Genomic DNA, 72,089 nt, shown 5'->3' with positions numbered 1-72,089 from the left:
AACTGGAATACAGGTGAGAGATGAAGGATTATAGTGTGTGACTCCTTTAAGGAAAAAGAATAGAAGGATTTAGGTAAAGAATAAAAGGAAGAAGATCCAGCAAAGAAACAGATTAGGAAGCAGAGAGAGGTTGCAAGAGGGTCAATATAGTACCAGTGAGGAGGTCCTTTTTTCAAAACATGATTCAATATTCATTTCAGCAATATTGTAATTGGATCTTCATGCTCAGAATTTAAATTTCTCTCTAAAACTCAATTATGTTATGTCAACTATGTTTCATCAAAAATTTTAAGTAAATGGGTCAGTAATTTTTTTAAAAACCTATAATCATTAAGAGAAAATGTGGCTTTGTTCTAGCAAAGATTCTTGCCAAAGTTAGGTTCCTTAAGATTCTAGCTATTCTAGAACTAAAAATAATTTACACATTACAATAAAAAAATCTATATATTCTATCAAGGGAGAAAAAAATTTTAAAGATTAATTTTAAGATATAATTCTAATTTTAGAACAATATTTGCCTGCCTTTGAACTAATTTTCATTGTACCTAAACATTTTCAGGAGAACTGGAGCAAAATTTTCTAATCACCGTTTTGTATTCTAGAAAAGTAAAAATATTTTAAAGGTCATGATCTCACCTAGAATGACTGAAACATTCTACCAGAGACATAATATTCTTTAAGTACTGTGTACACTATACCAGACACTATGTTTTTAGCTCACCATATCATGTATATAATATTTTTCAGTTATTTTTTGCCTATGCATTATGTGTCTCTCCATTCATTCATTTAAAAATGTTTATTGAACACTTCAGATGCATCAGTGAACGAAACAGAAAAAAATTTCTGCTCTCTCATTAAACATGGTTGCAGTTCAGACAATGAGGTTGAAACCAAACTCTGACTTGACCTTACGAAATGTGGAGCATTTGCTGTTAAACTTATCAGTGTATTTATGCTCTGTATGTCTAAAAATCTTTTTTTTTCTCCCTCAGAAAATCTATGTCTTTCAAGTGTGAGGGAAACCAAATGACCTTTACTCCTGTCTACTTGAATAATACTTGGACTGTTAATTCTCACTAAAATGTCCTATGCCCTACTCCTCAAAAGCAGATATACTTATTTTTTTAACTCAGATTATAACAAAAGATAAAAGGCAGATCAAATTTCAAACAACTGATCATTGAGATCCTATGTCTGAACTTTGTCCTTCCTGAAGGGACCATAGATTTTGCACCTAATTAAATAGAGACTGAGTAATGGATTAGTGCTCTCAATGATTTTCTGATTTAGTAGACTAACTGAAAATTTCCACAGGGCAGAGTGCAATTTACTTGTGTGCCCCAATTAGCACTGCTAACTGGGGCACAAAATCGGCATAAAATTGGGCCCTGATTTTGTATCAGCCACCATTCAGAGAATGGCAAATAGCCAAGAAGACTTGGAAGAAAGTCTTTAGCATCCTTCTTTCTCTTATTTGTTAAACCACACAGTAGTCCAGTGTTATTTTTATAGGAAAGTTTACAGTTTGTGGATTATCAAAAGGGATATGGTTCATTAAAAAAGGTGGAAGAATTGAAAACCTTATACTGATAGGGAGATAAAAGGGCAACCAAGGCATTGGTAATTGTTTCTAGAAGTTCTTGAGAGCCAAGCTGAATCCCAACAGCAGCTTCTTTTGTAGAAAGAAATACATTAAAATGTTGTAAGTAATTTTGCACCTGACCAAAAAAGAACAAAAACAAAAACAAAACAAACAAATAAAAACAAAAAAACCCTTGTGCCATGTTTCCATAGATTGTTTATGAGAATCATGTAGCCACGTAATGAAAATATCTATCTATGCTTCACAGGTCTTCTCTGCCATTTTTAATTGTCTTTCAGAAGCCCGTGGATCCACATTTAAAGAATGAGAATTTTTAACACATTTGTTTGCCATTTGAAAGCCCAACATTTTCTTTAATCTAATATTGCATTTCCTGCTATTTATTCATTTAATATTAGGCTTCAATACAAACACATAGTAATGTTACCAAAAGGGCAAATGTAGTAAATAGCCTTATGAAGAAAAGTCTGCCAGCTTTTCATAATGCAAATTGGGAATCTTGTTAAAACATGATTGTGCATAGGACCTTTACAGAATGAAAACAACTCTTCTTCAGAAACCCATCTTGACTTTGCTTAAATTATATTAGAGCAAAAGACCAATTGTGGCTCTTTCATTACCCTCTACCCTGAACTGCCTCTCCTCTGGATTGCTGCAGGCACTGAGCCAGTGCTAATACAGGTGGGTGGTGCTTGTGAATACAGGCAGAACAAAAATGAAGCAGCAGGCTTAGGACAGCTTCCATTTAGGGGAACATGCAAGTACAGTACATCTATGGTCTCCAAATTTACCAATCATCTTACATACTATGACACTAACACCCTACCTCCATACCAGTAGGATAAGAGCTTTGCAGTTCTTAACCAGCCTAGGTACTGCATTGATATTTTGTCATGTACACTCTTTTTAGTTTGATGGATGCAATTTGCAATTCTTCATAATTCTGTGTTATAATTGCCCAATAAATGTCAATGCTAAGTTGAATTCCCATCAGCAACATTATATAAAAAACTATTTAGAACACTGGGAATTTTTCACCTCAGGTACCTATAAACCAAAAATATAATATAGTTGAAGAAGACCTTAGATTAATTCAAGGCTTGATTAGGATGATTCAGTATGTTCAGTGCATTACTCCAAGGATTATGGACAGGATAACTGCTCCTTTATTTGTGGCAAAAAATAACCTATAGAATCAATAAAGAGAAAGGTAAGTACATACTAAAATTCAAAATATTTCTATATTGTAATATAGGATGTTAACCCACCAAAGTACAGTATAAAAATTAAAGGACAGAAGTATTAAAAAGAGCTATAGCATCAATAGTTTGTTAATGAGTACACAATATAAAAAGATGTACACTGTGACATCAAAAATATAAAATAGTATAGAAATAAAAGTGTAGAATATTTATACGTAATTGAAGTTGTTATCAGCTAAAACAGACTTTTATATCTATATGATGTTTTATGTAAGCCTCAGAGAACCATAAAGCAAAAATCTATGGTAGATATACACAAGATGAAGAGAAGGAAATCAAAGTATACCACTACAAAATAACATCAATTCATAAAAGAAGATAGCAAGAGAGGAAGAAAGGAACTACAAAACAGCCAGGCAACAATAACATCGTATGAGTAAGTACTTACTGATTAATAATTATTCTAAAGGTGAATGAATTAAATAGTCCCATCAAAAGCTGCAGAGTGGCTGAATGGATTAAGAACGAGATTCAACTATCTGTTGCCATATAAGAGACTCACTTCAGCTTTTAAGATACACATTAGCTCAAAGTGAAGGGATGAGAAAAGCTTTCCCAGGCAAACGGAAACAAAAAGAGAGCAGGGGTGGCCATACTTATATCAGACAAAATAAACTAAATCAAAAAGTGTAACAAGAGACAAATGTGTCATTATATAATATTAAAGGGGTCAATTTATCAAGAGGATATAATGATTGTAATATATATGCACCTGATATCAGGGCACCTAAATATATTAAACAAATACTAACATGTATGAAGGGAGAAGACCACCATTGGTGTATAGACACCAATACAGTAACAATAGAGAACTTCAATACCCCACACTCAGCAGTAAATAGATTGTCCAGATAGAAAATCAATATGGAAACATTGGATTTGAACTATACTTTAGACCAAATGGATCTAACAGATTTATAGAGATTATTTCATCCAAAAGTAACAGAATACACATTCTTTTTTTTTAAAGATTTTATTTATTTATTTATTTGAGAGAGAGAATGAGAGAGAGAGAGAGAGAGCATGAGAGGGTCAGAGGGAGAAGCAGACTCCCTGCTGAGCAGGGAGCCTGTTGCGGGACTTGATCCCGGGACTCCAGGATCATGACCTGAGCTGAAGGCAGTCGCTTAACCAACTGAGCCACCCAGGCGCCCCCAGAATACACATTCTTATCAAATGCACATGGAACATTCTCTAGGATAGATCACATGCTAGGTCATAAAACAAGCCTCAAGAAATTTAAAAGACTGAAATCAAATCAACTATCTTTTCTGAACAAAATGGTATGAAACTAGAAGTCAATAACAAGAGGAAAATTGTAAAATTCACAAATATGTGGAAATTAATAACACATTTCTGAAAAACCAATGGGTCAAAGAAGAAATAAAAAATATCTTGAAACAAATAAAAATGGAAACACAACATACACAAACTTCTGGTATGCAGCAAAAGCAGGTTTAAGAGGGAAGTATATGGTGATAAATGCCTGCATTCAATACAAACACACACACACACACACACACACACACCTCTCTCTCATATAAACTACCTAACTTCACACTTCAAGGAATTGTGAAAAGAAAAATAAACAAAGCCCAAAGTTAGCAGAAGGAAGGAGATAACAAATATCAGAGTCAAAATAAATAAAATAGAGAATAGAAACATATTAGAAAAGATCCACAAAAGTTAACAATTGGTTTTTTGAAAAGATAAATGAAACTAAGAAACTTTTGCTAAACTTACCCAGAAAAAAAAGGAGGACTCAAGTAAATAAAATTAAATGAAAGAAAACACATTACAAGTGATACCACAGAAACACAAAGGATCATTAGAGCCTGTATAAACACTTACATGTCAACAATTGGACAATCCAGGAGAAATGGAAAAATTCCTACAAACATGCAACCTACCAAGACTGAGTCATGAAGAAACAGAAAATGTGAATACACAAATAACATATAAGGAGAGTGAATCAGTACTCAAAAACCTCCTGACAAATAAAAACCTAACACAGATGGCTTCATGGGTGAAATCTATACCAAACATTTAAGAGGAATTAAAGTTAATATTTCTCAAACTTTTCCAAAAAATTGAAGATGCATTTAATGAGGCCAGCATTACCCTGATACCAAAGTCAAATAAGAATACAAGAAAATTACAGCCAATAGCTACGATGAATACAGATGCAAAAACTCTTAATAAAATACCAGCAAACCAAAATCAATGGAATAGTAGAAGGATCCAGTGGGATTTATCCCTGGGATGCATAGAAGTTTCAACATATGCAAATAATAAAAGTTATATACCACATTAACAGAATAAAAGATAAAAATTCATATGACCATCTCAACAGATGCAAAGGCATTTGATAAAACTTAACATCCTTTAATGACAAAAACTCAACAGAGTGAGTATAGAAGGAACATACCTCAACATAATGAAGCACAATCATGACAAGCCCTTAGTTAACATCATACTCAATAGTGTTAAGTTTGGAAGTTTTTCTTCCTAGATCAGGAATAAGACCCCACTCTCCCCATTCCTATTCAACACAGTACTGGAAATCCCTGCCAGATAAATTAAGTAAGAAAAAGATCTAAAAAGGCATCTAAATTGAAAAGGTAGAAGTAAAATTATCTGTTTGCTAATGATATGATCTCACATATAGAAAATCCTATAGACTCCACCAAAAATCTGTTAGAGCAAATAAGCAAATTCAGTAAAGTTGCAGGATTCAAAATCAATATACAGAAATCAGTTGCATTTCCATACAGTAACAATGAATTTTCTGAAAATTAAATAAAGAAATCAGTCACATTTACAACAGCACCAAAAACAATAAAATACTTAGGGATAAATTTAACCAAAGAAGTGAAAGATCTATATATACTGAAAACTGTAAGACATTAATGAAAAAAAAAATTAAAGAAGACACAAATAAGGATAGCCCATGTTAATGGATCAGAAAAATTAATATTGTTAAAATGTCTATACTACCCAAAGTCATCTATAACTTTAATGCAATCCCTATCAAAATTCTAATTGAATTTTTCACAGAAATAAAGAAAATAATCCTACAAGTCATATGGACCCCAATATTAAAAAAGAACAAAGCTTGAGGCATTTCATTTCTGGGTTTTAAACTATAAAACAAAGCTACAGTGATCAAAATAATATGGTATTGGCATAAAAACAAATACAGAGAGCAATGAAATTGAATACAGAGCTCCAAAATAAAACCTCATGTATATGGTCAGCTAAAAGACACAAAGAATATTCAATGGGGAAAAGACAGTCTCTTCAATAAATAGTGTTGGGAAAACTGGATAACCACATGCAAAATAAAAAATGAAATTGGACCCCTATTGTACACCACTCACAAAAATTAACTTGAAATAGATTAAAGACTTTAGCATATAACCTAAAACCATAAAACTCCCAGAAGAAAACACAAGCAGAAATCTCCTTGGCACTGATCTTAGTAATGATTTTTTGGTCAAGACTCCAAAAGCTGAAACAACAAAAGCAAAAATAAACAGGTAGGACTACATCAAGCTAAAAAGCTTCTGCACAGTATAGGTAACAGTCAACAAAATTAAAAGGCAACCTATGGAATGGGAGAAAATATTTGCAAGCCATATATCTCATATGAGATTAACAACCAAAATATATAAAAAGCTAATAAAATTCAATAGCAATATTAATAATAATCCAATTTAAAAATGGGCAAAGGACCTGAATAAAGATTTTCCCCAAAAGACATAGAAATATTCAGTAAGTATATGAAAAGGTGATCTACATCATTAATTATCAGGGAAATGAAAATCAAGGCCCAATGAGATACCACCTCACACCTGTTAGAATGGCTATTATCAAAAAGGCATCCACTTACTCTACGACTCATAAATCTTAATCTTGGACATTTATCCCAGAGAAAAGGAAAATGTATGTTCATACAAAAACCTGTACACAAATGTTCCCAGCAGCTTTATTTGTAATAGTCAAGAACTAAAAACAATCCCAGTGTCCTTCAATGGGTCAAAGTTAAACAAACTGTGGTATATACCTATCACTGAATACTAACCATCAGTAAACAGAAATAAATTATTGATACATGCATAAAATGATCAACAATTGGCTTATGTGATTTTATTTATGAATTTATAGTTATGTGTTCCAGATCATATTTTAACTTGTTGATAAAATTATTCAATCCCAGGTTCATATTGTTGGTGTGTGTACATAGGGGGCGGGGGAAGAGACAGAGAAACAAAGAGAAAAGAGAGAATGAGTTACCACTGGATGAGGAAGAGAAAGAAATATAAAGAGAAAGAGACAGAATAAGAAGAGAAGGGGAAGGGGAAAATCTTGGCTTTGTTCCCATCATAGAGTCATTTATACCTAATCATGCCTGAAGATTCACCCACTCTAAAGCCAAGGATTGTCTTTAAATATTCACAATGCCATCTCTACCTTATTTCATAGCTTATATGAGTTTTGGTGATTTTCACCTATATGTGAGTTTTTAAATAACCTCAGTTTAACTTTATAAGGCTGAAAAGTCATTTTTTCAACTACTGAACAGAATCTAGATTTTTTTTAATTTATTAATGCTTCTCAATACAATGTAATCATCACTAGGACCCACATTAAATACTGGAATCTATTATGTAAAAGAGACTGTAAAAACTTTTCCAAGTTCAAAAAGAAAGTTAAAAATGTCTACTCCTCTCACAGGTTTGTCTATTCTATTAAAAGAAAGTCATGTGATTTTGTAAGTTTCAACAACTACATCTATTTCCATTCAGTTATATCTCTATAATCTTATCTTTCAATAGCAATCAGATATGACTATAGCCTCAAGAAGCCGAAGTCATAATTACTTCATACTAATTTATCTTTGTCTTCAATATAGCCATCTACTTAAAGCCTTTGTAACATTGTTTAGTCATCAACATATTTTAGTTGTGTGTTGAAAGTCATTAGGATATTACTTCTTGCTTTGGTTATCTTGCTATCAGTTATATGTTCTGAGTTAAATTTTAATATTTCTGTGTTTATCTGAGCAAAGGATATTTAGGAATCCTACTAATGAGCCTTTTGATTTTGCTGCTTGCTCTTTAGCATTTGTAAGATGCTTCCAATATAGTTCATGTAATTTGATCCTTACAAAAATACCCATGTGGAAGTTGGACACATGTTATTTTTCTTTCTTTTTTTTTTTTTAAGATTTTGTTTATTTATTTGACAGAGAGAGAAGGAACACAAGCAGGGTGAGTGGGAGAGGGAGAAGCAGGCTTCCTGCGGAGCGGGGAGTCTGATGCAGGGCTCGATCCCAGGACCCTGGGATCATGACCTGAGCCGAAGGCAGATGCTTAACGACTGAGCCACCCAGGCGCCCCACATGTTATTTTTCTTATTTTATATATGATAGAACTGAGGCTAGGGAAGTCATTTGGCTCTTAGGTGGCCCACTTGGAACTAGAATTTTTTTTTTTTCTTTTTATTGTAGGTATATGAGATGACGGATAAAAACTAAGCTTACTGTGGCAATTATTTCACAATATCTGAAAGTTAAATCATTATGATGTACATCTTAAACATACATAGTTATGTATATTAACTATATCTTAATAAAACTGGGAAAAATAGCATATATATGTGTGGAAAGACAATGTAGTAACTTACAGCTAACTGGTCTCATAAGTATCCATATAGAGATTAGAACAAATCCCCCAACATATAATCCCATTTGATAAAGTAATAAGGAAAATGTGGTGTGCACGCGCGCACGCACGTGCACACACACACACACACACACAGGAATATTATACAACCTTTAAAAAGGAGATATCAGGGCACCTGGCTGGCTGATTCTTGATCTCAGGGTCATGAGTTCAAGCTGCACAATGGGCTAAGCATGGAGTCTACACACGTATGGACCTGGAGGGTCCATACTAAGTGAAATAAGTCAGACTGAGAAAGACAAAATATCATAGGATTTCACTCATATGTGTAATCTAAAAAACAAATGAACACACAAACAAAAATATAAATACAGACCTATAAATAGAGAACAAACAGTGGTTGCCAGAGGGGAGGCAGTAAGGGGATGGGCAAAATGGGTGAAGGGGAGTGGGAGGTACAGACTTCTAGTTAATGGAATGAATAAGTCATGGAACTAGAATCTTGTTCTACTCTTTGCAGTATCACACACACACTCTCAATTGACTAAGAAGGCTTCCACAAGATAATTTTATACTTTCTTGTAAATGAGGGTTGGAACATAATATCAGCATGAATTTTTGCATGTCAAAATGCAACCATGTACAAAAATGAACTCAAAATAATCATAGACCTAAATGTGAAATACAAAATAACAAAACTCCTATAAGAGACACAAAAGAAAATCCAGGTGATTTTGGATTTGGTTATGATATCTTGGATACAACATTAAAGTACATACCACAAAATAAAAAATTAGTAAGTTGGACTCAATGAAATTAAAATTTTCTGTTTCATAAAATACACTGTTAAGAGAATGAAAAGACAAGTCCAGACTGGGAGAAAAATCTTTGCACAATGCTTATCTGGTAAAGTACTTTTACCCAAAATATACAAAGAACTGTTAAAACTGAACAATAAGAAAACAACCCAATAAAACAGTGAGCAATAGCTCCAAACGGACAACTTAACAAAGAAGATATACAGGTGGAAAAAAAGCACATAAAAGATGTTTAACATTATATGTAATTAGGGAATTGCCACTTAAAAATAACAATGAGGTATCACCATATATATACCCAATGAGAATGTCCAAAATTCAAAATGCTGATGATAAAAAAGGCTAGTGAGGATGTAGAACAATAGGAACTTTCACTCACTGCTGTTAGAAATACAAATGATACGGCTACTTTGGAAGACTGTTGGTAGTTTCTTACAAAAGTAAACATACTCTTACCATATAATCCAGCAATCAAATTCCTTGGTGTTTACCCAAATGAGTTGAAAACTTGTATCTACATAAAACCTGCACACAAATGTTTATAACAGCTTTATTTATAATTGCCACAACTTGGAAAAAACAAAGATGTCCTCCAAAAGATGCATTGATAAAAAAAAAAAAAAAAAACCTGTGGTAGATCCATAAGTGAAATATTAATTAGCAATAAGAAGAAATCCACAATAAGCCACAAAAAGACATGAAAAATTCTTTTTTATTCAGGTATAATTAACTTACAGTATTATATTAGTTTCAGGTATACAATATAATGATTCAACAATCCTATACATTTCTCAGTGCTCATCAAGATAAGTGTACTCTTAATCCCCTTTATCTATTTCACACACCCAAGCCTACCAGTTTGTTCTCTGTATTTAAGTGTCTCTTTATCTGTTTTTTTCTCGTTCATTTGTTTTGTTTCTTAAATTCCACATATGAATGAAGTCATATGGTATTTGTCTTTCTTTAACTGACTTATTTCACCTAGCATTATACACTAGGTCCATCCATGTTGATGCAAATGGCAATATTTCATTCTTTTTACAGCTGAATAATATTCCCTTGTGTGTATTCTGTATCCATTCATGTTTTATGGACATGTGGGTTGCTTCCATTATATTGTTTATTGTAAAAAATTCTGTAATAAACATAGGGGAGCATATGTCTTTTTATTTTCTTTGGGTAAATAGCCAGTAGTAGAATAATGGATCATATGGTAATTCTTTTTTTAATTTTTTGAGGAACCACCATACTGTTTTCCACAGTGGTTGTACCAGTTTGCATTCCCAACAACAGTGCATGAGGGTTCCTTTATCTTCATAGCATAGAACACTTGCTATTACTTGTGTTTTTTATTTTAGCTGTTCTGACAGGTATAAAATGGTATCTCTTTGTGGCTTTAATTTCCATTATCCTGATGATTAGTAATGTTGAAAATATTTTCATGTGTCTATTGGCTATCTGTATGTCTTCTTTGGAAAAATGTTTATTCAGGTCTTCAGTCCATCTTTTTCAATTGGATTATTTGATCTTTTGGTGTTCAGTTGTTTAAGTTTTTTATATATTTTGGATATTAACTGACGTGAAGGATTCCTAAACGTATAATACTAAGTGAAAGAAGTCAAACTGAAAAGCTACATACTGTATAATTCCAACTATATGACATTTTGATAAAGGCAAGACTATGAAGATGGCAAAAAAGATCAGTGTTCACAGATGTTTGGGAGAGGAAGAGATGAAAAGACAGAGCTCGGGGGATCTTTTAGAGCAATGAAATGATCCTGTATGTTACAATATCGGTGGATATATGTTATAATACGTTTGTCAAAACGCATATACTCAATGTACAGTTCAAATGGTGAGCCCTAATATATCTGTGGATTTTAGTTAATAATGTATCAATATTGGCCCATCAACTATAACAAATGTACCACACTAATGTAAGAAGCTGGGAGAAAGTGGTGTGAGGGCAGGGTGAGGGGATATATGGGAACTCTATTTTCTGCTCAATTTTTCTCTAAGCCTAAAACTGTTCGAAAATGGTCTATTAATTAAAAAAGTACATTCACATCAGAAAATATGTAGCTCAAGGTCCTTTCAACTTTCTGTGAACCTTATTTTTTACAGAATTAGTAAAGAGGATCACTAGCCTCTGATTCAACAAGCCCATAAAATGTTCACATAGCTACTCAGAGTGAAAGATGAAAAGATAAATTAGTGATTCTTCTTCACCCAGTGAATCCTAAAAGCCTTTATTTTTACTCAGTTCCATCTACCATGGTTAAAAACAAAAACTGAAATCTTATGCTCTGTGAGCACTGAATGCAGTCAGTCCTCACATGTACGACAGGAAACTGTACAAGTGATGTCCCTATGCATTCTGTGTTGCATGGTGCATAGGATAGGTTTTTTACTTGGAACTCCTGCCTGTTAAAAGTATAACACAGGTATAAGGGTTAGATATGCATATGCATATCCATAGATATCCATATGCATACCCATATGCAAATATATATACATACATATATATATAAATTCAAATACATATGCAAGCTTATGAATGCAAAAATGCCACCATTAATGACTTTGAGCTTAATTTTCCAAAGATAATTTATATAAAGTGTAACTTTATACATGAAATCACAGAATTGTGTGATTTCTCATCCCTTTCTGAGGTGAGATAATATCTATGTCTAATTTTGATCATGAAGACCTAGGAAAGAGACCATGTCATCTTCCCCATTGAGAATAATGGTAGGAATCCTATCAACCCCCTCCCCACCAAGTAACAATTAATAATAACAATAATGGTAATGGGAGACCCGGCTTAAGCTATAATGATACCCTAGATGAAATGAAGATCTGCCATCCTCTCTATCATTGCATTCTGCCAGATTGCTAATCAAATACTGGCAGAATGAACTGGAGTTTAAGTAGCATCATTATTATGATTTAAATGTAAGCTCTTGTGAAAGACTGACAACCTTGGAAAGTAAAGTTATCCATTTATTCACAAAATAGGCAGAGCACTTGCAGTGACAATGCTCACTTCCCTTTCACTGACCCGCCAAGCAGTTTGAACTCTTTTCCAAAAGACCACATCTGGTGAGAAGAGAGTCTTAACCATTAAGGAGCAAATGCCCACATCATCATAACTAAAATAAGAGTGCTGGCAAACTGGAAGCATAAAAGAGCCCCATGTACTCTTCCCACAAGACCACAGGGCATTCAGCTACTGCAAATGTCAAGAAATTGGTATATTATACTTCCTGTCTCAGGAGATTTGCATATGATAAATAAACTAAAAATGAGAGATACATTTAAGCTTGCACTCCATGCCCAAATGTTACTGCATGAGAGTTTTTGAGGATCTGATACTCTATAAAGGCTTGGTGGGAAAGATCAATATAATCAGCCTTTATTTACTCTCTACTTACAGTCTATCCAGCTTTTTCTTTTTTATGTTTCAAAAGTCATGGAGAACGCCATAAGCAGGGTAAAGTATTGAGAACCAAATTTTTATTACGCTTTTTCTAACTGATCCTCAAACATCATCATCATATCACTGACTTCCTTTAAGCTCCCATGTTCACCACTGACTTCCTTCAAGCTCCCATGATACTCCATAAGGATATAATGGGCTTTTCCTCATTCCCTCAATCAGCAACCTCAGGAATGAGATCCATTTTACTTGGGAAAAATGCCAACTATATATGCAAAAATACAAAAAATATTCTATTCAACCCTCTGTGACAGATTAATCTATAGCCTTACTTGTATTAATTCATTCAATTCTCAAAACTAACCTGGCTATTGTTATCCCCATTTTACTGATGATAAAGCTGAGGTCACATCACTGAGTTAGTAATTAGTAGAGCTTTCACAGAGCAATAGTCATGTTCTGTTTCCTCCTTTCCCAACAATTTAAGCAGTATAACACCAAGTCCACAAAACATCCAATAGTACGTGAATTTTTTTTTTTTAAGATTTTTTTTATTTATTTGCGAGACAGAGAATGAGAGAGAGCATGAGAGGAAGGAGGGTCAGAGGGAGAAGCAGACTCCCTGCTGAGCAGGGAGCCCGATGCGGGACTTGATCCCGGAACTCCAGGATCATGACCTGAGCCGAAGGCAGACGCTCAACCAACTGAGCCACCCAGGCGCCCAATAGTACGTGAATTGTTACCAAATTCCATTTGATTCAAAATTAGGTTCACAAGAAATAAATTTTTACCCATCGCATTAAATATTTCCATAGTTAGAATTTCTGCCTTGGTACTATTTGGTTTCTCTCATTCCACTGCAGGCATGAATTTCATAAATGACTAAAATGTAGGGGAATTCCTCAAGCATCATTATTCCAAAAAGTCGTTTCATATCTGGAAATACAATTTGCATGTAACAACAATAAAATCTGAGTGGGATAGGTCAGAAAGAATCTGCCACAAAAATATTTTAAGTTCCATGTATCATCAATACCTACCTTCCTTACATCCTAGTCCTTCATGAACTACCTTCTTCAACCAAAAACAAAACAAAATCCACCAATGCCACCACCAAAACACACACATACTTGCATATAAAATTATAAACAGACTTTTTGTATGTGTTTTTAAAATTTAGATGTTATAAATGGTTCTAATTAATAAATTGTCTCATAGAGGGATGTGGAATGAATGTCATCACTTACCCAAAAATGTTCATGGCAAATACTGCTAATTGATTATATTGGTCTTTCCTATCAAGTTGTTATAGGGTATGAAAATCATTCTTAACAAACTCTCCATGCAACATCTGGAGGTGGATTATAAAACGAAGTATCATTCCTGCATTTCCTGAGAAAGTAAAAATAATGTACCAATTTACCTCCTAGTGGCAAAGGCCTTATTATACAAGCCCCAAATATGGAAGAAAAATGACACGTGTATTTTATATGGCTGTGTCTCATTTCAAAATCATCTGTCACAATTAATTATCTGGCATATTGGGCTGGGCAGAGGGCTCAGCAGTAACCCTCATGGAACCCTACTTTCTCATTTGCATGGTTTGATAAATGGTTTAGTTCAGTTTTCTACCATGTCCAGCTGTCAATCAACCTTTAATTTTATTTTTTGCAGGTCTTCTTTACTGAATTTTTTTTCCTTTGTAGGAAAAAAAAATATATTAATTCCCATTGAATAAGTCTGTCAGCTTTATTTTTCAAGAAAAAAACTCCCATTTGGAGATGTACATTAAAGGGAAGAAAAGGGAAAAGGAAAATCTAGGAAGCTGACCTCTAGAAATGGTCTGCCTATAACTGCAGTAAAACAAGGATTTTGCTTCTACTCCAAAGATTCTATGTGGCATACAAAAATTTAAGTATCTTCAATACCACTGTTTCATAAAACAGAAATATATGAACATGAAAACACAACTATTCCCAATAAGACACAAAGGAAAACCAACTCAAAGTTCAATTCATATTTGTTGAAAATTCTACATATTTTACATATATCACACACACACACAATTTCTTCATCCATTCATCCACTGATGGACACTTGACTTGTTTCCACATGTTGGGTATTATAAATAATGCTGCAATGAACATAGGGTGTTTACATCTTTTCGAATCAGTGTTTTTGTTTTCTTCAGATAAATATCCAGAAGCTCTTCTTAATTAACAGAAGTCCCATGTGGATGAGAGTGCTTCTCCACTCCATCCTCAATGTACAATGAGCTTAGCTCTACCCTGGATATCTCTACTTCAGAGCCCAACCAAGCCTAGCAAGAAAGATGACTGTGTTCACTTAGGCTACTTACCAGCCTTTCACAAATTCTGACTAAAGCTGCTGCTGTTTCTTCACTACCTCATTTCTTAGAACTGGCTTCATCTTTCCTCTCAGGTCATCACATCTTAAATAATTCACATCTCATACTCTTCAAACTTTTTGGAACAGACATTCTCTCATCAAATAATAATAACTTATTTGTAAATTATTATTCTTTTCTTATTTATGTTTATTTTTATTAAGTTTTTCATTTTAATTCCAGTATATTTAACATACAGTGCTATATTAATTTCAGGTGCACCATATAGTAATTCAACAATTCTATACATTCCTCAGAGGCATGCAAATAATTTATTATGCTATGTTAACCTTGGGATCAATAGCTGAATGCGGTAAAACCAAATAGCATAGCTACAGAACTGAGATTATTTTTAAGGTATGTTTTCTTTTTATTTGTTCCTTTGTTTTAATATAGAGTAGTATATTTTGACATGAAGGTATGTTGAATATTTGATTTTTTTTCCCTATCATTTACTAGTTTTCAGAATAATGAGTTGGTTCCTTGGCACCCCACAAAGGTAACTAGTGGTTTCTTTTTTTAAAATTTTTTTGAAGTATCATTACAAACAAATTTCTACCCTATTTGATGTTTCAGTTCACTGCAATTATGATGATCAAATTGTCTTATCTTTGGCCATTAGGATGCACTTCAAGTCCTAAGTCCTTTTGATATGACTCTCTTCATCTTTGATAGTTTCCTTGATTTCCAGTATGACAAGATGGTTCAGACTCATCTTGTCCATTTTCTTTTTTTTTATTATGTTATGTTAATCACCATACATTACATCATTAGTTTTTGATGTAGTGTTCCATGATTCATTGTTTGCATATAACACCCAGTGCTCCATTCAGTACGTGCCTTCTTTAATACCCATCACCAGGCTAACCCATCCCCCCACCCCCCTCCCCTCTAGAACCCTCAGTTTGTTTCTCAGAGTCCATAGTCTCTCATGGTTCATCTCCCCTCCAATACCCCCCCCTTCATTTTTCCCTTCCTGCTATCTTCTTTTTTTTTTTTTTAACATATAATGTATTATTTGTTTCAGAGGTAAAGGTCTGCAATTCAACAGTCTCACACAACTCACAGCGCTCACCATAGCACATACCCTCCCCAATGTCTATCACCCAGCCACCCCATGCCTCCCATCCCCCACCACTCCAGCAACCCTCAGTTTGTTCCCTGAGATTAAGAGTTCCTCATATCAGAGAAGTCATATGATACATGTCTTTCTCTGATTGACTTATTTCACTCAACATAATACCCTCCAGTTCCATCCATGTCATTGCAAATGGCAAGATTTCATTCCTTTTGATGGCTGCATAATATTCCATAGTATATATATACCACATCTTCTTTATCCATTCATCTGGACATCTTGGCTCTTTCCATAGTTTAGCTATTGTGGACATTGTTGCTATAAACATCGGGGTGCACATACCCCTTCAGATCCCTACATTTGTATCTTTGGGGTAAATACCCAGTAGTGCAATTGCTGGGTCATAAGGTAGCTCTATTTTCAACTTTTTGAGGAAACTCCATACTGTTTTCCACAGTGGCTGCACCCAGCTTGCATTCTCACCAACAGTGTAGGAGGGTTCCCCTTTCTCCACATCCCCGCCAACATCTGTTGTTTCCTGACTTGTTAATTTTAGCCACCCTGACTGGTGTGAGGTGGTATCTCATTGAGGTTTTGATTTGGATTTCCCTGATGCTGAGTGATGTTGAGCACTTTTTCATGTGTCTGTTGGCCATCTGGATGTCTTCTTTGGAAAAATGTCTGTTCATGTCTTCTGCCCATTTCTTGATTGGATCATTTGTTCTTTGGGTGTTGAGTTTGATAAGTTCTTTATAGATTTTGGATACTAGCCCTTTATCTGATATGTCATTTGCAAATATCTTCTCCCATTCTGTCGGTTGTCTTTTGGTTTTGTTGACCGTTTCCTTTGCTTTGCAAAAGCTTTTTATCTTGATGAAGTCCCAATAGTTCATTTTTGCCCTTGCTTCCCTTGCCTTTGGCGATGTTTCTAGGAAGAAGTTGCTGCGGCTGAGGTCAAAGAGGTTGCTGCCTGTGTTCTCCTTTAGGATTTTGATGGACTCCTGTCTCACATTTAGGAATAAATCTAACCAAAGAGGCAAAGAATCTGTACTCAGAAAACTATAAAATACTCATGAAAGAAATGGAGGAAGACACAAAGAAAGGGAAAAACGTTCCATGCTCATGGATTGGAAGAACAAATATTGTGAAGATGTCAATGCTACCTAGAACAATCTACACATTTAATGCAATCCCTAACAAAATACCATCCACTTTTTTCAAAGAAATGGAACAAATAATCTTAAAATTTGTATGGAGCCAGAAAAGACCCCGAATAGCCAGAGGAATGTTGAAAAAGAAAAGCAAAGCTGGTGGCATCATAATTCCGGACTTCCAGCTCTATTACAAAGCTGTCATCATCAAGACAGTATGGTACTGGCACAAAAACAGACACATAGATCAATGGAACAGAACAGAGAGCCCAGAAATGGACCCTCAACTCTATGGCCAACTAATCTTCGACAAAGCAGGAAAGAATGTCCAATGGAAAAAAGGCAGTCTCTTCAACAAATGGTGTTGGGAAAATTGGACAGCCACATGCAAAAGAATGAAACGGGACCATTTCCTTACACCACACACAAAAATTGACTCAAAATGGTTGTAAATTATTATTCTAATTGTGACTTGTGCATTATAAAATATATACAAACCTAGACATTTTTAAAGGATTAGATAACAAAGTAAACACTATTTTATGATTTCTATTTTAATTTTCTAACAGTATACAACAACTGTATGTCCTCACAAAAAATACTGTTAACCCTATTTTAGTGAAAGTAATGTGACTGAATTCACTATATTATTTGTGAAGATATTCTTTAGCACTTAAATTACAAGCAATTCTTGATACTATTTATTTCAATCATTGGTTTTAATGGATCTCAGCTTAAAATCATATCTTTCAAGAATATGTGGATAGACATAAAGAAATGCATCAGTATTTGCACTTTCCAATTAATTATACCCATTTTTCAGTCACTTACTAATTATACAAAGGTTATTTGTTTATATTTATCTAGGAAACTTCCTTTCTCTTTGATGTCATTTTTTCTTTTCTTTATTTTTAAAGATTTTATTTATTTATTTGACAGAGAGAGACAGCACAAGCAGGGGGAGTAGCAGGCAGAGAGAGAAGGAGAAGCAGGCTCCCCACAGAGCAGGGGGAGTCCAATGTGGGACTCAATCCCGGGACCCCAGGATCATGACCTGAGCTGAAGGCAGTTGCTTAACCAACTGAGCCACCCAGGCACCCATTTTTTTCTATTATGCCGAGCGAAGTAAGTCAATCAGAGAAAGACATGTATCATATGATATCACTGATATGAGGAATTCTTAACCTCAGGAAACAAACTGAGGGTTGCTGGAGTGGTGGGGGATGGGAGGCATGGGGTGGCTGGGTGATAGACATTGGGGAGGGTATATGCTATGGTGAGCGCTGTGAGTTGTGTGAGACTGTTGAATTGCAGACCTTTACCTCTGAAACAAATAATACATTATATGTTTAAAAAAAAAAGAAGAAGAAGAAGAAGAAGATAGCAGGAAGGGAAATATGAAGGGGGGGAAATCGGAGGGGGAGATGAACCATGAGAGACTATGGACTCTGAAAAACAAACTGAGGGTTCTAGAGGGGAGGGGGCTGGAGGGATGGGTTAGCCTGATGATGGGTATTAAAGAGGGCATGTACTGAATGGAGCACTGGGTGTTATATGCAAACAATGAATCATGGAACACTACATCAAAAATGAATGATGTAATGTATGGTGATTAACATAAAATTAAAAAAGTGTAAAAAAATTAATAAACTTAAAAAAACTAATTGGAAATTATATTATATGTTATATGATTATAATTTTATATTATAAAAATTAAATTAATATTCATTAAAATTCTTCACTTGGCAGTTTTTTAAATGGTTTAAGTTTCTAAGTATTTAATAATGATCATCATCATAACTAATAGTAATTGAAAACATCCCAACATCAGGCAGTCTAAATTTCTTTTCTTTTCTTTTCTTTTATTTATTTATTTGACAGAGAGAGACAGAGTGAGAGTGGGAACACAAGCAAGGGGAGTGGGAGAGGGAGAAGCAGGCTTCCCGCAGAGCAGGGAGCCCAATGTGGGGCTCGATCCCAGGATCCTGGGATCATGACCTGAGCCAAAGGCAGACACTTAATGACTGAACCATCCAGGCGCCCCTCAACTTTTTCTATTTTAACTTCATTTGTCCCTCATAGTAATGCTACTAAATAGGTATTATTTCTAATCTTTATTTACACATGAAGACACATGTAAGAGCTTTTATAGGTGACAGAGCAACTCTCCCAGCATTTCTAGACTTATAACTCTCCGTATTATCAGGGGGGTTTTTTGTTGTTGTTTGTTGGTTTGTTTTGGAAGTTACCACTTTCTCAGTCATGTACTGTAACTTGAAGGAATAGCAAAGTGTAAGAGACTGGGTGTGAGTGTGTGTGTGCATTTATGTGTGGGTTCTAAAAATATCTTCTATACACCATAGTACTAAAGGCCATTATCATCCCAGAAAATTACTGCAAATTTGAAAAAGTTTTTCTGTTAAAAAATCAAACTTAGCTTTGAAAACACTTTTACACACTTGGTTACAAAATAGCAAAGAACTTCTGTGTGGAATAAAGATTTCCATGGTCACTCTCAATCTCTTCACATAGTAATATAAAGATTTTGTCAAAAACAAAACCCCAAATTCATTACAACGGGTACGTGATATTGCAACTGGTTGCAATGAGACTAAATGAGATGGTGGTGGGGTCGGGGGACAGAGAGAGAGAGAGAGAGAGACCGCCATCAAGATTTCCTCCTGTTATTCCCTCTCCACCTCTAAAGACAGACTTCTGATCTACCAACTTGGCATCATGTCAGGCTATACAAACATGCTGAATTTCTATATTATTTTTAGATTAAAGTAAATATATATGGATATTTAATGGTTTCTTTTTACATTTTAGCCTGCACTTACCCCAGCGTTCTGAGCACTCAACACTGGATTTTAATCAGACTTGCACTTATCTCACCATCAGAGGCAGAAATGTGGTCCTAATGCCTTTACTGATGACATGCAGAAATCCAGAGCCAGATGATCTTTTCTGGAGACATTAGAAGTTTCTAAAGTTCCAGAGTCAATATCCATCCCCTCAACTGACATGTAAAGGAAATTAAACATCTTACATAGACCACACTGGAAACCAGCTCTCAACTCGTACAAAGTGAGCAGGAAAATGGCTGGGGAAGGATCAGCCTGACATTCCTCATCGGACCTCCTGTTAGGATTCAAAGCATTTTGAAATAAGATTAGACCCAAAACATTATTTTTGCTTTTGTACTCTTTTCTCTGAAAAAAAAAATACTGAAAATAACTATACTTCAAGCGCTACAATTTTTTTTCTCACATTTATTGTGATATAGAATAGCTGCAGGATCTTGGCAATTTCACTTTATCACCTATACCTCAATTTCCTTAAGTGTAAATTGGGAGTGCTAGTTGCAGCTCAGTGGTTTTCAAACTTTGTCAGCAGAGCCTTTTATTACATGACATGTTAGGTGACATCATAAATGTGAATAGGAGTGAGGGCCCCGTGTACTTCTTTTCCCCCTACGGCAGCTTGTAAGGTCACTCTGAGGTACCTGAAAGTGCCACAGAACACAGCTTAAAAAAACACCAAACTAGTTCTCAAGGGCCCTCTCTAGCTCTAAGACACTATGATTGATGAGTCAGAAACCTAATTCAGTTTCATACCTTCTCCTTGTCTCAATAGAAGATGACTCAATATTATAAAATGGGAAATTTATGTAACTCTGTCACCTAAAGGCAGAAAAATTGTGGTCCAGATAATTCTACTGAAATGTTTTCATCTACACAGAGTTCATCCTCAATAAGGTCATTGAGGTTATTAACTAGACCCTTTGTACTCAACCATTCCCAAATAAGTTAAGTTGCTGCTATTCATTAACCTTTCTCTTTCTTGTTAAAAAGCAGCATTAGAAATCATCAATAGATGAGTGCTTCAACTATACTTCTTTTGATGTGTACTTTTATTTTCGCCTTGCTTTTTGAGATCAGCAAACAAGCCAAAAGCCTAGGAAGGCACAGAGGCAATAGGGACATAGCTATATAAAGAAAGCTTTCATTAACCTGCTGACCCACCATAATTTCAAATGTCAGCAGCTAATCAGACACTCACTGACATCATCAATGGATGGAGAAGAGAGATATCCTGTGGGATCAATCTTTTCTCTTAGTCTGAAATATATATTTATAACGCTGGAGGGTTACTTCTGCTCTGAAGTGATGGTGGGAAACTTTCCCTCTCCTATTGAAATACATGCTTCTAATGCTGAAGTTAATCATTAATTTTGATGGAACAGCAAAAACATTTATTTAAACGTCAGAAGCTGACTACATTATTGGCTTCTCTTCTACTAAATTCTCCTATGGCATTTTGACAACATGCGCAGCTGTAATGTTTGGCTCACTAATCCAGAAAAGAAAAGGTAAGCTAAACTATATTTCTTTTCTTATAAAAAAAACTCTCTCTATTAATTGTGTTTATCTCAATGAGAAAAACAAAGATAGGGTATTTATAATGACTTCAATTGCTAAAATTTCTAGTGTAATATCCAATACTTTGTCCGCTCCTCCAGGAACATCAATCTCAGACGCATAACAAATAATGTTCAAATGTGTTCAACAAAATCCAAGAGAAATGGAAGATGAAATTTTACCTAAGAAAGACAAGAATTTACAATCTAAATTTTATTAATTTCAAACTCTATGTAAAGCTTATCTTTAAAATGAGTTTCTCTTGGCAAAATCATTGTTTGGACCATTACTGACTCAACAGTCCTAGCCAAACACATAAATAAATATGAAATAATACCCCAAGTTTTCAACATATATAATGTACAACAACTGGTCTCCACAAATTCTTTTAGATCTCAGCAAAAACTCTCATAATATAAATATTCTTCCTCATTTGAGACTCTTGTGCCTCTCATTAAAGGTAATTGATACTATGAGAACATAAAATAAGCACCTTTGCATTTAATCCAATCCAATACATCTCATTTAAAAACTATTCCCTGAAGATTTGGTCTTACCTTTTAGAACAATTAAATGATAAAACCAGGAAGAATCTGAAATGGATCATGTGTTCTTCAGGATAAAATATCAATGTATCAAAGTGAGAAGAGAGAGTAAAATCTACAAAAAATATTAAGGAAATAAGGGAGAAATATTCTATAAACTAAAGGTAACCACCAGTACCTGTATGGGGACATCAGCATCTAATTTCAAAAACAAAACAAAACAAAACAAAACAAAAAACAACTCTTAAAATACAGCATCAAAGCATTTACATCTAAAGCTCTTTCTTTAGTTTTGAGAGAATTCTAGTATAACACAACCCACTAACACATTAATACTAATAGGATAATCGATATGTTAAAATTTTTTTAAAGATTTTATTTATTTATTTGACAGAGAGAGAAACAGCAAGAGAGGGAACACAAGAAGGGAGAGTAGGAGAGGGAGAAGCAGGCTTCCTGCAGAGCAGGGAGCCCGATGTGGGGCTCGATCCCAGGACCCTGGGATCACGACCTGAGCCGAAGGCAGACGCTTAATGACTGAGCCACCCAGGCGCCCCAATACATTTAATTTTTGATAATTTCTTTACAATAAGCCAGGAAAGACTAGACTGCTAAAGTACCACAAAATTACTGATGGGCTGTTTACATTAGATTCCACATTTTGAACAGATACAACTAAGCAAAAATTTTAGATCAGTGAAAAAATTATTCTATACTCATGTTCACTTCAACAGATTCGAAAATCCAAGCTATTAATTTTATTTTGGAAATACTTCATTACAAAATAATAGCTGTAACTATGTTCTTGCAGTTTTCATTCAGAGTTTGCCTCCTAAAAATTTTGTAACCTCATGTGAATCATTCAGTAACCCTGATATTTTTATGAAAACCAAAATAATTTCACATTTAATCCCTATGGGACTATTTTTAAGATTAATTAAAATACAACTAAAGAAGTTATAACAATTTCCAGTGAACTGATATATCACCAATGAAGCTCATGCACACTTCTGCTTCCACCATTTGGAACATGTGCATACACAAACCAGCTTTTATCAGATGTGCTTGGTTTTGCCATGAATAACTTAATTAAATATGAAAAAACTGATAAACTATGGGTGTAAAATATTTAATTAAGTATGAGAGAGACAAGTATAAAAGTTTGGGGAAAAAATCAAGAGAACGTTTCATTTGTAGTATACTGCAAGTATATTTAAATTTAAATTTCTTCTCTATAAAGAGAAGAAAACTGTAAACCATAAAACATTTAACATTGCACTTTTTTATGCAAGAAAGTTAATTTCAAGTCCCAATCAGTAAGCTCAACCTTCAAGAAAGGACTTAGGCCCTAAATCAAAAGACTGCTGAATGGATGTGCCCATTTTGAAATAAATTAAATATTTAGGGTATTAGGTATATTTTTTATGCCTCCTGATTTTTAGCTAACAAACCACTTTCAGGTTCTAATAAGAGGGATTCTATTTAGATATATGGGTAGAGAGATAGAGAGTAGATAATTAAATATAGATTTTTCTCTCACACTACACACACACACACACAACTATAAAGTGTTAAATCAAGCATTATTTTCAAGGCTTCATAATCAAATATATTTATTTGCCCAAATAATTTAAAGGGACAGAATACTATACATTTGTCTCAGTCTATTAGTTTTCCCAAATTAGTTGGAATATTTAAACATTTCAAATAAAGTTAAAGAATTCTGGAGATTTAGTGCATAAAATTTTAGGTTGTCTAAGTCAAGCCATTCATTTTGTACAAGAGAAACTGAGCTACCCCAGCCTCAAAATGAACCACCTCATATGAAACATGAAGAAAAATATAGTGCATATAATAGTTTCCTCTTATGGGTTGTTCAGATGTTATGGCCTCCAGCTCACTCCATGACATGGTTTATTCTTATAATTTGGGAAGTCTTGGCTTAATTTCTTCATACATATGAGACAATAAAATACCTGACATGCTATTAATTTACAGATAAAAAGGTCAGTTTAACAGAAACCAAAATTATTGAAATTAATAATATAATTAATATATTATTGGTATACTTGGAGATTATAGCTATTATTTCTTCTAGGCAACTGTAATGGACTTAATTAGTTGGAGAAACACTTTGGGATAGAACCTGGATGCCCTCAACATTAAAAGCATATCTAAGGGAACAACTCATGGACAATATCCACTTTTCAAAGTTCAATTTAATTTTATCTTCACTTAAATGGATGCCATGCATTCTATTTATAATGTTGTCCAGCCATCTGAACTTAGGTACCAAAAAATGAGAGGCTTAAAGCATAGTCCTGAATACTGGATGCCCTTTGCTTTACCCTAAATATATCCATTGTCTCATATTTCTACATTTTGGGTCTGTGTCTATGAAGAGAAGGTTTCAACCAATATTAATGTCATTACAAAAGCTATCTGTGGTCAGTAGTTTATGCTAGTGTATACCATTATCCCTGGCATACAGTAGGTACTTATTTTTTATAAGTAAATGAATAAATGCATTTGTTTAAACAAGTAAGATACATGGAAACAAAACCTGCCATTTGTTTGTGTCCTATTTCCTAAAGATGACTTCCTATAGTATTTATATATTAAACATTCTCTTTTCTATGTAGGGTTTCTGTGATCTTAAAACTCAATTAAGATTTTTCAGTTTTATCTATCTACATTAACAGTTGTTAGTTACTCTTTTTCTGACTAATGTTGGCATTAATTTCTGTGTATAATTCATTCTGTTTTTAAAAGCTCCACTGAGAAAGACTTTTACATCCCTTCATTACCCACAACTTATTTTGGCATTAAAATTTCTTAAATTAGACTTCAGTGCTATTGTGCTGGTGACCCTTACAAGTTTGTAAACAAATACATTTGTTCTCTATATGTTTATGCTTTGCCTTCTAAACACAGTGAAAATAAACCTACAATTTTTATGTATTCTCAACAGCCTTTGATGATACAATTAAAATACAAAGTAACCAGAAGTTAAATTATCAATAAGAGTCATTTATTTTGCATTTTTATTTTAAAGAATACTTAAGAGAATTGTGATGAATTAGCAGTGACAAACTACTTCTTGCAGGCTGATTTTGTGTGGAGAGTTTAATTAAACTTTGCAGCTGTTTATCTCTATGATGATTAAATTTTCATATGTAAATTATATGTATTAAGATCCAGATACTTATGTAAATGTCACTTGCCTTAATGTTTTGTGTTACTGTTATTAACATCTAACCATCAGTTTATAATCTTCTTGTATTGCAATCTATTGGCATGGGTACATTGTTAAAACAATTAGATTTAGATCCTAAGAACAAGCAAATTTATTTTGCATTTTTATCTACTACTCAATGTTTATCATGCAATCTAAATATATTTAGAGAAAAGTAAAATCTAAAGCATCTAGGAAGAACACCTGTCTACTTCCAAAATCCATTCCTTAAAGAAGGCATTCTATGTATCACCTAATGTATATCAATAAATGATTAAGAAAAAATGCCAACAAACAAAAACAGCAATTATATTTTCCAGAAATGTAGAACATGTAGACAATAGCAACAGATACAGCATAGCATATATTTTGGAGTTGCTATGTGGATATTATCAATATAGTACTTAAGAAAATGGAAGTCACTTCACATCAGCTCCATGTAAAAAACCTACTCAGCTTCTGCTTTTCAGATTAGCTTTTCACTCCCTGAAGTGGAGGGAAGGGAGTATTTAAAACCAGGTTGCTGAGGGAAAAAAAACATCAAAGAACAATGGAGGTTCTCACATTGTTCAACATAGCTCCCAAACCTAAGTCAACATACTGTATGAACCATTAAGAAATTTGATCTCTAAGTGGAATAAAAAGGGAGTAGCTTACTGAATGGAAGTCACTCAAAATGCCATTAACAAATACCTTTCTTTGCAGATACTAGAGATGGGAACAAATTGGAGAATGTGTCACCTTTGTGACAATATTTGTGCTAAGTCTTGACTTACTATCCACATTTGAATTCTCCCTACTGTGGCATATTAGGTTTGATCATCATTATCTGAACTATAAACAATAACCTACTCTTGATGGCCCCAACAGCTTCTTCTCTAATAAATCAAACTAAAAATGAAAATGAAAGGGTGATTTCTCCCTTCACTTGATGAGTACAGTGGTTTACAGCAATGGACTCCTAACAGTCTAAATGTTATTAACTTCCTTCAAAAATGTATTTGTGCATGCACTCTAATATACGTATATTTTCATAAATATATGCTTGTCAATTGGTAAACTGGATATTGGTAAAGCTTTATTTCTTTTGTATATAATACACATACACAGAAGTTCTATTTCCTTTCCGCATTACATGGGATCATTTTGTACATTCACCTGGGTGCATATTCTACACATGTGGATGTACTGGGTTAGTAAATAAGCAGTCTCAGGTCTTGTTAAAGCTGTTTAGCATTTCTCTGCTGCCTGACTTACCTACCCTTCTATCTATGTTTCAGACATGTTATGTTTACAGATTATAAGAGGATGGGGACAAGAAGAGGAAGTGGGAAATTTAGGTAGAATGTACTGCTACATTCTCCTATTCTTAAAAATGTCAACAACATAGTATAACAGTGACTGAATTTCTCTAGTTAGTAAGACACTAAGAATTTTTCAAAGAATCACATATGTATGTTTATTTTGTTTATATGCAGTTGTCTAGCACATTTTAGGCACTGATAAATATTTGTCAGAATACTGTTTAATTTTCATAATTCCTATCACTCCTCACACAACTTTCAACTAATTTATTTATTTACTTTTTGGCTTAAACATTAGAAGTTTTTTCCTCACAGTTTTGGAGGCTGAGAAGCCAAGATCAAGGTGCCAGATTTAATTCTTGGTGAGGGCCACCTTCTTGCTTGCAGACAGCTGCCTTCTTGCTTTATCTTTATGTGGTGAAAAGAGAGAGCAAGCTCTAGCCTCTCTTCCGCTTCTTATAAGGGCACTAACCCCATCCTCACCATGTTTCATGGGTTTATACTTAACCCCAAACTCAACAGAGTTGTGTGTATTAAATATGTACAGCTTTTCACATGTTCAACTATACTTCAACGAAGTGTTTGTTGTTGTTGTTGTTTTTTAAGATTCTATTTATTTATTTGAGAGAGCGAGAGCAGGGGGAGACCAGAGGGAGAGGGAGAAGCAGACTCCCTGCTGAGCAGGGAGCTCGATATTGGGGCCTATCCCAGGACCCCGGGATCATGATCTGAGCCAAAGGTAGACACTCAACCAAGTGAGCCACCCAGGTGCCCCTTCAGCAAAGTGGTTTTAAAGAACTGAAAATGACTCAAAGAAAGATTCCTGGGATACACCTAAAAATGTGAGACAAATAAAGGAATCAGGTGAACTGTGGTTTTAGATGTCTGCACATGTACACATGATATAGTTTAATAAAACTGCTTCTTAATCTTAAAAACAAAGAACCATCTGGGACATACAGGGGGAAGAAAAGGTTTTGTCTGGTATTACAAAAGTCACAGGAAGAGAGTGTTTCAAGATAGAAAAAGTGATTAAGTCAAAGGAAGACTGAAGAGTGTCTGTGGACTTAGCAACATATGAAGGTCACTGGTGGCTTTGATGGAGATCAAGCCAGACTGGCCCAAGCACAAATGAAATGTGCATGAGTAGGGACTGTGAGTCTTTTCAAGTTATAAGACATTTGCAAAATAAATGGAAGAGAAGGATAGGGCAGTAAATGGAAAGTAGCACGAGATTCTGAGAAATATTTGTTATTTTGTTTTCCAGTGGAGAATGGTAAAGGATTTGTACCTAGTAAGGTGGGTTTGGTTGTGAGACTGTTATGGACTGAATGTTTGCTTCCCTCCAAAGTTCATGATTTTGAAGCCCTAACCCCAACTGTAATGATATTTGGACATAGAGCCTTTAGGAGGGGATGTATTTAATGAATTTATTCAATGAATAGACTCTCAAAATTCATGTTTTTTTCAGGTATTTATGTCACTGTAATACTTAAAAGGCTCCTATCGGTATCTCCAACTTTCTGTTGATACTTGATATGCTTATCAATTACAATCCTGTTTCCTTCATTCATCTTTGAAATGAGAAAGGGCAAAGAAATATTACATATCATATAAAACAAGATTTTTCATCGCAAGGATCCTTAAAGATAGTTATATTCACCTATCTCCCCCAAACCAAAACAATTAAGTGTATTTATCGTAAGCTCCACAAAACTCCTTCCTTGTTTTGGGAGAACTGCATATGAATACAATTATTTCTCACTTAATCCAGAGATAGCTGAATTCCCTCAAATTTTGCCTCAGTACAGTGAAATATTTAAATTTTGAAATGCAAATTTTTAAAAAGATTTTATTTATTTATTTTACAGAGAGAGAGAGCAAGCAGGGGGAGCAGCAGAAGGAAAGGGAGAAGTAGGCTCCCCACCAAGCCGGGAGCCCGATGCGGGCTCAATCCCAGGAACCTGGGATCATGACCTGAGCCAAAGGCAGACACTTAACCAACTGCGCCACCCAGGGACCCTGAAATGCAAATTTGACAAGCATTTTGTAAAAACGATGCAACTGTTTACTGTAGGGTTTTTTTGAATGGTGATGCAGTGGTTTATACAAAGCATCTCACAATACAACTTGGTGAAATATTGGACTTTCTTCTATGCCTCATACTCCTGAAATTATAAACATTTCTTCCTCTCTTCATGCCCACATTGTTTTCTGGTTCACTTCTTGACCAAAGGTGCACACCACTTAGTGACAGTCCCTTTTCAAAAGCCTGGATCCTTAACATGTGTGTTTCCCCACTATGGGTAACCCTGCATCTCAACCAACTCCCTTTCTGACTCTTATCCTTATTAGTAGTTACAATACTGGAATTCTGGTGAATAAAATCCTCCATTTTGTTTCACTTAGTTAAAGGTGAGATTTAATAATGTCCATTCTTTCACTCAGTTGAAAGTGAAATTTTAGTATCCATCCTTTTCAAGCCTCCCCATTTTGTCAGCATTATTCCCCACATTTCAACAGAGAGTGATCATAGTTATCTATTACAAAGTTCAAATCAAGACTCCTGGGTTCCCACAGGAAAATAGTGAATGCATAAATTTAAATATCTCAAAATAAATCCTAAAAACATATAGATCAATCAATCACAAACTTTCAGCTTAACTAGGGGACAGATTTCATATGAGTGAGGAAATAAACATTCGATGTCACTGGAGTTGACAGTTTGGCGTGCAAACACATGCTTTTAACACTCAGGTCTCTTTAATCTTTAATCTTGCCACATAGGAATATTTCCCTCACCCAATATTTCCCAGCCACACTGATCTATTTTCCTTCCTCAAAAAATTAAGCTTTACAGTTTGCAGATTTTTCCCAGCCTGTCAGAGGGAGGAAAACTCCTGCTCCTGACCACATCATGACTATAAGTTTTAGTTACCTCCTCTGATCTGCCAATTAAGAGGAGCTCTCCCCCCATCTTTTCACTGAATGTCTCAGTACCTTATTCTATTTCTCAGAATAAGCACTTGTCACTAGGTAATATTTTTGCTCATTTGTTCATGCACTTATTTTTTATCCTTCTTCTCATGCCACTAGAAAGTGAGTTCCATGAAAACAGGAAATTCATCTTCCTTGTTTGAGGTCTTATTAGTGGTGCCAAGACCAGGATCTAGACCTAAGATATACTCAAAAAATATTAAAGTAATGAGTTGATGTCTTTGCCCTAAATCTATTATATATGGCTAGAGTGAATAAATCTGAACTTTCTTTCAAATGACAGTTTCTCAAATACCTAAAGAAAGCTATCTTGCTATCTTCATTTCTACTAGCTAAAAATCCCCCATTCTTCTCCCATTTTTAGTTTACCCCTGATTCTATTCTCTTTCCACACAATTTGTCTATATGCTTGAAATGTATGAAAAATTTAGAAATAAGTTTCTATTTTATTTTATGTTTTAAAGATTTTATTTATTTATTTGACAGAGAGAGAGAGAGCAGGAGAAGGGGAGGGGCAGAGGGAGAGGGACAAGCAGACTGTACGCTGAGCACAGAGCCCGACATGGGCTCATTCCAGGACCCCTGAGATCATGACCTGAGTCGAAATCAAGAGTAGGACACTTAACCAACTGAACTACCCAGGTGCCGCAATAAATTTCTCTTTTATTTTTGTTTTATTATGTTTTTTTTTTTAAGATTTTATCCATTTATTTTTCAGAAATAGATAGAGAGAGCACAAGCAGGGGGAGCACAGGCAGAGGGAGAAGCAGGCTTCCCGCTGAGCAGGGAGCCCGATGCAGGGCTTGATCCCAGGACCCTTGGATCATGACCTGAGCCGAAGGCAGACGCTTAACGACTGAGCCACCCAGGCATCCCTAAACTTCTCTTTTAAAGCTATAGTGTACAACTAAAACTATCCAATACATACTATTACATTTACCTTTTAATTTATAATTTTAAATACCAAAAAGTCCGAATTTATATATTACCTATGTTTCTATCATAAATATTTGACACATATTAATATTTGCTTTATTTGCTTCAGAGCCTTCACTTTTTTAAATCAAAAACAAAAACATAAAAATATATTCAAAGCACTGAAGCTTTATCTCCCACCCTCAATTACTTTCTCCCCATTTCCTTCCCAAATGTTGGGGTTTTTGAACTGCCTCTCTGATAGGTGGAGTCAAATTTTTATTATTTTTCACATACTCAGCCAATTTTCCCTATGCTATTTACTCAAAAGTTAATTTTATATTGCTGTCTGTCAAGTTTCTTAATATAGGTAGGATTTCTTATCCATAAAATTATGTTTTCTCTTTTTGTGGCAGTACCACTATTTTAAGTACTATAGCTCTTTAATTAACATTAATATGTGATATGGCAAACATTTGGAATTTTGATTAGCATTATTCTGATTTCATAGGTTAATTTTGGGTTGAATTGCTATCTTGTCAATCTGTGCTTTTGTTCAATATATGAACTTAAGGATATAAATTTCTATACCTTTAGCTAGATCTCTGGTTTTGAAATGTATTGTTAACTGTTCGGTTTTAAGTACATTCTAACTATAATTATGATTTCTTTGCTGAGCCACAAATTATTTGGAAGTGTTTTCTTTAACTTCTATACAGTGGGATTTAGGCGATTACTTTTTGTTATTAATTTCTTTATTAACTAAATTTTATGAGATCATGATCTGTATGAAATTGTGCATTTGGCATTATTTTAAAGTTGTATCTCTATTTTACATACACACTTTGTAACATTTTTGGTGCCTGTCTTTACTGAAATCTACCTTGTATCATTTCCCTTACATATCTAGAGATGAGTTTTGTCAACTTTTATTTATCTGAAAATATATTTATTTCATTCTCAGGTTAGGAATATTATCACCGGATACAGAATTTTTTTTTAACATTTTTTCTTTATTTAAGATATCTTCTGGCCCCCATCCTTTCTGAGAAGTCTAGTGATTCTCATTTATTCCTGTTACCATGTGGTCAATGCATCTTTTATTCTTTGGGTACTTAAAAAATTTTATCTCTAACTTTGGTTTTTAGCAGCTTGACTATTATGTTCCTAAATATGATTTATTTACTTATTTATCTTTTTATTTACTGCTTGAGCGTCACAGTGCCACCTAGATATGTAAGTAGGTATTTTTCATCATCATATTTGGAAAGGTTATGGCCATGATTTTTTTTCCAATATGTTTTTCTACCCCAATCTCTCTTTTCCCTGAACCTCAATTTTTGTATCCTTCTCTCAGCAAGACTGCTATACTGGACAAGGATAATAGCTTTCTGAGAGTTGGGAAACCCTCACTTCCTGCAGAGAACTGAAGGATCATGAGGTTTACCTTGTGAATTTTCTGTCTCAGGGATGGTAGGCTTGTGTGCTGGTTAGCTCCTGCCTGAACACAGTTAAACAGTTTGCTTATATATTTTGCCAAGTTTCATAGGTTTGCTTGTTTGTTTTTCTATGCTGGGGAAGTTCAGTGCTTAACCATTTACTGCATCATGGAGGAATACAACATCAACATCAAGATGTTGTATTCCTCAATCTCTAAACTCAAGTTTGTTAACAACTTCCATGATAGTCTTAGATTTGCCTATGTGGCACATAATTTGCCTATTTCACCAAATAATTTGGTTAGGTTTTGTTTTACATATTTTGAGGATTATTACTTTGCATGTGGCTTCAGAAAATTTATGTTTTATTGGTAAATTTTTAATTCGATTTATCCTACTCCTGAGAGATTGTTTAATTTTGCTTTGATTTGTACTCAAGTCTATTCTATCTGGTATGCACATAGCTACTCTTGGTCCTTTATGATTAACGTTCTCAGGTATAAATCTCTCAATTCTTCAATTTTCAGTCCTTCTGGCAACATTAATAGTTCAAGTCTTTGAGATAATAGAATGGTTTTAAAGAAACTGGGGGTGGCCATGGCAGGGGTGGGGGATGGGAACAGTATGTTTAAAAAAAAATGCAGAGGCTGCAGAGTATGATGAGAACAGATTCTGGAGCCAGAATGCCAGGGTCCCAACTTTGTCTTCATGTTCTACTATCAGGTGGCCTGAGGAAATTCATCTAACCTCTTTGTCTCTCATTTTCCTTGACTGACAAATAGGTAATAGTAGTAGTATAACCTGCTTTGATTGTTATAAGAATTAAATTAATTTTTATTTGTAAAGTGCCCTGAATTGTGCCAGGGAAATAATAAGTGTTGCGTGTTTGTTAAATAAAAATAAGTATTAGAAACCATAAGGAAGGAACAAAAGGAGGTTTTTGTCTTTCAAAGAGAATATAGTTGGATTTTATTTTAACAATTTAAGAATATCTCACTTTCACAAACTTAATCTGGCCACACTCTTTGGGATTAATTATATATTTAAATTCTTTCTATTATTGGCAATATGTTTTTCTTGAGTGTTTTTCCCCTTCTTTCTAAGTGATATTGCATGGGATAGAATCAATTTCTTTATTCCTGCTTTCTTCACCTATAGCTTCAGAAGGTAGTCACTCTAGTATTTTATTGGATATTTCAGAAGACAACTCTCCATGGACCACTTGCATTTCCTATAAGCAGAGCCTCTATCTCAGACTATCTTGCCGAGGTTGTTTGTACAGTACACAGCCTCTAAAGATACAGATAGTGTCTCCCTCTGGAATAAGTGGCAGGTTCGTTTTCTACCCACCACAATAAAAGTCCTGTCCTCCTCTGGCACAAAAGTCAGATGTGCTTCCTGCCCACTATAAAAGATTCAGGTTCTCTAGCTTCAAGTTTCCTTAGCTGTGCCTAACACCCTCTACTACAGGTGCAACACCTACCTGGGCCCCTTCACATCACCTTCACAGGACGTGGGCTACAAACATAAAGCTCATACTACCTGAGTGAACAAGGTTTTGGTTTCTAACTCAGGAGTCTCATGTCTTTTGCCAGTATCCTATAAGTCGGTGAGAGTGGGGCAAGAGAGATGAATCATGCATGTACAGGATCATACAGTGTCTTCGAGTTTTGATATTTTGTTCACCATGGAGTTTCACATTAGTTTTCCAACTTCCCATTGCTTTAAAATATTATTCAACTTGATTACTCAGGTATTTTTTTTTAAGATTTTATTTATTTATTTGAGAGAGAGAGAGTACAGGCAGGAGGAGCAGCAGGAAGAGAGAGAAGCAGGCTCCGGCTGAGCAGGGAGCCCAATGCAGGGCTCGATCCCAGGACCCTGGGATCATGACCTGAGCTGAAGGCAGACGCTTAACTAACTGAGCCACCCAGGCGCCCTAATTACTCAGTCTTTTGACACCTCCTTAAGCCTTTTCCCCAAAGTAAGTACAACACTGCCTCATTCTAGTTCCAGACCTGCCTCTGAGTCAAGAAACCCCCAGAGTAGAAATAAGTGCTGTTGGCAATGAGGATATAGAGATTTGGGTGAATAGAAACCATTAGAAATTGGTACAATTTAAGCTGTGAGCAGCTGTCTGAGCACTTAATACTGAAACTAAATGGCCCTTATTTACTGGAATGGAGCTACGTTCTCTCTCCACACTCCCTGATACCTTCCAACACTTCTAGTCTGACTTTGGCAGCTTTAGGAGAAAGATTTAGTAGTGGTACTGAGATCTTTCCTCAAAGAAGACCAAAGGCTATCCACACATCATACTACACTGGGGAGATGTGTAGTATGACTCATCCTCCTTTGGATTCAGGTTCCCAAGTTAACATCTTACCAGTCTCACACATTGTGAATACCCAGAATTAGGTAACGGGATTTGGGCAGAATTCACAGTAGGGAAAGAAAGTTAATATAACCTTATGGATGAAAACTTTTGGGTGATTCAATATATTTATAGTTGTGGCTTCAACTACTAAATATGAAAACACTATTGATATTTTATGCCTTTACAATACATACTCATAATAATGGATAAGATCATTTTGATTGGGAAGAGCCAATGTAAACTCATGCTGAAGTACCTGTGGGGCGCCACAACCCTAATAACTTTTTTGAGCCTTAAATCTCCATCACTGATGATTTTACCAATTGGAAACCCTGGCAAAGTGAGGTAACCTCCACCCAGAGGCATCCTTTGACTCATTGTCTTCCTGATGTGGCTCAGCTATTAACTTGCCACTGGGCTCTTGTGGAAACTGTGTGACATGTGGAAATATTCTGATTCTCCAGCCTGATACCCTCTTTTGGGGATGGCCAACTGGGACTGAAACACTAACAAGGTAAGAAGGGCCTAATTAGCCTTATTTGTCAAAGGGAAATGGTATATTCAAGAGTGAAGCCAGCCTGCCCCAAATACATCTTGGCTTAATAAGAAAAATGGCAACCATCTTTTGGGAGGAAGCTTTATCCTCTACTCTTTTTTTTTTTTTTTTTAAGATTTTATTTATTTATTTGACAGAGAGAGGCAGTGAGAGAGGGAACACAAGCAGGGGGAATGGGAGAGGGAGAAGCAGGCTTCCCGCAGAGCAGGGAGCCCAATGAGGGGCTCGATCCCAGGACCCTGGGGTCATGACCTGAGCCGAAGGCAGACACTTAATGACTGAGCCACCCAGGTGCCCCTCCTCTACTCTTCTATAGGAAGCAAAGCTGCTGGTTTAATAGAATTCTTATGTCACAGACATTCTTCTTAAATAGCCATGCCTAACTTACATTTCTGGATTAAAGATCTGAAGGTTAGTAGGAGATGACTAGACAAAAGGTAAATTTATAGCTACTGGTATGGGACACCTAGATTGTGTGGCAGTGTAAGAACTACAACCTTGGCACATAGAGGGAATCACTTCTGGATTCAATAGGTATAAAAGGAAATTCTTTGAAGTAAAGATTATCAATGTCTTTGTGATAATCTTTACTTCAAAGAATGACTTTTGGAGATTTCCACATGATGGAGAAAGCTCTCCAAAACTGTACCAAACTGTAGCCACTAGGTCTACATTCCACCATTGGATGTTTCTGACCATGATATGATTGTCATTCTCTTAGAAGTCTATCAGAAACAGCAGTTTCTGGGCGCCTGGGTGGCTCAGATGGTTAAGCGTCTGCCTTCAGCTCGGGTCATGATCCTAGGGTCCTGGGATCGAGTCCCGCATCGGGCTCCCTGCTCGGCGGGGAGCCTGCTTCTCCCTCTGCCTCTGCCTCTCTCTCTCTCTGACTCTCATGAATAAATAAATAAAACATTAAAAAAAAAGAAACAGCAGTTTCTGTTGGTTCCAGCTCCCACATATTCTACAGGAAAAATTAAAAAAAAATACAAAAAGAAAAAACACCTATAAATATCTCTAAATGTATTTCCCTCTGCATTTCTACAGCCACCATTCAGTTATTCCATGGGACAAGTGAATATCATTTGGCTGTGTGGATGAACAGCACACATTAGATTACCACTCTCTCCAAAAAACAACAAACAACAACCAACTTGGCTCAACGACTGGAAATGAATTCAGAACCCCTAAGGCCTGCCTACCAACCGAGATGCCATACTGTGAGCCTGTACCCCTAACTTACAGTTTTCACATTGTGCAGTTCCAAACAGTTATTAACGACACTTTATTTCCATGTGCATCCCTGGAACTATATTGCTTCTGTGGAAACCAAGCACTAAACTGCCTCCCTCCTGAAAACATAGTCACTGTGCATGTTAGGGGTGCTCATAAAATATTTTCAAGTGTTTACAAAAATACCCCTGTAGGGGCTCAGTTAGTTAAGCGTCCGACTCTTGATTTCAGCTCAGGTCATGATCTCAGGGTTATGAGAATGAGCTCCAAGTTGGGCTCCATGGTGGGCATAGAGCCTGCTTAAGATTTTCTCTCTCTCCCTTTGCCCCTCCCTACCCTACCATCCCCAACTCCCCACTGACGCTCTCTCACTTAAAAAAAACCCTGTATATAATGTAGCCCTCAAATGACTGCAGAGATATCTCTAAAATAAGACTACCTTTCTGGGAGAGCTTCTCAGAGGGATGAATGACTGGTCATGTATGTATATTCTGAGGGCAGTTATCCCTATAAAGGGAGTAATTCAACTAGAAAAGGTGATAGAGAATTTCTCCCTGACTTTAGCTTAAGTGATCAAGGACAATACCTTGGTTTTAAAATTCTTTCAAGTCTGTCCCAACTTACTGGTCATGTTTGTAATGGGTGCTAGAATGGCCCTAGATCTATGCCTTATAAGCCAAGTAGAAACTGTGCAATCAGTAATATATCCTGCTAGATTAATACTTCCAGCTAAGTGGGAAAGCCAATACAGAAACTGAAGAAGAAAGCCAGCTGGCATTCTAGTGTAGATTCCGATGGTGTAAGAAATTTATCCAGCTATTTGTGGACATGGTCAAGGTTAATATTGCAATGGGACTCAACCTGCTGCTTCATAGTAAGTGTAATTAAATGCTCCATGAGACAAATTGAGTAAATTCTGTCCCAGTCTCTGTCAGATTAATCAGAGTAGCCAATGGTGTAGTGTATTCAAGGGAACATATCCTCATGAATAGACACAAAAAACATACATCATTGGAAAGCAATTCTTTCTGGGTCTCTCACATTTCTACACATATTGCAAGCTGAGATGCTATCTACCTTGGTTCTAGACTATCTTCTCAAGGATATTTGTACAGCAAGTAGGCTTGGAATATATAGTATTTCCTTCTGGAGCACTAGGCGGCATAATAACTGTAGTCTAATCAAAATAATGTGGCCTCCAAAGCAAAGGACAGGCAGGTTGTTGTTTTTTTTTTTTTTTTAAGATTTTATTTATTTATTTGAGAGAGAGAGAGAGAGAAACAGCATGAGAGGGGATAGGGTCAGAGGGAGAAGCAGGCTCCCCGACGAGCCGGGAGCCCGATGCAGGACTCGATCCCAGGACTCCGGGATCATGACCTGAGCTGAAGGCAGTCGCTTAACCAACTGAGCCACCCAGGCGCCCAAAGGACAGGCAGGTTTATAGCCTATTATAAAATAATCAGGTTCCCTGAGCTTAGAGTTCATCATCTGTTGTACAAATCACTATGTATGCAGATGTCACCTGGTTCTCATAATGTTGCCTTGTGAGAAATGAGTCTCAGAAGCCATGGAAGATATTATTGATACATTGACTGCTACTACTATGAGTAATAAAGAGTTCCTTATCTCTGACCCAGGCGTTTCATGTCTTCTGCCAGCATCCATGAAATTGCAGCAAGCTAATTTGTTATTAGCTTATTAAATCATAGACCCTTCAGTCTTTGAAAGGACTTGAAGCAACATTGAAACATATGCAAATTGGTATAGCTAAAAAGCCAGTGTATGGACTAAAATAAATTTTTAAAAAAATTAAATATTCTAAGGAGAAGGCAGAAAAGGAGGAACAGAATAATAATGAAATAAAACTGAGGGGATAAATATAAATGATAAAATGACAGACTAAATCTAACAATATCTAATGTTGCACTAAATGTTAATGTACAAAACACTCTAATTAAAAGACAGAACAAGTCCGAATTAATAACAAGCAAGACCCAATTATACACTGGGTGACATTCTCAACATATATAAAAAATAGCATGAACATGACTTATCACTGATGATGTTAATATTGATCAACTGAATGAGATAATATTTGTCAAGTTTCTCTACTGTTAAGTTTCTGTTTTTCTCCCTTTCCATTCTGTACTCTGGATAGAAGTCATTGTATACATCCCATCGTTAAGGAATGGGAAATCATGTTCCACCTTTTTAAAGGAGAAGTATCTATATAGTTATTTGCAACTCTTCTACATGAGAGATTTGTCTATTTCCTCCATTAATTTATTTATTCAATCATTATGTATATCATCTGTTTGGGTGTACAGATATTTGTTATATTTGGGTTATAATTTAACAGTACTTACTTTGTTTGCTCAAACTTGCTCAAATTGCCCCAGCTTTGGCTATTGGGAGCTCTTTCATTTGGCATATGTGTCCCCTTGACAAGCACCCATCATTTAATTTTTAAACTTTCCTTACTTTCTAGCTTACAGGATGCTGCAGGTTCAGATTTAATCAGCTGACTAATAAATTATTGAAACATAAAAAGTCCTTTAATTTTTCTTGTTTTTCTTTTATTAATTTTATTTAATCATGGTTAGAGGATGACATCTTCACAATAATAAAAATTTTATAGTGGTTGAGATTCCCTTTTTGGCCTATTTATTTAACTTTTTGTTTTGCTTTGCATATGTCAACTTTTCATGTATTTGGAAGCTATGTTATTAAGTGCATGAAAGCACTGACCATTATTTCATTCTGGTGAACACTCTCTCCCTTTTTTTATTGTGTACTGTACCCTGAATACTGATTTTACTTTTACATATGCTTTAGCTGATTTTTTTTCTAAACATAAGCTTGAATTCTGTTTTTATTCAACTTGAAGTTCTATGAATTTAAAACTCTAATGGATTTAATGCCATTGTATTTATTGTGGTTCCTTAATTTGAATTTATTTCATTTTTCTGTGTTTTCTATTTGCCACACTTTTCTTTGTTCATTTTTGTTTCCCAGCTTCTCTTTTATTAATCAAATACTGCTTACTCTCCCCCATTAGTTTGTAAGTTTTACATTGCATTTATGTCCTTGCAGCATTCAATCTTAAACTTTAACATGAATACTTAACCTTGTCTAAAGTTAATCAAGATCCCTAACTCCTACTGAACAATATTATTGCATTTGAATGCCTGTTACTATATTCTCATACATCTGTTGTCCAATATTTTGTGACCCATTTTATACTCTCCAAAAGAGTCATTATTTCTATACCATAATATGGTTCTAATTCAATATATAATATCTTATTATTAAATCAAAGTTGTTTAGAAAAACAATTTGTTTACCAATTCCTTCTTGCACTAGATTCTTCTTTTCTGTTTCTGAATTATATCTTTTCAATATGTAGAAATTCTCACAATTCCTTGTTTATATTCTCTTTCCCATTTTCTATATTCTTTCCCTTTGGAATTCTATCAGACTTATGCTAAAACTTTGCATTGTATCTCTCATGAATTTTAGTATTTCTCCTTAATTTTAATGTCCATAAATTTCACTTCTAGAATTCAGGATTATTTTCCTATTTGTTTCTTTATTTTCATATCTAGATTCTAGATACTTTTCCAAGTAAGTCTGTGCTTTTTTTACATTCTTTTCTCATGATTTATAGACTTTCCTCATATCTTAATTATATTAAACATGCTGATTTTATAATCTCTTAGATGGAAAATCTGCTGTTTATCTTGTCGGAAAACTCTAACTTATATGGGTTGTTTCTCTTTTGGAACACTGGAAGTGTTTGCAGGGTTATGTCTCCATATTTCATATTGTGTTAATTATGTCAAATGACCAAAGGATATCACCAGCATGAGACCATTTTTTATATTACCTTATCATGACTGATTCATGGACCAAATGGATACAGTAAACACTCAATAATTGAAACCTATATATTGTGCAGGCCAATCACTATATAATTTAATATTTTCAGGAGAGAGTTTAATATTTTCTCTACCTAGAGACCAAGATATTTTTCATTTAACCAGTTCCTTTGAATATCTCAGATTTATACAGCAGTTTGCATTTCATCTCCCTATTTTTCATAGGCCCAGGATTTTCTCTCCTTCTCTGCACATTAAGAAACATATCTCAGTAGCTGCAAACCTTGAAAATAGAAGATAAACCTTGAAAATAGAAGATAAATAATGACTAGCTAACCAATTCCTATAAGGAGAAATATAACCATAGCCGACTCTCACTACCGTGATTTATTAGGCACTTCCTAACCCAGATTCTTTCCATAGTGTATCCCATTTAATCATGACAACAACCTTATGAGGTGAAATTCATTAAAACCAATCTTCAGATATGGAAATCAAGTCCCAGAAATGCTAATCAAGTTGACTAAATAATGACAGACTTGAAATTTCAACTAATATCTAATTATAAAGTTGGTCAATTTAACCTACTTCCCTACGTTGAAGAATAAGGTGGGTCAGTAGTTTTATTTTGTTTAACAAACTGATAAATTATCCAATATCTACATATTACGTGTAAAATACTTAGTAAGGTTTTTGTTTTAAATTAATAATTTGCTATAACTCACGTTTCTAGGACAAATCAGATGGCAATCAAATATTTTTTCTTTTAGTCGAATCGCATAGATAATGCCTTGTTGTTTTTCTTTTCTTTACTATTATATTGCATATCATTAAATGTGGCAAAGGGCCCACAGATGTCATCTCCAGAAAATCTCTATTTTCAAAACCTGTCAGTCCCACTATTACTAGAAACTAATTGTAATCATGGCTTTGTAGCATGAACAATCAGTGAATGAGAAACACCATATTGTTTTGTGAGACTGACTGAAGTTCAAATTAATCTGAATCATTTATGTAACTCAGTTCAGTGTATGCATCTTTAACAATCCATGACTATTATTATAGCAAGATTATAGCAAGACCTAATAGTCATTATTTTCACTAAGCTTGCTGGTGGCCTAAATTTTTGAGATTTTAAGACTATCTTCTTTATTTTTAGATGAGGAAACTATAATGTATGTATCTTTTATGACTCGAGAAAGGTAAATTAAGCATCAAAGAAGGAAACCTATTAATCAGGGGAGTCACACACCTCAGTAATTAATAAATAAAAGTACTAAAAAAATCATACACATAAACATGTATTTGTATATGTATGTATATATGTAATATTTTAAAGATTTCTCATATTTTCATATAACTTTACTGGTACTCTGGATTCTTTTCAAATATTTAAATATAGAATATTTGTCAGTGATTTTTATATTCTCTAATGAGAAGGAAAACTTACTTGGCCTGCATTGTTTCATTTTTCATAGGCTTATTTTATTAATTTCTCTGCTGGTTGTTGAGAACTATAACAATAAAAAATAGAAATACTTCATAAATTGCAGATTCTCAGCAATTACCAAAAGTTAATTAGAATTATTAAGATAACAAACATGTACACATAACGCTCTTGTAGATAAATTTTAACTACATTTAATAAGGAAATCCAAGACTAAGCCAATCTCATAAATTGTTTTATGCTATGTTAGTGCTTTTTCTGGCTGGTCAAATTAAATATTGATAGACTGTCCTCTCAGAAAGGGTTAGACAAAGACATTTTATTTATTTCAAAGCCTAAAAGCCAAAATAAAGCCAACTTAGAAACAGTGTGTTAAATCGTTAAATAGTAAAAATGAGCATAATTATTTGTTTTCAGTTCTACTCTCATTTGCTGAAGAGGAGAAATAATAATATGGGACTGAGACCACACTGGGTTGTAAACCCATTGCTCATGCTATATCTTAAGTATCAGTAAATATTTAAGTAAGATGTTTCGTTTTCTTTGCAAACAAATAAGTTAAACGACATTTTCATGGTAATTAAAAATAAAGACAAATTATTGCTTTTCTTGAGCAAATATTTTATTCTCAACATTGTGTTGTATCATAAAAAGACTTCCAAGTATATAAATTACAAGTCCCCTTTCTTCAAGGAGTTTATAGTTGCTAAGAATATCAGACTGATACACATGAAATAATTTATATTATATACTACAAATCCTTATATTAATACCTTTGTTTCATTCTATTATTACATAGACTTTCAAATAAGAAGCTGTATAAATGAAAACTTTGAGAGTTAATAAGAATGATATATAAACATAGATTCTACATTATGTTTATTTTTAAATATATATTTCAAAGTGTAATTTATTTTTCATTCTGAAGAAAGCAGTATTTCTTTATCCACCAATAAGCAAACAAACACATTAAGTGAAAAAATGTAAAAATCTGAATGTCTTATTTTCCTATTATCTGTATTTGAATAAAAGTAAAGAAATTCAAATTTGCTCTGTTATTTTTCTATTTCTCCAGTGTCACATTGTTCTTTAAACTACTATTGCATTTTACTCTAACTCCAAAGCTGAGTCTGCGTTTTAAACTCACCCAGCCTGTGGAAATTTGTTATGGCAGCCCTAGGAAACTAATAAAGTTACTAATTTCCAGATCATTCATCTTTACATTTTTAGCAGGCTAGTTCAAGACTACACAAAAAGAGGTGTGATAATTTTACCTCTAGATGTCACACAGAGCTATGATTAAGTTAAATTTAAAAACAACTTGATTAATTAATAATTATCATCACCTCGACTATCCTTGTCATTTTATCTATATGGCAACTTTTAGCTGGAAGAAACTTTGTCATTACTTATTAAGCTTTGTTACCTATCCAATATAAAATTTTAAGTAGGTTTGGTATTAAATCATTTCTCCAAGTCTCTGTGAATTTATGGACTATGCTGTGCTTTATTCTATAGACTTAGAATTTTACTGCTTATTTTATAGTGAGAAGAGTCTATGCATCTGCATACTGAGAATAGTAAAATGGAACAAAGTTCCAGAAAGTTGAAGACTGCAATGTGTAATATTTAGGTGGTCATGTTTCTTCCCTCACTTTTCTAGGATCCACCAACCTATGTATTAGGAGGCCTTGGTAGAACAGGGCTAAGGAAAAGATGAAAATCAAGATCTACTCCTATTCTCCCTAGTCAAAAGTGAGCATTACTTGCAACGTCATAAGTATTTCATTGGTCTTTTTCCCGATTCCTCTATGGGGATGTGCACTTACACCTATGAACATAGGTAGAGGAAGGTGGTTTTGGTGGGCATGGAGGAGAGTTTGAAAGAGGGCCCCAGAACAAAACTGCAGGAATGAGGCCAGGAATAAAGAGGGCACACATACTGTTCTCAGGTCTGATACTCCCTCACCTTTTCACCTTCTCCCTCTAACTGCCAACCAACCTTTACCTTTATTTGAGCATTAACACCCCACTGTTTATGGAAGTTTCAGACCCTCCCTCAAGACAACAATTAAGAGAATTAGGCAGCCATTAAGATCTAATAGCCATTATTTTCACTAAGCTTGTTGGTAGCTTAAAGTTTTGAGATTTTAAGACTATCTTCTTTATTTTTAGATGAGGAGACTATGATGTATTATGTATGACTTGAGAAAGTTAAACAGAACAGAGTTATTTATTTAGTACATGCTATGGGTCCTACAAATTGCTGAGCTCTGAAGTAGTGAGGTCACAATAAGGAACAAAATACAATCCACATTTTCCAAATGCTTTAAATCTAGAAAATAAGACCTATACACCTAAAGTAATTCTAGATAAAGAACATTCCTGATAAGGGCTGTATTTTAAATAAGTGAAAGAGAAATTTGCAGGGCAAAGAGGGTTGCCTTTATTCATAAAGAAAGAGTTCTACATTTGAAAGAAATGTGCATTGAACTGACAGTAATGGAGGGTAGGCAAGTGGAAGCATTCCAGGAAAGCAGGGCAGAGCATCTAGATGGAAAAGAAGCATAAAAAGATGCACCAGGGTTAAAAGCAGACAATCTCTAGTAAGGAGTGAAGATCATTCTCAAAGTAGTTCAGAATTAAGGACTCAGGAAAAATGAGTTTCAAAGTAAAGGTAGGATCAGACAGACAAGACAGACAAGTTGAGAAGTTTGGCTTGATAAAGAACAGGAAATGTTTATAGAAGTGCTTTCTTAGAATAGTCTCCAGAATTGGACAAGATGAACTAGGGAGAACAAAGGCTAGAATATTATGGCAGGAAACAAAGGGAAAATAAATTGGAAAGGCAAGAACAAGTAAGATTAGGTAACTGATTAGAATGGTGAGCCGGAAAGATAAAGTTCATGAGTCTATAAGAATGATATCTGAGTAGACTATGAATGTAGTGCTCTACAAAGTATCACCCATCTGAGGTGGCAAGTGGAGAAGCTGAAATCCATCTGATAAGTCTTTGCCAGGGTAGGACTTTGTCTGTTTTTGTTTTGTTTTGTTTTGTTTTGTTTTTAGTAATTCATCAGCTCGGGGTAGGGGGTATCTTTTCTATTTTATCCTCCTCCAGAGAGTCCCAATTTCTAATTTGCTAGTGGTAACCACAGAGAGTGTCTGTCACTTAATCAGCACTGCATTTCCAGGGCCCAGAAGAGAGCTTAATTACAGTAACTGCTTTGCCCATATTCTATAACTGACTAGTTATATAAAGAATGTGGCCAAAATAAAGTAATGATGAGAATAAACCCAAAAATACCTAAAGAAACATTGTGTTTGTGACAGAGGTTGGTTAAAAATTAGATTGAAAATGACATAGAGGAGAGAATTCCAAGATACTTTGTCTTACAGTCAACAGGAAATTGAGAATAGAGGTAAGTAGAGGGTTCTATAAGGTGTTTAATATTTGAGGGTAAAGGAGGGAACATTATTAGTGAAGTCAGAAAAGCCTTCTTTGGGAATAAGTTTATTGGAAGAACAGAAGAGACTGAGGACTCAGCTTTGAGGTTTCTCCAAAGTTAATGTTTGAGACTTTTAAAAAAATAGCAGTGAAGGAAAAGCAAAGGTACCATTAAAGAATATGCAAGAGAAAGGGGAATATTTAAAAGATGAAAATTTTCAAGAAAGAATTTGTGATTAGCAGTGCAAATAGCAAAGGAAGATGAAATGTGATCAAATCAAAATAGAAATCTTTTAAATTGCCAAGAAAAAAGGCTGATTTTCCTTTAAAAAGTATAAAGAGAAAGAACTTTAGATTCTAGATAATAAAGAAAACAGTGGCGGGGGTGGTTGTGAAAAGAGGTAATTTCTAAAATTTGGCTGTGAAAGAAACAAGAAAGGAGCTATAATTCAGTAAATTGTAGCAGTTAAGAGATTTAGCCTGGGATTAGGAAAAACTCAGGCTGAAATATCAGCTTCGACAGTTATCTACTCTGTTACCATGGGCAATAAGTCAACTGCTCTGGATTTGTTTCCTCATTTATAAAATGGGAATAATACTACATACCTTATGGGTTTATTATAATGATAAATGAAATAAGGTACAACTGTATTTTAATTGGTAGCTATAACCCTTAGTCAGGTTACAGGGACAAACTACATAGTAATTTTTTAAATAAAAACTCCCATAAATCACAACACACATAATTTTGTGTATAGAACCCCATATGGTGAAATACAAAATATAATCTTAGTGTATTCCAATTACACAAAAATTTATCTCTTCTTTACTCTTTTTTATTTTAGTTTTCACTAAGCAAGTCGTATTAGTTTCCTAGGACTGCTATAACAAAGTACCACAGTCTGGGTGGCTTAAACATCAAAAATTTATTTTTACAGTTCAGGAGGTTAAAAGTCTGAGATTAAATTTTTGGCAGACTTAGTTTCTTGTGAGAGTTGTACAGGAAGGATCATTTCCAACCCTGTCTCCTTAACTTGCAGATGGCCATCTTCTCCCCATCTTCACATCATTTCCCCTCTATATATGTCTGTGCCTAAATTTCCTATTCTATGAAGACAGGAGTCATTGGATTAGGGTGCACCCTAAAGATCTCATTTTAGCTGACTCACCTATTTAAAAAACATGTCCATGAATACAGTCACATTCTGCAGTACTGGGGGTTGAGATGTGGACATATGAATTTGAGGGGTACAAAATTCAGCCTATAATACAGATATAACTGAGTTTCTGTAAATTAATTACACTATTGTTTGGAATGGTATCTTCGACAGAGTAAGCCTTCAATAAATGATAGCTACTATTGTTAAGATGAACACCTTTGTATAATTTTGATTTTTGAAAAGTCCAAACTGGGAAAGTAAAACTTCATTAAAATAAACTTCCAAAAATGGAAAATTGAAAGAAAAAAATTTCCAAAAAGAAAATACTGAGTAGTTTGAATCATGGTACATTCTAACAATAGAGATATTTATAGGTTCCATTGCCTTTTAAAATAATTATCCAATATTACTCTTTACAGGTAAACATGTCAAGTATTTGTATATTCATTGTGCAGATGAAAAAAGATCCAAAACTTGGAAAAACTTGAAAAAACAAGTGCTATTTCTTTTTTTTTTCTCATTAAACTTTTGTTTTAATGGGTCTCAAAATTCTGTGACAGATTTTTGGTCAAGTTGTTTCCATTAAAAAGTACTGATTTTAAAAACTAATAACTTAAAACTGTCCCACACACACACAAAAAAACAAACGGTCCTCAAAACATTCTCCTTTCCTTTGGAAGGTTTTACGATGCATTGTTATCATTAACCAGTCTTTTACTATTAAACTTAAATGGCCAATTGACACAAACAGTTCTGAGACCATTCTTCCACCACTGATTAAGACTGGGGTGGCAATAATAGTCATTTAGCCTTCTGAGCTTTCTGGGCAGACTTGATGACCTTGCCAGCTCCAGCTGCTTTCTTGTCCACTGCTTTGATGACACCCACAGCAACCGTCTGTCTCATGTCATGAACAGCAAAATGGCCCAGAGAAGAATAGTCAGAGAAACTCTCAACACACATAGGCTTGCCAGGAACCATATCAATGATGGCAGCCTCACCAGATTTCAAGAACTTGGGACCATCTTCCAGCTGATATTGCTTAGTTCAGCAGTTTAATAAATTATATAAATATGATGAGTCCAGCCTTCATAATCCTAATCTACTAGAAGTACTATCCTCAAAGTGTCAAAGGAATAAGCTATCTGCCCTGGGTTCTATATTTAAGCAAACTATCATTCACATGCAAGAGTGGCTAGAAAAGACAGAATACCTAGTATTGGACTTACTCCCCCTCTTGCCTACCATCACTATTAAAAAAAATTAAAGTTTTAAAAAATATATAAAAGCAACTGATTTCATACATCAGAAAGCAACCAACATTGTGCTGCATTCCTTGCCAGAAAGGAAGTTCATGAAATGAGCCTCTTCACAGCCACCTTGGTTTTCTCACTGAAGATACTTTAGAAACTACTCTGCAGGGAAAGAGAGCCCATATAGAGAGTAGCAGTCTCAGTGTGTGTGGGAATAAAGATCAGTGTAACAGGGGCGCCGCCTGGGTGGCTCAGATGGTTAAGCATCTGCATTCGGCTCAGGTCATGATCCCAGAGTCCTGGGATCGAGTCCCGCATCGGGCTACCTGCTAGGCAGGGGGCCTGCTTCTCCCTCTGCCACTCTCTGCCTCTGACTCTCATGAATAAATAAATAAAACATTAAAAAAAAATCAGTGTAATAATTTCACTGTAGCCCATGGCCAACTCTTAAGGTTGCTCACAAGGCAAAACTCTAGAAATCCTAAGATGTGGATTAAAGAAGATGGAAAGCTCAAGAGATAAGCAGAGATTTCAGAGATACACAATACTGAAAAGACAATGTGATTTAATTCAAGCTAGAGTATAAAATCTTTGGAGAACACTCCAGGTTTCACTTGAAATCCCATAAAGGCTGTGTCCTTGAAGTTAAGACCACATCCTAAGTATAATGGCAAATTTGAAAAAGACCCATTCTGTGTCAAGCCCAGGGAGGAAACTGAGATGCCTCCTGAGCCCTGAGCTCTGCTCATAGGTTAGCCTATCCCATGCTGTTTGCCCTGTGGCTGACTTGCTGTATGTCGATTCATCTCTGTGCTCTTAATATATTCCAGATAGTGTTACTTTCAAGTATAAGCTTAGGTCTGCTCAGTTTGGAATAAGACTTAGTAGAATATGGTGCTTCAATAAACTGCTTTTGGTCCAGTCTCAGTTGCCATGTTGCTGAGATTCCCATTGTGAGGAGCTGCTGTTCTCATTCTGACTTGACAAAAATCTAAACACCTGGCTGGTTCCCCTCTTGTTCTCCCTTCTCCACCCTGATTTTCCATTTTCATGTCAAAGACAAATAAATGACTTGACTCTCCACACTCCCCCACCAAAAAAGAAAAAGACCATTCTAATACAACCTAACATCAAGCCTGAAAAGTAAGGAAAGTCATGTCCAGTCTCTGACATGTAAATAGCTTGGAAATTGTCCCTCCCATCCTCACAAGTAAAAGCTAAACAAAGTGCAAATCAATAACTTTTTTTAGATCTATTAGACAGCTGAGGTCATAGGGCAAACTGATGCCCTGAAAACTGGAGAGACAAGTAAATACAAAGAACCAAAGCTTAACAGAAGCAGAAGTTGCTAGAGCCAGGAACTGTTAGGAAAACATAAATTGCAACTGACCACCTGCTACAGAATGAGTATAAACACCTAAGGGGCAAGTTTGTTGTTGTTTTGTGAGAGGAACACTTTTTGAGATTTACCTTCAGGAACATCTCCCGGTTGTCATTGAAAAGATGGGAGAAAACCTTTCATAATTCCAGAAGGGAGTGTGTTGGTGGGGAGAGGTCACCATCTTTTTTTTTTTTTTTTTTTTTTTTTTGGTATTTCCAGAGCATTCTGTTTTCTGCCTGCTCTCAATGGAAATTACTTTACCAAAGCCTAACCAACCTACAGGAAGGAAAATACCCAACCCCATATATCTCTAGCCATCTTTCTACCCAGATAAACATAAAACTAAAGGCCTATTTACTGCCATTCCTATACCTAATACATCATGTCCAGCTTTCAATAAAAAATATAAAGCATGCTAAAAGGCAAGATAAAAATAGTCTAAAGAGACAAAGCAAGTAACAGAGTAAGACTGAGATATGGGAGATTTTAGAAATTTCACCCTCAAAATTTAAAATAACCACGGCTAATATGCTAAGGGTTCCAAGGGAAAAGTGAAAAACATACAAAAATATGTAGACAACATAAATAGGGAGATGAAAACTCCAAGAAAAAATCAAAAATCTCCCTTTGATTTTCAGCAGTTCTACCGTATACCTAGGGAAAGATTTATTTTGCTTCTTTTTTTTTCCTATTTGACCCTTGTGGTGATTCTTGAATTTATCATTTAGAGTCTTTTCCTGGTTTTAGAAAATTTGTAGTTATAATTTACTGAGTTTGGGTTGTTGAGGCTTCTAGAAGTTTTATTGTAGAATAGCAGAGAGGGAGCTGCACAGAGGAAGGGTCCCAGAAACCTGCAGTGGAATGCCCCCATATGTCCTTGACTGAGGGCTGAAGAGTGCAAGTATATACAATCTCTGTGAGTTCTAACAGAGAGCAGTCCCTGAGAACACAATAGCCAACCATCTCAGTCTTCCTAGGACTGAGGAAGTTCCCAGAACATGGAGCTTTCGGTTTTAAAATTGGGACAGTCCTGGACAAACCAGGATGAATTTGATCATCCTAACTGAGAAGCAGAAAGTTGAAGAGAGATATGAGAGCATGTACAATGTTGGAAGATATTGCTGCTTTGGGGCGGGTAGAATGAAGAAGTCAAACCAAGAAAATTGGTTAAGATCTAAAAAGTCGTAACTCAGAAGTAAGGATCAAAACCTATATCAAGAGTTGTGTTATAGAACTAAGGGCAAAAATTATACTGATAAATCCTAACACAATCTTAAACCCATCTTGACAGGATCAATGAAGTCAGGAAGCAACTTACACAACTTCCAGAAAAACATTTAGCACCTATTAAAGGAAGAGAATATATTCCAGTTCAATGTAACAAAATAGCCAACCTGTCAAGAACACAATTTTTAAAAGTACTAGAACGTAAATAAGCAGGAAATCATGATCCCTAATAAAGGGAAACATTACTTAATAAAAAGAGACTTACACAGATGTTGTAAATCAACAGACAAGGACATTAGAACAGGTTACTGTAAACTTGATTTCTCCATCTTGGCACTACTGACATTTTGAACCAGGTAATTCTTTGTTGGAGTGGCTTTTTTGTGCATTGTAGGATGTTCAGCATCATCTGTACCCACCAGATGCCAATAACAATTCTGTCATACAAGTTGTGACAACCCAAAATTTCTGACATCACCTAGAGATGGCGGGGAATTTTTCCCCCAGTTAAGAACCGTTGCTGTACACTGGAAAAGAGAGCGATTGTCAGGATACATAGTTAACTGAAAAAAAGTGAACCATTGAATACAATGAATGGAATGCTCCCTTCTTTGTAAAAAGAAAGAGGAAAAAATGTATATATATTTGAATACACTAGAAAGATAAACCAAAACTGATTATAATGGTTATTCTGTGAAGAGAATGGGAACAAGTTATAGGAGACAGGAATAGAAGTGAGCCTTCTCTGAATATAATCTGCTATATAGTTTAAACATAAGAAATATAAGTATTTACACTTTCAAAAATAAAATTATACAAAAAGAAAAAATACCTAAAATTTTTAAACGGAAATAAATTTAATCATACCAGAAAAAAAAAAAAAAACTGTTCAAGTTAACTTATAGCCTAGTACTTTGACTATACATGCTTAGAGGAATATAGGTACTAAGTAGAAATGGAGCTATGGAAAAAAAACCTTAAAGTTTACCCTTTAAATATACTTTATTATCAGTAGCATTTTCAAACTAATTTATAATACTATAGTATAATGGAAATAGGAATTGGAGGTACCTAACATACTAAATCCTGAATCTGAAAAATGGCAAATAAAATAGAATCATTAAATATTTAACTCACCTTTCCTTTTACAAACTTTTTTTCAGAATACCTGATAACTTCTAGCTGAAGGTGTGAAGTTTTAACCAAAGAATTCTAGCTAATAAATGTGGGAGGAATTATAGAATTATAAAATCCATATTTTACAATTCTAATAAAATAATTATTTCAGTTAATGATTATCAACAGAGAAAATATTGTATGAAAAGTTGATAGGGAACTTCAATAGGAAAATCAGTCTTAAATAGTTAAACCTGAAGCTGAAACCTCTGACATTAACTTCCATTTATACAGTATACTAAAACAAACAAACAAAAAAAGTTAAATGATACCAAGAATATAAACACATAAAGCCAAAATGTAAAATATTCCACATAAGAACTAACTCTTCTGGAATAGTCAATAGCAGGATAAAAAAAGGAAGAGTGATTTTACAGATTAAAGGAGATTTTAAGAGGCCAAACAACCAAAAGTAGTTACTATTTGGATTGTGACTCAAAGAAACTGTCAAAAGACATTTTTGAGATAGGTAGAGCAATTCAATTTTGTACTGAGTATTAGGTGATCTTAAAGCTTTACTTAAAATTTTTTGTTGGCACTATGGCTATATAAAATGCCCCTATTACATAAAGGAACACTCTAGAACATATACAGAAAAGTGGCTCAATTCTGGGATTAGTTTTATTTTTTTATGTTTTAATATGATATATTTTATTAAGTATTTCTTTATTTTATTTATTTTTTATTATGTTATGTTGTCACCATATTTTAAAATATGACAACAAAACGAAGAAAAAAAGAAAGACAGATGAAGCAAATGATGTAAAATCTTGATAAATGCTGAATCTGGATGATGAAAATATGTGGGTTAATTGTACTAGTCTTATACTTTCATTTATTTGTGAAAATAGTAACAGAATAAAGATTTAAAATCATATGACCATTTCAGATGTAGAAAAAGCATTTGATGAAATTCAATAACCTTTCATATAAAAACTCTCAACAAATTAGGTATAGAAGGAATGTGCCTCCACATGATAAAGGCCATATATGGTACCAGCCATTCTGACAGGTATGGGGTGACATCTCATTGTGATTTTGATTTGCATTTCCATAATGATTATTTGAGCATCTTTCCATGTGTCTGTTGGCATACACTAATTCCACTTCTAGATATTTACCTGGAGAAAACAAAAACACTAACTTGAAAAGATATATGCACCCCTATATTTATTGCAACATTATTTACAACAGCCAAGATATGGAAGCAAATTAAGTGTACATCAATGAATAAGTGGGGAAAAAATGTGTTATATATATATATGTGTGTGTGTGTGTGTGTGTGTTATATACACACACACACACAATGAAAAAAATAAAAAATGAAATCTTGCCATTTGCAATAACATGGATGGGACCTAAAAGGTATAATGCTGAAATAAGTCAGAATAAGAAAGGCAAATACCATTATGATTTTACTTATAGATATAATCTAAAAACAAAGCAAATGAACAAACAAAACAGAGACAGACTCATAAAGACAAAGAACAAAATGATGATTTCTAGAGGGTGGGGGGTGGGAGAACAGGTGAAATAGGTGAAGAGGATTAGGAGGTACAAACTTTCACTTAAAAAATAAGTCTCGGGGATGTAAAGAAGCACAGGGAATATAGTCAATAATATTGTAATAACTCTGTAGAGTGACAGATGGTAACTAGACTTAATGTGGTAAGCATCTCATAATGTATATAAATGTTGAATAACTATGTTGTGCATGTGAAACTAATATAACATTACATTGTATTTCAGTGCACCTGGGTGGCTCAGTTGGTTTAGCATCTGCCTTCAGCTCAGGTCATGATCTCAGGGTCCTGGGATCGAGCCCTGCATTGGGCTCCCTGCTCAGCAGGGAGTCTGTTTCTCCTTCTGTCCCTCTCTCCACCCCCGCTGTGCACACGTGTTTTCTCTCTCAAATAAACAAAAAAATTTTTTAAAGATAAAAAAATACACTTTTTAAATAAAAAAATAAAGGCCACATATGACAAGCCTACAGCTAACATCATACTCAATAGTGAAAAGCTGAAATTTTTTACTCTAAGATCAGAAACAAGACAAGGGTGTCCAGTCTCACCACTTCTATTCAACATTGTATTGGAAGTCCAGTCAGAGCAATAGGTCAAGAAAAAGAAATAAATGGCACCCAGATCATAAGGAAAAAAAAAATTATATTGTCTCTCTTTGCAAATGACATGATCTTATATATAGAAAACACCAAAGACTCCACACACAAACACACATAAAAAAAATTAGAATAAGCGAATCCAGTAAAGTTGCAGGATATAAAATCAATATACAAAAATCAGTTGCATTTCTATATACCAAGAAGGAACTATCTGAAAAAGAATTTAAGAAAACAGTCCCATTTAGGGGCACATGGGTGGCTCAGTCGTTAAGCGTCTGCCTTCGGCTCAGGTCACGATCCCAGGGTCCTGGGATCGAGCCCCGCATCGGGCTCCCTGCTCCTTGGGAAGCCTGCTTCTCCCTCTCCCGCTCCCCCTGCTTGTGTTCCCTCTCTCACTGTGTCTCTCTCTGTCAAATAAATAAAAATAAAATCTTAAAAAAAAAAAAGAAAAGAAAACAGTCCCATTTACAATAGCAACAAAAAGAATAAAATATTTAGGAATAAATTTAACACCAAGGCAGTAAAAGATCTGCACTCTGGAAACTACAACACATTCATGAAAAAAAATGAAGTAGACACAAATAAATGGAAAGATATTCCATGTTCATGGGTTCAAAGATTTAATATTGTGAAAATGACCATACCAACTAAAACAATTTACATATTCATTGCAATTTTTATCAAAATGTCAATGACATTTTCCATAGAAATAGAAAAAACATTCTAAAAGGCATATGGAACCACAAACAACCCCATTGGCCAAAACAATAAATGCTGTTGGGAAAACAGAATATCCACATGTAGAAGAATGAAATTGAACCCTATAACTATAACACAAAAGTTAACTTGAAATAGATTAAAGACATAAATGCAAGACCTGAAACCATAAAACTCCTTGAAGAAATCTTAGGGGAAAAGCTCCTTGACACTGGTCTTGTCAATTGTTTTCTGGATATGGTACCAAAATGCAAAGGTAACAAAAGCAAAAACCAACAAGTAGGACTACTGTACAAAGCTTCTGTACAATAAAGGAAACAGCTGATGAAATGAAACGGCAACCTATGAAATGGGAAAAAAAATTGCAAACCATATATATAATAAAGGTTTAATATCCTAAATATATAAAAAAAAAAAACTCCTACAACTTAAGAGTAAAAAATCAAATAATCCAATTAAAAATGGGCATAGGACCTGACATTTTTCCAAAGAAGACATACACACAGTCAACAGGAAGATGAAAAGGTGCCAAACATCACTAGTCATCAGGAAAACACAAATTAGATACACAATGAGATATCACCTCTTGTCTATCAGAATAGCTATTATCAAAAAGTCAAGGATAACAATTGTTGTCTATCAGAATAGCTATTATCAAAAAGTCAAGAATAATAAATGTTGGTGAAGATGTGAAGAAAACCCTTGGGCTCTGTTCATGGGAATGTAAATTGGTATAGTCATTATGGAAATTAGTATGAAGGTTCCTCAATAAACTAAAAATAGAACTATCATATGATCCGGCAATCCCATTTCTGGATTTATATTCAAAGGAAATGAAATCAGTATCTTGAAGAGATATCTGCACTCCCATGTTCATTGCAGCATTATTCACAATAGCTAAGATATGGCAACAATCTAAGTGTCCATCAATAGATGAATAAAAAAACGTGAAGAAAAAGTATATAAAAAAAATATATATATATCATACACACACACTATAAATGCACATACAATATAATATTATTCAGCCATAAAAAAGAAGGAAAATCTGTTGCTTTCACAACGTGGATAACTTGTAAAACGTATGTTAAGTGAAATAAGCCAGACATAGAAGGACAAACACTATCTAATCTCACCTACCTATGGCATCTTAAAAAAGTTAAACTCATAGAACCAGAGCATAGACAGTGGTTGGGGAGCTGGGGGGCTGGGAAGAGATGAGGAAATGTTGGTCAAAGGGTATAAACTTTCAGTTATAAGGTGAATAAGTTCTGGAGATCTAATGTATAACATTAGTGATTACAGTGATTACAAGAGGTGATTACAGCTAATAATTACTATAAGTTACTCCATATTTGAAATTTGCTACAAGTGTAGATATTACGTGTTCATCATACACACACATACATAAACAAGCATATTTACACACACACACACACACAAAGGTAACTGAGGAGATGGATGTGTAATTAACCTGATTGTGGTAATCATTTCACAATGTATACATATATGAAATCATCACATTGTACACCTTAAATAAAATGTACAATCTAAAAAAAATAATAAAAATATGAAAGAATGTTCTCAAAGAATATTTAATGACATGGGGAAATGATAATGGCATAAGAAGGTATTACATATGGCCCCAATTTTATTATTTTTCTCTGGGTGGTAATTATAAATTATTTTTCTTTAAACATGTTTTTTTATGTTTTTAGGCATATATTTATAATTACAAAATAAATATAATTTAAAAGCAATATTCATAAAACCATGTTAAACCCTGTACTAACCTGACACAGCTTTTACATCTTCGTCTGCTGTGCCACACCTTTGATTATTTTAGCTAAGATTAACTTGTCACCTTCCCATTAAAAGAGCTGTCAGAAATTTCACCTTTGGTATTATCTACTCTAGTATTTCAACATGTCTGATTATCATCATTATTAATAATTATAATTCTGTAGAATTTAATAATTTTAAGTCATAATACTATTCATTCAGCAAACATTTACTCTGTGACTAGTATTTGTCAGACACTGTTCTAGGCACAAGGGCATAAAATACTGAAAAACGGAGACTGTGCTCTAATAGAGCTCAGAATCTCAGGCTACTAAAGAAAGAAAGGAATGACATATCCTCAACAGTATCTAATAGCAATGCCACCTCTTGAAACAAGAGTTAGTCCTACAAGATATCCAATTAGCAAGACTAATCATATGAAAACCCAACATTCAACAATTTGACCTAGAAAGTGTCATCTTCATATGTTTCAACCTAATAATTTTCTTAGACTTGTATTATAGAGATGAAACAGACTTTTGAGGTCATTTGTTTAATTCCTTTCTTTTAAAGATGATGAAACCGTAGACCAAAAGAAAGGATTACTTGCTCAGAGTCATAAAGCAAGCGAATCAGGAGTAGAAAACAGATGAACTAAATGAAGGGTCCTCTTTCTTCAGTTACTGGTAGTTTAAAGGAAGAACTAGATCCAGACTAAAAATCATATATTCTAAAATTTCCGTAACTTACAAAAACCATTAGTCTCCTATACTGTCCATGCATACAGTATAAACAGACTAACATTTAGATCTAGTGCTGAGAACTAGGGAAAAAGAAACTGGATAACAACCAAACACGTGTGTGTGTGTGTGTGTGTGTATTCATGCATACATCCAAGCATGTGTGTATAGGGGTTTGAGTGGAAGGGGCACTTATGTGTAAGCTCTATTGGAGTTAGTGTTTAACCACAAGAACTGTAGCTGGGGACGAATGGGCAGCAGGTAGAAAGAGGGTGACACATGATTATGCCATAGAGAAAACAAAGAGTGAAATATTAGAAGTAATTATTGAATAACAAAATTTTAAGGATTAGGGGAGGTGCATTCAGATGGTGTTAAATTGTGTGTAAGTGTGTGTGTGTGTGTGTTAATCAAATTACTCCCTAGGCAGCTGGAAAACATATTTTGCAAATGCTGACAGTATGACTGTCATCCATTTCCTTATGGTTTATATAAGTCACATATGAAAGCAGAAATCAAGAGCCATTGATAACAATTAAGCTGGTAGTTTAAATGTTATTCTTTGAGTAGTTGCATGCACAATGACTCAGAACTCTGAACTTTATAAATTCAGATGCAGATATAGCTAGTCCGATATAAACCATGCCACTTGATGGGACAGAATATTAACCTTTACCTGTAGGAGGGAAGGGAAACTGAACAGCTAGACACACTGTCTGGGTAGAAAGGATGGGTAGCTAACAACTACAGACCCACATCGTATCTAATTGTTTTTGATTTTTTAAACATGTTTCTAAGTTAAATTTTTATAGTATTAACATAATTAATTTTAAAGAATAGTTTTAGTTTGCCTCAACAAATCCTCTTTCAAAAAGTCCTAAATAAAGATACTTCCACTTAGAAAGTTTAAGCCTCTTTTTATTACATAACTAAGTAGCTAATCAATTAATTAATTCAACAACAGTATATTAAATAGCAAGTGTGGAGCAAGCATTAAATGGAGTGTTGGCAATGAAAAACTGCATCAAAGAGATACAAATCCCTGCTTGCGACCCACAGGCAACCTTGGGCTACACTGATCACATTATTGTTTATAATATATTGGTTTTAACTCTTATTAGAAAGGTTTCAAGTCAGGTAGATGCTAATGCCTAGATTAAAATACTGATTCAAAGGGACCCATGCACCCTGATGTTTTAATAGCATTGTCAACAATAGCCAAATTATAGAAAGAGCCCAAAGGTCCACCAACTGATGACTAGAGAAGACATAATATAATATACACACAATTGAATATTACTCAGCCATCAGAAGAATGAAATCTAGCCATTAGCAATGACATGGATGGAGCTAGAGTGTATTATGTTAAGCGAAACAAGTCAGTCAGAGAAAGACAGATACCATATGATTTCACTCATATGTGGAATTTAAGAAACAAAACAGATGAATGTAGAAAGGTGAAAGAGAGAGGGAAGCAAACCATAAGAGATTCTTAACTATAGAGAACAAACTTAGGGTTGCTGGAGGGGAGGTAGGTGCGGGATGGACTAAATGGGTGATGGGTATATTAAGGAGGGCACTTGTTAGGATGATCACTGGGTGTTATATGTAAGTGATGAATCACTAAATTCTACTCCTGAAACCAATATTGACTATATGTTAACTAACTAGAATTTAAATAAAACCTTGAAACAACAAAATGAAAAAATATTACTTCATTCTTCTCTGAATTATCCTACAGTGATAAGTATAATTAATAATATTAACTCATTCTGCAAATAAGAAAGCAGGTAAAGAACAGCAAGCTCTTGGCAAAGTCAGCAGAATAGAGGTATCTTAAAACCCAGTCATATGACATTGAATTAATTAGTATAACACATGGGGTTGTTTCATTCATTCTATTTCCATTTTGTCTATTTTCCTGATTGTCCATAATCAGTATTCATATAATCATAAAATGATTTTAAAATGTAATTTATTTTCTAAATATAATGGTATATGTTAGAAACTTAGAAAATGAAAATTCTGTGTTATAATGTACCAGGAAAAACCCCAAATTTTAGTAATCAGAAGGTCAGGGTTCCAGCATTCATTTAAAAACTGAATTTGCTCAAATCTATAAAATTTTCTAAGTGTCAGTCTCCTTATATATTAAAAATAGAGACAGTAGTACCTACCTTACTGAGTACTTCCAATGGTCGAATATGTCTTGTAGTTAAAATAACTGACAAAGTTTCGATTTGCATACATTATTATAAACTAAGCTAAATTTGAATATATATCTACGGATAGCATAAAGTTAATGTTTTAACTCATGTTGAAAGTATCTTTCCTTTTATTTATAAGCTCATAATTGTTACATTTTTGTTATAATAGACATATTTTATTTAGTTTTATTGATTTAAGTCATGTTTTCTTTTGCTCCTATATATATATTTTTTAATTTTATATGGTACTGCCTGTTTTTTGTAGGTTTTTTACCTAATTTTATATTACAAGTAATATAATGGCACCCTCTATGCCCCCTAACAAAATCTTTATCCATACCTTCTTATTTCCATTCTCCTCTCATTTGTCTGAATTATGTCTTCAAGTAAATTTTTCTAGAAGAATGTCTGGATTGTATAATTCCTGAGCCTTGTATATTTGAAAATGCTTTCTCTTGCTTTGTTATGTCACTTATATGCTATGGAGCTAAAGAATTCTCAGTGTACAATCTCTCACCCTATTGACTGTAGATTTTCTTGTTCTGGGTCATTATCAATTTTTTTCTCATGATTGGTGATGCCAATCATTTTTCTTGTGGATTCAAATCCTTAATAAATCCTTTCTGTAATAATTCAAATACAACGTACATCTTCTTTAGGATTACTTTCACTAGTATAGTTTTCTTAGGCTTTCTTATGATTTCTTGATTGGTCATTTACAGCACTGATTATGATTACTGAAGTATTTCTGCTCTTTGTTATTCTAATAAGCTTTAGGGCTCTGCCAAGTAATTATTTTTCTCCTAAATTATTTCCTTGCATCTTATATCTCACTTTCTCTTTTCTGAATTGCTTATATTCTTCAGATGTGATTATGACTCCGGACTTTGTAATTTAAAACTGATTTCAGTTTCCTATGGTAAATTATCTAAATTATTCTTTCTCTACTTTTATCAAACTATCTTCATACTCTTTTTCTATTTTTCCTGTAACCTACTGCCATAGACTCCACGCTATTCTTCAATATTACTATTGTTACTACTACTATTATTACTACTACCACTACTATTACTATTACTATTATTTTACTCTTTATCAGTAAAAGTTTAAATTAATATAATTTTTCTAGATTGCCAACATATCAGCAATCTTAAAATTATTCAGGAACTTAACTCCAAAATATTCTGTATGCACACAAACTTTTTGGAACATTGGATTTTCATCCTGTGTTACAAATCATGTTAAATCATTGGAAATGCATCCAAATGAAGGATGACTAAATCTTAATATACATATATATATATATATATATATATATATATACACACTCATCTACTAGAACATTAAACATTTGACTACACAGAAAGATTATAATAGTCTAAGGTCAAAAGATATAAAGCAATATATACAATGTATATTTTAGTAAGCAGAAGGTCAGGTTCCAGCATTCATTTAAAAACTGAACATGTACGCGTATAAACATGTATATATATGCTTATATATTTTTTCTATATACAATATAATTATTTGTAAAGATACTTCTCATATGCATAAAAACATTGGATTCAAACACACCAAGATGGTAAAAACATTTATTTCTGTGAAGTGTAAGGAGAGATTGTTGGTGACATAATTATTTTTTATATGTTTACTGTATAATTCATATTATGTATGTGCTTCTTGCTTATATTTAACAAGTATTTACACAAAGCAAATTTATATTGTAAAACAATAGAAAAAGGAAAACTATGGGTTGAGTTACATTTGTAAAACAGGGAGAATATCCAAGAGAAAAACAACTGAATGTTTTTAAAACCCTTGGGAAATCACATTTTCACAAAAAGAATGTCATTTTTGAGAATTTAGTGTTAAATCAGACCACAGGGCTCAGTCAGAAAAGAAAAGTACATGTTAAGTGGACTACCTTCCCTACATAACAATCATGGCCAATTAAGGCAATAGAATGACAAGCTTTTTATTTTAAATGATTATCAATTTCACTGCAAGCATTTGAAATTATTCCCTTACATTATAATACATCTTAATCAAGACATCACTCTTGACTCCAATATTTTTTTTGTTTACTGTTGTTAATGCTATTCTTTTGGCTGGAGTTACTATTTTTTTAGAGTGTCTGACATTCCCCAAGCACAACAGTGGTAGTAAGTGGGATATAGGTCCTCTACAGAAATGTTTGTCATCCAAAAAATTTTGTGCTCAAGTTCAGGGGCAGTTGCATTTGCATAAAAGTTATTTTTGTTGTTGTTTTTGAACTGCTTAATGTCCATTCAAAAATTTCCCTAAACCAGAATATTTTTCATTTTCATTTATGACTTTGGAACAAAGTTAAATTATTCCCATGGTCCAGGAAAACCACTAAATAATAACAGAACATGGGGTGCCTGGGTGGCTCATTCTGATAACCATCCAACTCTTGATAACAGCTCAGGTCTTGATCTCATCGTGGTGAGTTCAAGCTCCACGTTAGGCTCCATGCTGGGTGTAGAGCCTACTTAAAAAAATAAATAAATAACAGAATGCCGTGTTTGTGTGTTGATGAGTCCTGTGTCCCCAAAAGCTTAATTTCATTTCATTACGACTTAACATTTCATTAAAACTTAACATTCATTATGACAAGTTTCTTGAATCATTAAAGGAAACCACAGTTGTGGGAACCTGAAAATGCAAGTGGGAGTGTGACCATTTTTGTAAGCTAACCCCCGCAAAAAAAAGTTCCTCTAAAAACTCTTTGGAAATAAAATGATCCAATGGGTTGGTGGTGCTGTTACCAGCAATTATTTTCTTGTGGTTGCCCAAGACATAAAAATAAAATCTCAGAACACTTTTAGCATCATATAACCACATGAGGGTGCTCTCTCCCCAAATATGTGTCTGTAAAGTGAGCGGCCTCAGCTAGGAAAGAAAATTATTTTGTTTCCTCCCATATACATTTTGGAAGACATGATGAAAGGACTTGTTAGAATAAACATGTGCAAGAAGGAAAAAAAAAAAAAAAGACAAAAGTCTAGACCGAAACACAAATGGACTTTTACTCTATTACATATCTATATAGTATGAATCAGGCATACAAAAGGATACCTTTGATTTAAAAATATGGATGTACATAAAGGTTTAGAGTGTTAGGTAAAGTGTGGTCCATGGACCATCTAAACCATGTAGTAGAGGGAGGCCAAGGGTGCATGTTCATCAAATATGCATGTCTCTGTGTTATCTTGACCTAAAGAATCAGACTATCTGGAGGTCAGGGATCTGTATTTATATTTTGCTCCTTTGGTAGTTCTTATGCCTCTTAAAAGTTTCAGAAACCCTGGTATGGAGTCATTTAAAAATCATTACTATTGTAAACAGTGACAAAATGTGAATATTTAAATCTAATAAACTATATGATTCTTTGACAATTATGTTATCAATTTTTGAAAGCAGTTCATTCACAAGGGAATTTTATCTGGAAATTATCTGAAAATTTTATTTGAAAATTCTCACCCACCCTTCTCTCAATCTTCACAGCAATAATAAATACAACACCTGCTCTCTGAAACAACAGACAATATCAACTTTAACTCATCTTGCCAGATCACTGAAATTTTTCCTTCTCTTTCCTTTTGACCTATTTCAGTAAACAAAAGATAACCTCATGTGTCAATATATAAACTCCATACCGGTAAGTTTAATTCATGCTTCTCACTTTCAGAAAACTGTCTGCATAGGGAAAAGTTTAAGAAATAACTTATGAGGGAAATAGGTTTTGTAAAAGAGAACTGTAATTCTAACTGTGTGTTCTGTGGAAAATGAATTTATATTGGAGAAAATTTAAAACTTAGTTTAAGCAGTAATGGTTGGGGAAAAGGTTTATCAGTATGGCCAGCTCTTGATCTTTTAAAGGCCCAAAGTTACGCTTATCATCCAAAGCCCTTGACTTTGTACATGGAATTTTATGTCCCAGAGAGGAGAAAACACTGGAAGGAACAGGTTGTAGTATCTGAACTCCAAGCTCAGGCAAAGGTGGATGAGTTTTACATGTAAGGAGGTGATTTCTAGGATCAAATTAATGTGTGTAAAAATAAAACTGGCATATTTATTGATATGTGTGTGTATAATGTGTATAAATATGTATATATACACCAATTATGTACATAAATTTTATATAAACCTAATCTATATACATACATATGTAACTACTCACATAGTCATATTTGTGTATTAATCTCTGCTTAGTAGTAAAAATTATAGAATATTAGGACTCAGATGGGATCTACAAGACTCTCATTCTACCCAGTACACATCTCATTCTATAATTTTCTAGACAGTTAACGATCTAGCCTCTGCTTGAGTACTCCCTCAAAAAGGAAGTTTCCTACTGACAATTATAAATCACACCATTTTAAATAGTAATTATATAGAATATTGATGATAGTGTTTTAAACACCGAAACTAGATCAGTAATTTTCACCCATTACTACTAGTTCTTTCTGAATCTATTCATCATAAGTTTATTTTTTCATTGAACAACCTCTAAATTATTTTTTAAAACTTTCTAACATTCTCCATTAAAACTGATGTTTTTCAAATGCCTTCTTCAAAGGCATAAATTCAAAATAGAAGTTTGTGCTGGTGCAGACAACAGAGGGTTTTTATTTTTATGCCTCTTAATCTAGACCTCATTCCTATAAACCAAGATGTTTTTCTTAGATGCCTCAGCAATGATGAACATTGAACTTGGAGAGGTAAATCCTTCATTTTTTCCACAGTAGCTTTATTGAGTCATTCTTTAATTTGTTCCCACATGCATGCATTCATTCAGAAATAATTTCTGTGCACCTACTATATGCTAACACTAACTTAGGAGTAAGGTATAAAATGGTGAATAAAACAGGAAGAATTCCTTGATACTTGGAGTTTATATTTTAGGGGGGAAAGACAGATAATAAAAATGTATGTTATACTGTAGTTTATTTTTTTAAGATTTTATTGATTTATTTGAGAGAGAGAGAGCACACGAATAGAAGGGGAGCGCAAAGGGAGAGGGAGAAGCAGACTCCCTGCTTAGCAGGGAGCCCGACTTGGGGCTCAATCCAAGGAACCTGAGATCATGACCTAAACTGAAGGCAGAGGCTTAACCGACTGAGCCACCCAGGTGCCCCAGTTATACTGTAGTTTAGAAGGTGATACCTGTTATGGAGAAAAATTAAGTATGGAAGCAAGTCTGGGGTTAGGAGAAACTGAAAATGCTTAAATAGACAGTTTAAATAGGATAGTCTCACTGAGAAAGTAATATCTGACTAAAAATTTGAAAGATATGAGGGAATGAGCAACAAAAACACATTGGAGATAAAGCATTACAGGCAGAGTGCAATGCCCTGAGGTAAGAGTGGGCCGGCTGTGTTAAAGGAACAGAGAGGGGCCAATGTGGTGGCAGAGAAATGAAATGGGGGAGGAATGACTTGTAGACCATTGTAGAAACTTCAGGAATGTATTATTGTGTGAGAAGGGGCCCAACTGGAAGACTCTGAGCTGAGAAGTAACAGGGTCATATATAAATGGATTAATCTGACTAGGGAGTTCAAAGTACACAGAATGTAGCAAGGGGGAGAACAGAAAGAGAGTTAGGACGCTACTGAAGTATCCTGGTGAGAGCTGATGGTACACTGGATCAGTGTGGCATAGTGGAAACATCGAAAACCTAGGAATTCTAGAAATATTTAGACAAAATTTTCTGACTGATTATATTTAGAGTGTGAGAAAAAGCGAAGAGTCAAGAATGACTCCAATTTTTTGTCCTCAACTAGAGTAAAAACTTAAGTACCATTAATTGAGATGGAGAAAACTGAAGGTGGTGCAAGTCTGGAAGACAAAATGAGAAACTGGGTCCATGGAAGTATGAGATATCCACTGCATATTCAAGAGGAGAATGCCTATGCAAGTAGGCTGCTGGATATATGAACATAGAGTTCAGAAACAGGTGTAGACTTGAGATTTAAAACTGAAAAAGTCTCCACACATAAGAGATTCAATGGTATCAGTCAGTGATAACTCACTAAAGGAATGAGTGGAGATGAAATAGGCAGTACAAATACTAAAGCTCTCTAATGTTAAGAGATAGAGGAGATGAAGATGAATCAGTACAGACAAGAGAGGAGTAGTTGTAGAAGAGGTGAAAAGCAAGGAGCATGCTTTCCTGAAGTCAAGTGAAGAAGGCATTTCAAGGAGCAGGTGTATCCCCATAGCTGGTTTTATTTTAGGCTGAATACTAGGGCATCACCACTAACCACCTTGTTTAATTCAACCCAGAATTCAGACTGTCAAGTTGTTTGAATCTTGAGTCTAAAATTCATAACTTCTTAAGGAATACAAGTCTATGTCCTTAAAAAAAATTCTCCATTAAGCATCACCTTTAAAAAAAAATCCTCTTAACTCTTGTTAGTTTTGAGACATCAAATCTGTTCAAATTTTAATTCTGACATTGCATATATTAACTTTTCCTCCCAGCTTTGTGTCACCTGATAATTTAATAAGATTGCCTTGTATGAATTCATTCATTCAAATCATTGACAAAAATATAAAACATGACACATCTCAATGTATAATCTTCTGATTTTATGGAATGCCACAAGAGATCCCTCCTGAATTACCATCTATTTAGTGATTATATTTTAAGTAAAGTTATTGACTCAGCTATAAATCTAATTATTCTAAATCTTACATTCAAAGACATTCTTCTTTCAATAGTAAAAGCATAATATTTTTGAACTTGAAGAGACCCTGAAGATTAGCTAGGCAAATCATTATTAAGTAAGACAATAAAGTGTCTTAAAGTTTTTCATTAAAATTATTTCAATGCAGTGGCCAAGTTAATAGGTATTTTGCCATTATTTGTTCTTCTCATAAGCTGGCTCATTATGCAACTGTTTTCTTAAGTATTCCTAAGCCATCAGTTTGGGGATCCATTATATAATTATGCCCACCCAAAGATTAATAAGTGCCCTTGTATATAGTCCCCAGGATTTTTTCCCAGGTTTTTCTTCTAGAAATCCAACTGTTCATAACCTCAATTGTCAGTGGTAATTTTTCTCATTCCATGTATAAATACTTCCATTTCCTTGGACTGCAATCATTTGGGCCAGTGTGCTTAAATAGATTTAAGGAGATTTGGATTATCTTTTTAAACACTTCCCTCTTCCTATGCTTCAATTCAGTGGGTGCTGGATGTTTACTTATTTGTGCTTTAGTGTTTTCAATTTGAAGTTTACCATCCTTGATTTAGCTTTTGTCACTGTCATTTGTAAAGACTTTACTTTCTGTATCAGTATTGTCTAATACAACTTTCTGCAATGATAAAAATTTTCTCAATCTATGTGAAAGGACAGCTTGAAATGCAGCTAGAAATACAGCTAATACAGCTCAATTTTTATTTTTTTCTTTTTTTATTGAAGTGTAGATGTCATACATTATTATATTAGTTTCAAGTGTACAACATAGTGATTCAACATCATATACATCACAAAGTGATCACCACAATAAATCTAGTTACCATCTGTCACCATGAAAAGTTGTTACATATTGTTAACTATATTCTGGAAGTTTGTATCTTTTACTCCCCTCCCCCTTCTTTGCTCTATTTTTGATTTAGTTTTAATGAATTTAAATTTAAATAGTTGTACATGTGAAGTGGCCACCATATTGAACAGTACAGATCTATATATCTTCTTCCAGCTTTGAATGTAGTTCGATAAACCCATTAAGTTAGTTCTAATAATTCAAGAACACAAATCTTTGTGGGTTTGAGCTATTACTTAGAAAGCCAAAAGCCAAAGATGGCTGGGCAGATCACATAAATAGGCAAAGAAACTAGTGCCAACTGTAGGGGGCCTAAAAAACATATAATCATTCTGTAAATAATAGTAACTACTCCATCAAAAGGCGCTAGCTGATTCGGTCAATTGTAGCTGTGCTAAGATGTAAAACCAGAACTGCCAGACCTGACTGTCCAAGAGAACCACAAATTCAAATTTTTAAGTAAAATTTCTCAACTTTTAAGTGTTACAACATATTTGAATGTTTATAAACTGTTACACATGTTAAATAAGACATATCTATAAGTTACCTGTTTGTGATAAATTGCCTAAGACGTTTTTACAGTACCCTATCAGGTACAATTGATGCATGTGTGCCCATCCTGGTCATGTGCCCAATTCCAGGGTTTCTTACTCAACTAATAATAGGATTAGCTAATCTCAGATTCTCTATAGGTTTACCCTTTCATTTCAAAAACTCCCACCTCACCTTTCAAGAACAGTTTCTGATTTGTACTTCATAAGAACTATCAAAATACTCAATAAAATGTAAAAATTCATAAAATCTCTCAATTCTGATAAATTTCTCTAAGATTTATTGAAGTTCAGAGTGTTAGTAGCCATGAGAATTCAAAGTTTGCAACCTCGTCATCTCCAAGGTCACCTCAGAATTCAATTTCAGAGAGTTTACTCATAGAGAACAACTATATAGTAGTCATCTTCTTACAATATACAAGGCAGAACTATCTGAGGATTAGTTCTGGGTACTCCTAGAGAACATTATCAGCAAACAAAATTAAACAGAACTAGAAAGAGTAAAAACTAAATGAAAGGCATGTATGACTTCACTTGCTTAATTACTACTTGCTGAATAACCCACCTCATGCATGAGCTCTCTCAAGTATAACATAATTACTTAGCAAATAATAATTTATTAAAACAACATGTTCATAATATTGTACCAGACCCTGAGAAGGAGTGTTGGGGAATAAAAAAATTAGTCCGGGACCTCTAGGAGCTTAAGATGTTGAGAAAGAATTCCACATGAAAGCATCAAGGAGCATATCAACAAGAGCAAAATGATGAGGTAGCAAAGAGACTAGATGTAAGCTAAGAGGTTGTATATTTCACTTGTTTCTTATTTAATTAAATTGATGGGATTTCCTTGTAATAATGGGCAGAATGTTGGACAAATGTGTCCCAACAACAGACACTGAGGACATTCCACAGTGGGAATTTTTTTTTTAAGATTTTATTTATTTATTTGCAGAGACACAGCAAGAGAGGGAACACAAGCAGGGGGAGTTGGAGAGGGAGAAGCAGGCTTCCCGCTGAGCAGGGAGCCCGATGCGGCGCTCGATCCCAGAACCCTGGGATCATAACCTGAGCCAAAGGCAGATGGTTAAAGACTGAGCCACCCCGGCACCCCTCCACAGTGGGAATTTTTAAAGGGTATAACATGAACACTGTAGAAACTTGTATATATCCCTACAGCATTTCATAAGTTAAAGCAAAGTTGTTAATTAGGGTTGGAACATATGCTGAGTTTCCTTCAAAAATTAAGTGTAAATTAAGTTTCTAAATTTATTTGCTCATTATAAAATAATTTATGAAAAAATATTTTTTCTTATAAATTGGGAGAAAACAGAATAAATTATTTAAAATCTCTCCATAAACATATAGGAGTACCTCAGAGAGATTGCAGATTTGGTTCCAGCCCATTGCAATATAGCAAATATCAATAAAGCTAGTCAACTGAAGTTTTGGTTTCCCAGTGCATATAGAAGTTATGTTTATACTACACTATAGTCTATTAAAAGTGTACAATAGCATTATGTTTCATAAAACAATGTACATACCTTAATTTAAAAATGCTTTATTGCTAAAAAAAATGCTACCTATGATCTGAGTTTTCAGCAAGTTACAATATTTTTGCTAGTGGAAATTCTTTTTTTTCTTTTTAAAGATTTATGTATTTATTTATTTATTTATTTGAGAGAGAGAAAAAGCCCATGCATGCCCAAGCAGGAGGAAGGACAGAGGGAGAGAACCTTCAAGCAGACTCCCTGCTGAGCACGGAGCCCCACACCAGTCTTGATCCCACAACCCTGAGATGATGAGCTGAGCTGAAACCAAGACTCTGGACACTTAACCTAGTGAGCCACCCAGTCTCTCCTGCTAGTAGGAATTATGGCCTCAATGTTGTTGGGTTGCTGACTAATCAGAATAGTGGCTACTGAAGATTGGGGTGGATGTGGAAATTTCTTAAAATAAGACAATAAAATTTGCTGCACCAATTGACTCTTCCTTTTACAAATGATTTCTCTGTAGCACTTATGCTATTTGATAGCATTTCACCCACAATAGAGTTCCTTTCAAAATTGGGAGTTAATCCTCTCAAACTCCGCCCCCACTTTATCAACTAACTTGATATAACATTCTAAATCCTTTGTTGTCACTTCAACAATCTTCACAGCATCTTCACCAGGAGTAGATTCCAACTCAAGAAACCACTTTCTTTGCTCATCCATAAGAAGCAACTTATTCATTTAAGTTTTACCACAAGATTGTAGCAATTCAGTCAAATCTTCAGACTCACTTCTGATTCCAGTTCTTTCTATTTCCACTACATCCACAGTTACTTCCTCCACTGAAGTCTTGAAACCTTCAAAGTTATCCCTGAGATTTGGAATCAACTTCTTCCAAACTCCTGTGCATGTTGATATTTTGACATTTTCCTGTGAATTGTCACAAATGTTCTTAATGGCATTTAGAATGGTGAATCCTTTCCAGAAAGTTTCCAGTTTACCATGTCCAGATCCATCAGAGAAATCACTATCCATTGGCAGCTATTGCCTTATGAAAAATAAATTTCTTAAGTAATAAAATCTGTACGTCAAAATTACTCCTTGATCCAAAGGCATGTAATGAATGCATGTAATGTTAGCAAGCATGAAAAATGTTCATCTCTTGTACATCTCCATCAGAGCTCTTGGGTGACCAGGTGCATTATCAGTTTGCAGTAATATTTTGAAAAAAAATTTTTTCTTCTGAGCAGTAGATCTCCATAGTGGGCTTAAAATATTGAGTAAACCATGTTGTAAACAGATGTGCTATCATCCAGACTTTGTTGTTCTGTTTATAAAGCACAGGCAGAGTAGAGTCAGCATAATTCTTAAGAGGCCTAGGATTTTCAGAATGGTCAATGAGCACTGGCTTTAATTTAGAGTCACCAGCGGCATTAGCCACTAACAAGAGTCAGCCTGTCCTTTGAAGCTTTAAAGCCAGGCATTGACTTCTCCTCTCTAGCTATAAAAGTCCTAGATGACATCTTCTTCCAAATAGAAGGCTGTTTTCATCTACATTGAAAATCTGTTTAATGTAGGGGCGCCTGGGTGGCTCAGTCATTAAGCCTGCCTTCAGCCCAGGTCATGGTCCCAGGGTCCTGGGATCAAGCTCCACATCGGGCTCCCTGCTTGGCGGGAGGACTACTTCTCCCTCTCCCACTCCTCCTGCTTGTGTTCCCTCTCTCTCTGTGCCTCTCTCTGTCAAATAAATAAATAAAATCTTTAAAAAAAACCCTGCTCAATGTAGCTACCCTCCATTACTTATCTTAGCTAGATCTTCTGGATACCTTGCTGCGGCTTCTAAATTGGCACCAGCTGCTTTACCTTGCAATTTTATGTTATAGACATGACTTTTTTCCTTAAAACTCATAAACCAAACTCTGCTAACTTCGAACATTTCTTCTGCAGCTTCCTAACCCTCTTTCAGCCTTCAAAGAAATGAAGAGAGTTAGGGCCTTGCTCTGGATCAGGCTTAGGCTTAAGTGAACGTCGTAGCTAGTTTGATCCATCCAGGCCACAAAAACTTTCTCCCTATCAGCAATAAGGCTGTTTTGCTTTCTTTCTTTTTTTTTTTTTTTTAAAGATTTTATTTATTTATTTGAAACAGAGAGAATGAGAGAGACAGAGAGCACATGAGAGGGGGGAGGGTCAGAGGGAGAAGCAGGCTCCCTGCTGAGCAGGGAGCCCGATGCGGGACTCGATCCCGGGACTCCAGGATCATGACCTGAGCCAAAGGCAGTCGCTTAACCAACTGAGCCACCCAGGCACCCGCTATTTTGCTTTCTTATCATTCGTGTGTTCACTAAAGTAGCACTTTTAATTTCCTTCAAAAACTTTTCCTTTGCAGTCACAACTTGACTAACTGGTTCAAGAGACCTAGTTTTCAGCCTATCTTGGCTTTTGATATGCCTTCCTCACTAAGCTTAATCACCTTTAGCTTTTGATTGAAAGTGAGGGATCTGTGACTCTTCCTTTCACTTAACACTTCAGAAGGGCCACTATAGGGTTATTAATTGGCCTAACTTCAATATTGTTGTGCTGAGGCATAGGGAGGTCTGAGAAGAAGGAGAGAAATTGAGGGCTGGTCAGTGATGCCGTCAGAACACATACATTTATTGTTTATGCTTGCCATCTTATATAGGCATGGTTGGTGGTACCCCAAAACAATGACAGCAGTAATATCAAAGATCACTGATAACAGCTCAACATAACAAATATATTGAAAAAGTTTCAAATGTTGTGAGAATTACCAATATGCGACACAGAGACATTAAGTGAGCAAATGCTGCTGGAAAACAATGCCAAAAGACTTACTCCACATAGGGTTGTAAAACAAAACAAAACAAAACAAACAAACCACCCCCAAAACAACAAAAAAAAACCCTCAGTGTCTGTGAAGTTTAATAAAAGAAGGTATGCCTATATCCTCCCTTTAGTAAAATATCCATTTTTATTTGCAATTTTGCTTTTGTCCGACACCCTTTCTGAGCCCGTCTTCTCCTATAAAATGAAAACAAAGGCACAAATGATCTCTAATGCACTTTCCTAGATTTGGCACGGCCATTCTGAAATTCCCCTCAAAACCAAGTTGCCTGTGTGTTTCATGAGGATAAATTTGGCTCCATACTGCCATTATGAAGGAAACCAGACAGGGTATCACTTGAAATGTCTATAGCTTTCTTTCTCAATAGTTAAAAGTCTAATGGCAGGAGCCAAGAGCAAAATGTGGAAAATTCTGCAAATGTTACTAACACCTACACTTAATTCAAATTGCTCACTTATTATTTCAAATAGTGTATGGAAGTGTATGTCAGTTAAGAAGGGGGTGTAAAAATGGTGCAGCCACATGTCACTCTACTTAATACTTAACCTAAAATAGGAAAACATTTCACAAGTGCATAAGAACACCCAATAAAGCTCACA

Source organism: Mirounga leonina, unplaced genomic scaffold (assembly GCF_011800145.1).
Source record: "Mirounga leonina isolate KUSES-001 unplaced genomic scaffold, KU_Mleo_1.0 Mir_151, whole genome shotgun sequence".
NCBI lineage: Eukaryota > Metazoa > Chordata > Mammalia > Carnivora > Phocidae > Mirounga > Mirounga leonina.
This window is presented reverse-complemented; position numbering follows the sequence as displayed.